The 72,089-nt window shown below is 45.1% G+C and overlaps 2 protein-coding genes and 1 long non-coding RNA gene across 5 annotated transcripts; 2 read left to right on the top strand and 1 right to left on the bottom strand.

Annotated features, from left to right (window-relative positions):
• Nucleotides 1-25,622: 25,622 nt before the first annotated feature.
• LOC125508483 (protein transport protein SEC24 B) lies at nt 25,623-54,101 on the top strand. Of its 3 annotated transcripts, XM_048673211.2 has the most exons (24): nt 25,623-26,531; nt 27,681-27,896; nt 28,012-28,086; nt 28,167-28,265; nt 29,606-29,717; nt 30,018-30,145; nt 30,878-30,997; nt 43,760-43,840; nt 44,459-44,536; nt 44,663-44,755; nt 44,979-45,033; nt 45,797-45,873; nt 45,990-46,061; nt 46,157-46,240; nt 46,795-46,914; nt 47,004-47,072; nt 49,417-49,494; nt 52,388-52,526; nt 52,668-52,832; nt 52,936-53,081; nt 53,166-53,345; nt 53,464-53,552; nt 53,634-53,665; nt 53,741-54,101. In XM_048673211.2, exons 1-24 carry the CDS (start codon nt 25,737-25,739, stop codon nt 53,845-53,847), a joined length of 3,210 nt encoding a protein of 1,069 aa, XP_048529168.1. In that variant the 5' UTR covers nt 25,623-25,736; the 3' UTR covers nt 53,848-54,101. The 3 variants fall into 3 exon arrangements, with proteins under 3 accessions (XP_048529168.1, XP_048529166.1, XP_048529167.1); XM_048673209.2 differs by having other exon boundaries at nt 53,634-54,101; XM_048673210.2 differs by having other exon boundaries at nt 46,157-46,263; nt 46,857-46,914; nt 53,634-54,101.
• On the top strand, nt 49,504-51,008 carry LOC147970735 (uncharacterized). The gene is made up of 2 exons (XR_015604263.1): nt 49,504-50,227; nt 50,338-51,008. It is a non-coding gene; the product is annotated as an uncharacterized LOC147970735 (long non-coding RNA).
• A 144-nt stretch (nt 54,102-54,245) lies between the features above and the next one.
• LOC147970734 (uncharacterized) lies at nt 54,246-56,190 on the bottom strand. The gene is made up of 2 exons (XM_087525763.1): nt 55,882-56,190; nt 54,246-55,501 (listed from the first exon to the last, which is right to left on the bottom strand). Exons 1-2 carry the CDS (start codon nt 56,188-56,190, stop codon nt 54,974-54,976), a joined length of 837 nt encoding a protein of 278 aa, XP_087381889.1. The 3' UTR covers nt 54,246-54,973.
• Nucleotides 56,191-72,089: the final 15,899 nt, after the last annotated feature.

The raw sequence follows: 72,089 nt of genomic DNA, 5'->3' as shown, positions 1-72,089 counted from the left end.
TGTGAGCCTCGTTCATGATCACTTTACGGAGGTCACCTTTGGGTACAACAATACGATCCTCAAAGAAGAGAGTATCCTTGTCGTCAAGGCGGTAGCACTTGTACTTGGGTTGACTCTTGGCAATCCCAATCTTCACCTTTTTCACCATAGCATCAAGAAGCTGGGCTTGGCGAATCTGGTCTTCCAAGGTAGGAGAGACTTGAAGGTTGGCGAGGAAACCTTGAGGAACAACTTGCAGATTAAGTTTGCGGAAAGCTTCACAAAGCTCGGGTTGATAAGGCTTAAGAATCAGACTGTTGCAATAAGCCTTTCTACTCAATGCGTCAGCAATCACATTGGCCTTGCCTGGAGTATACTCGATACTCGGATTATACTCTTGAATCATTTTGACCCATCGAGTCTGCCTGAGGTTGAGATTAGGCTGAGTGAAGATGTACTTGAGACTCTTGTGATCAGTGAAAATGTCGACCTTTCTTCCCAATAAGAGATGTCTCCAAGTCAAAAGAGCATGCACAACTGCCGCCAACTCGAGATCATGAGTGGGGTAGTTCTTCTCATTGGGCTTTAACCGGCGAGATGTATAAGCAACAACTTTCTTCTCTTGCATCAATACTGCGCCAAGACCTTGGAGAGAGGCATCACAAAAGACCTCGTACGGCTTGGATTCATCAGGCGGAGTTAGAACTGGAGCAGTGATCAATTTCTCTTTCAAAGTGTTGAAAGCAATGTCACACTTCGGAGACCAAACCTACTTGACGTGCTTCTGGAGAAGATTAGAGAGAGGCTTCGCGATCTTAGAAAAGTTTTCAACGAATCTTCGATAGTAGCTTGCGAGACCGAGGAAGCTACGGAGTTGCTTCACATTCTGAGGAGGTTCCCAATTCACAATTGCAGACACCTTCTCAGGATTCACGGCAATGCCCTTGGCAGAGATGATATGACCAAGATAAAGAACCTCATCGAGCCAAAATTCACACTTGGAGAACTTGGCGTAGAACTGATGTTCCCTCAGCTTATCGAGTACCAAACACAAGTGCTTGGCATGATCTTCCTTGTTCTTCGAGAAAACCAGAATGTCGTTGAGATAGACCAAAACGAAGTCATTGGTGTAGGCGTTGAAGATGAAGTTCATCATGCGAGAGAATGTCGGAGGAGCGTTGACGAGACCAAAAGACATGACAGTGTATTCATATGAACCATAGCTTGTCCTGAAAGCCGTCTTGGGAATATCTTGCTCACGGATTCGAATCTGATGATAACCCATACGGAGATCAAGCTTGGAGAATACTTGGGCACCTTTGAGTTGTTCGAACAGCTCGTTGATGTTGGGAAGTGGGTATTTGTTCTTGATGGTCTTCTTGTTCAATGGGCGGTAATCGACACAAAATCGGTCCGTTCCATCCTTCTTCTTCACAAAAAGAACACCACAACCCCACAGAGAAGAACTAGGCCGGATGAGACCCATTTTCTCTTGAATATCGAGTTGCTTCTTCAGCTCCTTCAACTCTTCAGGTCCGAGCTTGTAAGGACGCTTGCACACAGGTTCCGTGTCGGGCTCAAGATCAATAACGAATTCAACTGGCCGGTGCGGAGGCATTCCTGGAAGCTCTTCTGGAAAGACGTCTTGATATTCGCAAACGACTGGAATTTGCGAGATAGCATCCAGTTCACCCTTCTCATTGAGAGAAAACAGACGGATAGTATTATCCCGAGCAGCAAAAACAATTACATCCTCAGACGAATGAGTCAATTGAATCTGCCTGGCTGCACAATCGAGCTGAGCCTTGTGCTTAGAAAGCCAATCCATCCCGAGAATAAGATCAATATCCGAGTTACTAAGGATCATTGGAGAAGCCAGAAACTTGTAGTCGCCCAAGGTGATAGTAACATCTGGCACCTCCAGACTTGCACTCAAACGTTTGCCAGGAGAAACGATATCCATTTGTTTACCCAAATGAGACGAAACGAACTCATGCTTGGTAAAAAATGGCTTTGACATGAAACAATGCGATGCACCAGTGTCAAAAAGAACTTTTGCGGGAATATCATTAATAGGGAGGTTACCCATGATGACATCTGATGAATCCTCTGCCTGAGCTGCATTCACCATATTGACCATGGCGTACTTGGGGTTATGCTTGACCACAGATGTACTTGCCGATCTGATAGGAGGAGGAGGAGGAAGACACCTCTGGTTGAAACACTTGTTGGCATAGTGACCCTTCTGTTGGCACTTGTTGCACGTGACCTCTGAAAGCGGACGGTGATACGGAGCACTCGATCTTGGAGGTTGAGACGAAGTCTTGTTCTGAAAGCCAGGGTTGGGTGGGTGGGAAGGTCCACTGCCACCTTTGCTCTTCTGCTGATACGGCTGACGGAACGGAGGAGGAGGAAGCCATTACTTCTGCTGCTTGGCCACTTGAGTAGAGGAAGAAGGAGTAACATCTCTGACTCGCTTCTTGGAAGCATCACACCTCAGTTGAGTGGCCTCTTGCTTCAATGCCATGTTGTAGAACTCATTGTATCTCAAGGGCTCAAAGAGAACAAGAGCTAGCTGAATTTCTTCTCTGAGGCCACCCCTGAACTGGTATATCATGCTCTTCTCATCAGGTACGTCCTGCTTGGCAAAGCGGGCGAGCTTCTGAAACAACTTGTTGTAGTCATAGACAGACAAAGAGCCTTGCTTCAGGTTGCGGAATTCCTCACGCTTGCTTTCAACCACACTCTGAGGAATATGATGAGCTCTGAAATCTTGACGGAAATCATCCCAAGTGATAACACGTCCACCTCTGGAGTCCTTGTACTGCTGGAACCACTCTGCGGCTTGGTCTTTGAGTTGGAAAGAAGCGAACTTAACAAAGTCCTCAGGCCTGACGTTACTGCACTCGAAATGCTTGCACAGATCCACAAGCCAATCGTCAGCATCGGTTGCCTCAACACAATTGCTGAAAGTCTTTGGCCCATTAGCAAGGAACTGGTTGAGTGTAGCAAAGTGATTCTAATTGTTGCCTTGGTTCCCTTGGTTGCCTTGATTGCGCTCTTGAAGAATTTGCATGATCAACTGTGTGTTTGCATTGGTTGCGGCCATCACAGCTTGCCATGCCTCCGGAGGAGGTGGAGGTGGTGGCGGATTAGGATTTGGAGTCGTGCGCGTTGGAGGAGACATCCTGAAGAGGTTGGCATCCATTAGCACATTGATAGATAAATATTGAAGCTGAATCCAATGGAATGAAAATTGCAACATATAGTCTTCACATCCGAACAAAATGAATGAATGCATTCCTCTTGAAATGGTCACATATCCATAAATTGAGAAGCCACGTAGAATTAAGGTAGAGAAATAAATCAACAAGGTACGGATCAAGAACGTATAATCGGTAAGAAATCCCAATCTCAAACCAACTATCCATGGAAGAAGAACTAGAGCTACTAGAATTCCCACCTATGAAACTCCCGAACCTTTCCGGTTATGCAATCAGGTGTTGGGGATACAGGGGAAGCATAATATCTCACCCAAAACTAACAAAACCTACATCCAGCTGTATCCATCCTTCAACACATAACCGAGAAAAACTTCGGAAACCATCTACCTCAACCTTCGAAAAGCATCCGTTATACAAGTTATGGCGATACTCCCGAACTCCTGCCCCAGTACTGGGTGGCGTCGAGGCTATCTCACCAACGAACTGCATAAAAGAGATTTTCGATGTCGGCGTACTAAACTCAGGTATTCCAGAACTGCAACGATAAAATTATGACGACAACACCTCAGAGCTCAACTCCCTGGGACACTTCCACAAAACCCCTGACAGGAGGCACCAAGACAATATTCTCATCATAAAACCATCAGAACGATTCCAAGATACCCGCGTGATCCTAAAAAAAATTTAGTGAATTTTGAGAAGAGAAGAGTCAAAACTCTACGTCAGGATGCCTTACCAGAGCGATGAGGAGACTGGGAAGTAAAAAGAATTCCTAAACTCTCTGACATATATAATTCCTAAATGACTCAAAACATTTTTCTAGACACAACTCGGCCGCTAAAAACGATCAAGCAATGGGGCTCCTAAGGTCGGGGAAGGCTCTGATTACCAACTTGTAACACCCTCGATGCGACTGTAGCTCCCACTTGTCAAGGCACGACTTAGAGACATAATCGCATTGAAGGCATCTGTCGCAAGTTAGGCAATCTTCACAGCATCCCATGTAATATAAAATAATAAAGGGGAGATAACATAGTTGGCTTACACTCGCCACGTCAATCAAGTACATACATAACAGTACATCATCCAAGCACTCATGGCCCGACTATGGCGCCAAAATAAAAGATAACCCAACATGCGACACGGTCCCGATCACCCCCAACTGGGCACCACTACTGATCATCAGGAAAGGAAACATAGTAACGTTGAGAGTCCTCGTCGAACTCCCACTTGAGCTCGAGCGCGTCTCCTGGAGCGGAATCATCAGGCCCTGCATCTGGTGTAATAGTAATCTGTGAGCCACAGGGACTCAGCAATCTCGCACCCTCGTGATCAAGACTATTTAAGCTTATAGGTAAGGCAAGGTAAATATGTGGAGCTGCAGCAAGCGACTAGCAAATATGGTGACTATCATGTTCGCAAAAGAGAGCGAGAAGAGGAGGCAAAGCGCGAGCGAGAAACTAGAGAGCAACCTGCGCAAACATTACTCCAACACCGTGTCCACTTCCCGGACTCCGCCGAGAAGAGGCCATCACGGCAACACACTCAGTTGATTCATATTAAATAAATTAAGGTTCAAGTTATCTACAACCGGACATTAACAAATTCCCATCTGCCCATAACCGCGGGCACGGCTTTCGAAAGTTCAAATCCCTGCAGGGAAGTCCCAACTTAGCCCATGACAAGCTCTCACGGTCAACGAAGGAATAGACCTCCTCCCAAGACGTTCCGATCAGACTCGGTATCTCGGTTCTTCAAGACACTTCGACAGGTTAAAACAAGACCAGCAACACCGCCCGAATGTGCCGACAAATCCCGATAGGAGCTGCACATATCTCGTTCTCAGGGCACACTCAGATAGGTCAAGCTACGAGTAAAACCAACCCTCGAGTTTCCCTGAGGTGGCCCCGCAGGCTGCCTGGTACGGACCAACACTAAGAGGAGCACTGGCCCGGGGGGGTTTAAAATAAGATGACCCTCGGGCTCCAGAAACCCAAGGGGAAAAGAGGCTAGGTGGAAAATGGTAAAACCAAGGTTGGGCATTACTGAAAAAGCTTTAATCAAGGCGAACTATCAAGGGGTTCCCATTATAACCCAACCGCGTAAGGAACGCAAAATCCGGGAACATAACACCGATATGACGGAAACTAGGGCGGCAAGAGTGGAACAAAACACTAGGCGAGAGGCCAAGCCTTCCACCCTTTACCAAGTATATAGATGCATTAATATAACATGGCAAAATAATGATATCCCAACAAGTAAATAAATGTTCCAATAAGGAACGGTCTCCAATCTTCTCCTGCAACTAGCAACGCTATAAGAGGGGCTGAGCAAAGCGGTAACATAGCCAATCAACGGTTTGCTAGGACAAGGTGGGTTAGAGGTTTGACATGGCAATTTGGGAGGCTTGAAAGCAAGTGGTAGGCATCGTAGCATTGGCATAGCAAAAGAGCGAGCAATCTAGCATAGCAAAGATAGTAGTGATTTCGAGGGTATGATCATCTTGCCTGCACAGTTGTCAGAGTTGACTGGATCCTCGAAAGCAAACTCAACGGGCTCCTCGTTAGCGAACTCGTCTCCCGGCTCTACCCAAACAAGACAAACAAGCAACAAGGACACAATCAACCACGTGCAAGGATCAAACAATATGATGCAAGGATGGTATGCTATGCGGGATGCGATGCGGGATGCATATGCAAGATCTGACAAAGGATGCATGACCCTGGCCTCAACTTGGGAATCCAAGTGTGCCACTGGAAAGATGAGATGAAATCGCTTGAAAACGATATAAAGAACGCCGGAATCGGAGTTGCGGTTTGGAAATGGCAAGCAATTCAAATATGACACCGGTCTGTGATTTACAGCAAGTAGCCATCTAAATGCAAAGAGATGAACAAGTTACAACACCCAAACATGACAACAAAAAACATGGCAGGGATGCATTCATGATTCTTAACAAAAGTCTAGCACTGAGCTACAGCCAATTCATCCATTAACAGGTTCAAACAAGCATGGCAAAAATGCATATGGCAAACAGATTTCAGACTTAGTGAAATCAACACTTGTCTGGAATTTCAGATCAGGTAGCACTCTTCGGAGCAACAAAACTACATGCTACAGGACCTGAACATGGAAAAGTAAAGCATGGCATGGAGCTACTCAAAGAGCTTAACAAAAGTCCCTTAGTGACCTTGAGCCAAAAGGGATCAGAAAATACAATTGCAAGCATGTGAACATGGCAAAAACATAATCAGATCACAGACTTAGTGAAAACTGGAGCATGCTGAAACGGATATCAAGTAGGCATGCTTACGAGCTCGATGCACTCACTACGAAGCAAGTCATGACAATCTAATCATACACCCATCAAGAATACACAAAATGCAAGCTAGACATGGCAAGAACAATAGCATAGCATGCACGGATCAACTACAACATCATCGGCAAAATCGCTAACAAGAAGACAATCTGCCCAGATTCACGAAGTAGCAAAAGTAGAGCTTGATTGACTCAAGCTAGGGTGCTCCACAAATGCAAACAAGGACATGGATGGATAGAGCACTACAAGATTAACAAAACATCCTTACTGATCATCCTTAAAAGAGGCACGGATCTCTAGGAAACAACATGAACATATGGCCATATGAGATAAACAGATCAAGGACTTAGTGGAAATGCTAAGTCCCTGAAATCAGAATTACCAAGTGCCTCTCTTGGCAAGCTTGTGCTAGTCACCACACACATCACAAAAATACATGGGTTGCACCTCTGGAAAGATGACAAAACCCTTAACAAAACATATGTAGAACTCATGGGCATATCATGCACACAATAATCATGGCAAAAATGACAAATAGCTAAATGGAGCAGCAGATCTGACAATTATCTCAAGTAGCACTCTTCTAACAGCATTTCGGGCATCAAGATGAACTCAAATGAAGAAGATGCAATGGAATGAAATGATGTACTCTCTGAGATGAACATTTTGATATGCTATATGCCAAAAACGGAGCTACGGATGCGGAGATACGACACGATGAACAGGAGCATATGGATCTGGGATTTTTGGGACTTAGAAGAAAAAAACACCTCCCAGATCTAGGGTTCGCACATGCCCCGAGGTTCGCCGGAAATGGGGGGTGGCCACCGGAGTTGAGGAGCTTGCCGGCGCGAGGAGGCGAGGCGGTGGTCGGAGGAGGTCGCCGGACGGCGGCGGGGCGGCGAGCACCGGGCGGCGGCGCGGTGGCGCCGAGCGGAGGCGGGTGGAGGCGGCGGCGCGCTCTGGCCGGGCGGGGTCGGGCAGCACCTCGGGCGCGAGGAGGCGGGGTGAGGGAGCGGGCCGCGGGGGCCGGCTCCGGGCTCCCGGGCCGCGACGGGAGGCGGACAGAGGCGATGTGGGCGCGGGGCGCGGACCAACGGCGTGGCGACACGTGGCGGCGGGGTGGAGATTCGGACGTGTCCGTCGGCGGGGGGAGTTTGTCCGGCGGGCGACGATGATGATTTGGATCTAGGTTTTCGGGAGGAAGGGGAAGGAGAAATTCGGGGGTGTCTTTAAATAGGCATAGACGGAGCTAGGAGAGTCCAAATGAGGTGCGGTTTTCGGCCACGCGATCATGATCGAACGATCTAGAAGATGGAGAAGGCTTAGGTGGGTTTTGGGCCAAATTGGAGGGGTGTTGGGCTGCAACACACACGAGGCCTTCTCGGTCCCTCGGTTAACCGTTGGAGTATCAAACGAAGTCCAAATGGTACGAAACTTGACAGGCGGTCTACCGGTAGTAAACCAAGGCCGCTTGGCAAGTCTCGGTCCAATCCGGAAAATTTTAATCCCCACATACGAAAGAAAGCTAGAAATGGCCACCGGAGGAGAACGAAGCGCCGGAATGCAAAACGGATAATGGGGAAAATGCTCGAATGCATGAGATGAACACGTATACAAATGCAATGCACAAGATGACATGATATGAGATGCATGACAATGACAAAAACACACAGAGACAAAAACCCGACCCCGAGAAAATAAATTAACTTAAAGCCGGAAACGGCAAGAGTTGGAGTACAAATTGGGAAAGTTACATCCGGGGTGTTACACATAGTTATGAGAATATATAGGTATGATAATGTATATAGGCATCACGTCCGAGACAAGTAGACCGACTCCTGCCTGCATCTACTACTATTACTCCACACATCGATCGCTATCCAGCATGCATCTAGAGTATTAAGTTCATAAGAACAGAGTAACGCCTTAAGCAAGATGACATGATGTAGAGGGATAAATTCATGCAATATGATAAAAAAAACCATCTTTGTTATCCTTGATGGCAACAATACAATACGTGTCTTGCTGCCCCTACTGTCACTGGGAAAGGACACCGCAAGATTGAACCCAAAGCTAAGCACTTCTCCCATTGCAAGAAAGATCAATCTAGTAGGCCAAACCAAACTGATAATTCGAAGAGACTTGCAAAGATAACCAATCGTACATAAAAGAATTCAGAGAAGATGGAAATATTGTTCATAGATAAACTTGATCATAAACCCACAATTCATCGGTCTCAACAAACACACCGCAAAAGAAGATTACATCGAATAGATCTCCGCAAGAGAGGGGGAGAACTTTGTATTGAGATCCAAAAAGAGATAAGAAGCCATCTAGCTAATAACTATGGACCCGAAGGTCTGAGGTAAACTACTCACACTTCATCGAGGCTATGGTGTTGATGTAGAAGCCCTCCGTGATCGATGCCCCCTCTGGCGGAGTTCCGGAACAGGCCCCAAGATGGGATCTCGTGGATACGGAAAGTTACGGCGGTGGAATTAGGGTTTTGGCTCCGTATCTGATCGTTTGGGGGTGCGTAGGTATATATAGGAGGAAGAAGTACGTCGGTGGAGCAACAGGGGGGCCATGAGGGTGGAGGGCGCGCCTGGGGGGTAGGTGCGCCCCCTACCTCGTGGCCTCCCTATTGGTTGGTTGACGTAGGGTCCAAGTCTCTTGGATCATGTTCGCTCCGCAAATCACGTCCCCGAAGGTTTCATTCCGTTTGGACTCCGTTTGATATTCCTTTTCTTCCAAACCCTAAAATAGGCAAAAAAATGGCAATTCTGGGCTGGGCTTCCGGTTAATAGGTTAGTCCCAAAAATAATATAAAAGTGAATAATAAAGCCCAATAATGTCCAAAACAGAAGATAATATAGCATGGAGCAATCAAAAATTATAGATACATTGGAGACGTATCACGAACCAACACGCGACTGTTGTTAATGCGGCCACCATTTGATAGACCTGTGTATAGATGATGAAACAAACCAGAGTAATAATTCCTTGGGAAAAATAAACCCAAGCAAGAAAAAATAATAGCACCTGGTTTATCTGTTGTAGCAATCTGAAGAAAGGTTACTCCCAAAATTGGGACTCGATCCGCACACCCATTACCTGATGGGCTATAAAGCGACGGCATGACGATGCTGGCAAAGGTGGGCTCGCCGAGGCAAAGCCCCCAGTCCAGCTAACGTGACGAAGTTGGTTGGCTGGTGACGCCGAAGTCACCGGAGTATGTTGATGAAGAAATAACAAAGTCCCCGGTCTAGCCAAGATGACGGAGCGGGTCAGTAAGGAGATGTTGCAGCTGCCATGTCAGCCGAGGTGTTGAAGCAGTTCGACGTGATGGACATCGGCTTGAAAAAGCAACAGTACGGCCATGCCGACACTGGTCATAACTTGTGACGCGGTCAATGCCAGATTGATGAAGTGACCGAGTGGCGATGTCGGTGCGCCTGACCCGTGCAGTCCGTGGGGCGATGGTGTTGGTGATGATTTATCCTTTGCAATGCCGAACTCTTGTTCGGCTTGCCGAGCTGATGACCTGATAAGGTTAGGCTCGGCTCGATGAAGCGATGATCTGTCTAGCGCAGGTCGGTAGACGTGGAGCAATGTTATCGGACTAGTGTGACACCAGCGCGATGGTGAAGAGTGCCTCGAAAAAGGCTTAAACTTTTATGGGCACATGTTAAAAACAATGCACAATACCATAGAATAAAATTCCTTTAAAAAGGTTGTCCAATATCACGTTCATAAAGAAACATGAATTATGGTCGGATCCGTATTCACGCAGAAAACAGGTGCGAAAAGTGATGCACTAATCGGAAGGTTCCCGGAGTTTGGACGGTCGAATCGAGCTGAAATTTTGAGGGGTGGTGGATATAGGAAGTCCGCAGCCGATCAACGGTTGGATCTTCCAAAGGACGTCTGACATAGGTGCTGGAGACCACGCCCTAAACTCGTCCAGATTCCCTTCCAGATTTTGACAGGGTTTCGGTATATCATAGATTGCCCGAGATTCCTCCATCGGAACTCGACGAAATTTTGCATGGTTGTTGTAGACTCAATTCCGCACAATTCCGTCAAAGGAATCATCAAAGTGATGCTCGAGGACGTGGTTGCAGCGGATACAAGTTCACTGTTTGAAAAAATAGCACGGTCGCCCGAGGGCAATGTTGACGTTGAGCCCCCGGGCTGCATGGATGATTCCTCCATGATCTTGATAGAGATCGCAGTTAATGTTGATGAAGGCCCCCGTCCGAACATGATGATCGGAGATGGAGCGCGATCCTCGATCGAGCCAAGGTGACCAGTCGAGCCGGCGACAAAGATGCCGGCATCGCAGTTGATCTGTGGGCGAGCCATTGATCCTTTGCCGATCACACAGCGGAACTCTCAATGAAAGCACCATTATCGGTGTCAAAACTGGTAGATCTCGGGTAGGGGGTCCCGAATTGTGCGTCTAAGGATCGATGGTAACAGGAGACAGGGGGCATGATGTTTACCCAGGTTCGGGCCCTCTTGATGGAGGTAATACCCTACTTCCTGCTTGATTGACTTTGATGAGTACAGGGGTTACAAGAGTTGATCTACCTCGAGATCGTATGTTGTGGTCTAAACCCTACAGGTATGATGAGTAATGTCATAATGATCTAGCAACTAGCCTGGCCTCGGCTTATATAATGTACCAGAAGCCTAGGATAACAAGAGTCCTAGTCGAATACGCCGGTGGAGAGGAGTCCTTGTCTTGATCACCAAGTCTTGTGGAATCTTCCTCATGTATACATCGGTTGTCTGAACTGGCCCTTGAGCATATGTCCATGGGGGTCCTCGGCCCAATCCAACTGATTGGGAGATGATGTGGTGAGTACCCCCTAGTCCAGGACACCGTCACCCATCAATTCTCCTGTCAATGATGAAGCTGCTATGAACGTGCTCTGACTGGAGTCCCGTCTTGCCAGCGTCACAGACTACCTCGCTCGCCTGAAGGTTGCAGTGTCGCGGATTGACACAACGCTTTGGCCGAATGAGACGCTCCAAAATTACCTCGAGTCCTTGATGACTCGACTCAATGAGATCCCTGGTCGAGTGCAGGAATGGAAGAAGTCGTTTGCTCGATGTGGTGCTGACGTAGCTCTATCACTTGTTCGAGTCCATTGTAAGGAGGCTAAGGAAGAAAAGCTAGCAGCAATCAAGGTTGCCAACACCAGGAGACTCGACTTCCAGTCTTTCATGGAGAGCTCCCGCTACTCGAATTGCAGATGGAATCGACCTGGATGAGTTCGTCGAGCCTGCCAGTCCCCCTCCTACGGAGTAAGCAAACTTTTTATGATCTGATTAAATTTGCCTCGGTATGCCGAGTGATTTTGTAACCATTAAACTCCTTCGGGCCTGATGCCCGAGTACTTTAATTTGTGGTCCGGAACTTCGTAGGATTTATCTGAACTTGGTTGCTTTTGAATCTCTTGACTCTTGAGTGGAACTTGTTTTTTCAGTCTGAATTGTTACTGACTCCATGATGCAGCTATGAGGATAAGGTTGCAGTCGACCTACACCTCGTCGTCCTTGCGGATCAGGATGGAGCAGACATATTTGTGCTGCAGCTCTGAGGATAAGGTCGCAGTCGACCTGCACCTCGTCGTCCTTGCGGATCAGGATGGAGCGGACGTTGTATTTGTGTCGCAGCTCTGAGCGTGTTTTAAACTTAGGCGAGTACAGGACTGCAGCTAAGCCCCCGAGTGGGAGGATTGCTCTCCACCCAGTAAGATTTTTTTAAACTTAGGCGAGTGCTAGAGTGCAGCTAAGCCTCTGAGTGGGAGGATTGCTCTCCACTCGGTAGGGTTTTTAAAACTTAGGCGAGTACTGGACTGCAGCTAAGCCCCCGAGTGGGAGGATTGCTCTCCACTCGGTAGGATTTTTGAAACTTAGACGAGTACTGGACTGCAGCTAAGCCCCCGAGTGGGAGGGTTGCTCTCCACTCGGTAGGATTTTTGAAACTTAGGCGAGTACTGGACTGCAGCTAAGCCCCCGAGTGGGAGGATTGCTCTCCACTCGGTGGGATTTTTTTTTGAAACTTAGGCGAATCGGGTTCGCGACTAAGCCACCCACTGGGGGATTGTACTTGTGCCACAACTTCTGAGGATAAGATCGCGGTCGACCTGCACCTCGTCGTCCTTGCGGATCGGGATGGAGCGGACATTGTATTTGTGTCACAGCTCCGAGGATAAGGTCACGGTCGACCTGCACCTCATTGTCCTTGCAGATCAGGATGGAGCAGACATTGTATTTGTGTCGCAACTCCGAGGATAAGATCATGGTCGACCTGCGCCTTGTCATCCTTGCAGATAAGGATGGAGCGGACATTGTATTTGTGTCGCAGCTTTGAGCGTGTTTTAAACTTAGGCGAGTATGGGACTGCAGCTAAGCCCCCGAGTGGGAGGAATGCTCTCCACTCGGTAGGATTTTTGAAACTTAGGCGAGTACTGGACTGCAGCTAAGCCCCCGAGTGGGAGGATTGCTCTCCACTTGGTAGGATTTTTTGAAACTTAGGCGAGTACGGGACTGCAGCTAAGCCCCCGAGTGGGAGGATTGCTCTCCACTCGGTATGATTTTTTAAACTTAGGTGAATCGGATTCGCAGCTAAGCCCCCGAGTGAAAGGATTGCTCCCCACTCGGTAGGATTTTGTTTTTTGAAACTTAGGCGAATCGGGTTCGCGGCTAAGCCACCCACTAGGGGATTTTGGACACAAGCATAAGTAATAACAATCATTTAGGAGACTGCAAAACCATGTCTTTGATAAACAAACTGAAAGGTACTTCTTATTACATCTCGACAGTCTGAATGCTTAAGTGTTAAAATGGTGGAGGAGTTCCGCATTCTAGGCGCGCGGCTCGTCTTTCTTGTGTTCCACATTGTACAGGTGATATGCACCATTGTGGAGCACTTTGGTGATGATGAAGGGCCCTCCCAGGCGGGAGCAAGCTTGTGTGGACGTTGCTGATCCACTCGGAGAACCAGGTCTCCCTCCTGAAATGCTTGACCTCTTACGTTCCTAGCGTGGAATCGACAAAGGTCTTGCTGATAGATGGTCGACCTGATTAGGGCCATCTCTCTCTCTTCTTCTAAAAGATCAACAACGTCTTGACGGGCTTGTTCTACTTCTGCCTCTAAGAAGAGCTCCACTCACGGGGCATTATGGAGTAAATCAGTCAACAGCATAGCCTCGGCTCCATAAACCAGGAAGAAGGGAGTCCGGCCAGTCGACCGATTTGGCGTTGTTCTCAGACCCCACAGTACTGATGGCAACTCATCCACCCAGGCACCAGTCGCATGCTTGAGGTCTCGCATCAATCTGGGCTTCAACCCTTATAAGATCAAACCATTTTCTCTTTCTACTTGTCCATTTGACTGAGGGTGAGCGACTAAAGCGTAGTCGACCCGGGTGCCCTGGGAAGCGCGGAAAGCTCTGAACTCATCTGAATCAAAGTTCGAACCATTATCCATGATGATGATGTGCGGGACTCCATATCTGAATGTTAACTCTCTGATGAAACTGATGGCAGTTCTCGAATCGAGATTCTTGATGGGTTTGGCTTCAATCCATTTAGTGAACTAGTCGACTGCAACAAGCAGGTGGGTGAAACCACTTCAGCCAGTCCTCAAGGGTCCAACCATATCCAACCCCCAAACAGCAAATGGCCAGACGAGCGGAATGGTCTTCAAGGCTGAAGAGGTCTTGTGAGACATGTTGGAGTAGAACTGGCAACTCTCACACTTGTTGACTATTTCCTTTGCCATTTAATTTGCTCGCGGACAGTAAAAACCTGCTCGGTATGCTTTGGCCACGATCGTTCGAGAGGACGCGTGGTCACCACAGGTCCCCGAGTGGATATCATTAAGAATCATTCAACCCACCTCTGGGGTAATGCATCGCTGGGCAACTCCAGTCACACTTTCCATGTACAGTCGACCACTTATCACAGTGAAGGCTTTAGATCGACGGTAGATCTCGTGCTTCATATTTGTCTTCTCGCAGTTCTTTCCTGAGAATATATGCGATATACGACACTGTCCATTCAGGAATGACGACCAAAACTTCCATGATTAGGTCGACCACGGCTGGGATTTCAACTTCAGTCGGATCAGTAGAACTCTTAGGTTGCGGGGGCTCTTCTGTGAAGGGATCCTCTTGAACTGATGGTGTGTGAAGATGCTCCAAAAACACATTGCTGGGAATGGGCTCCCGCTTGGAACCTATTTTTGCCAGATCATCCGCTGCCTGGTTCTTCAGTCGGGGAATGTGGTGGAGCTCTAGCCCTTCAAACTTCTTTTCCAGCTTTCTTACTGCATTGCAATAACCAATCATAGCTGGGCTTCTGACGTCCCACTCCTTCATCAGTTGATTGACCACCAAATCTGAGTCACCATAGACCATTAGGCGATGGACGCCGAGTGAAATGGCCATTAGCACCCCATACAGAAGTGCTTCGTATTCAGCTTCATTGTTGGAGGAATCAAAGTGAATTTGAAGGACATAACTGAGTTTGTCACCTCGCGGAGATACCAGAACTACTCCAGTGCCAAAACCATTCAACATCTTGGATCCATCAAAGAACATAGCCTAATGTTCCGAGTGAACTTGAGTCGGTTGCTGCTGTTCGATCCACTTGACGAGGAAATATGCTATTGCTTGGGACTTGATTGCTTTCTTTGCCTCAAACTTGATATCCAACAGAAGGAGTTCAATCGCCCATTTTGCCACTCAACCAGTTGCGTCTCTGTTGTTCAAAATTTCTGACAATGGAACATCACTGATGACTGTGATAGAGTGATATGAGAAATAGTGTGCAACCTTCTTCGAAGTCAAGTAAATTCCATAGACAAGCTTGTGATAATGCGGATATCTCTGCTTGGACGGAGTTAAGACTTCAGAGATATAGTACACTTGGCGTTGAACCTCATAGGTTTTGAAGGAAATATGCCCTAGAGGCAATAATAAAGTTATTATTTATTTCCTTATATCATGATAAATGTTTATTTTTCATGCTAGAATTGTATTAACCGGAAACATAATACATGTGTGAATACATAGACAAACAGAGTGTCACTAGTATGCCTCTACTTGACTAGCTCGTTGATCAAAGATGGTTATGTTTCCTAACCATAGACATGAGTTGTCATTTGATTAACGGGATCACATCATTAGGAGAATGATGTGATTGACTTGACCCATTCCGTTAGCTTAGCACACGATCGTTTAGTTTGTTGTTATTGCTTTATTCATGACTTATACATGTTCCTATGACTATGAGATTATGCAACTCCCGTTTACCGGAGGAACACTTTGTGTGCCACCAAACGTCACAACATAACTGGGTGATTATAAAGGTGCTCTACAGGTGTCTCCGAAGGTGCTTGTTGGGTTGTAGTATTTCGAGATTAGGATTTGTCACTCCGATTGTCGGAGAGGTATCTCTGGGCCCACTCAGTAATGCACATCACTATAAGCCTTGCAAGCATTGCAACTAATGATTTAGTTACGGGATGATGTATTACGGAACGAGTAAAGAGACTTGCCGGTAACGAGATTGAACTAGGTATTGAGATACCGACGATCGAATCTCGGGCAAGTAACATACCGATGACAAAGGGAACAACGTATGTTGTTATGCGGTTAGACCGATAAAGATCTTCGTAGAATATGTAGGAGACAATATGAGCATCCAGGTTCCGCTATTGGTTATTGACCGGAGATATGTCTCGTTCATGTCTACATAGTTCTCGAACCCGTAGGGTCCGCACGCTTAAAGTTCGATGACGGTTATATTATGAGTTTATGTGTTTTGATGTACCGAAGGAGTTCGGAGTCCCGGATGAGATCAGGGACATGACGAGGAGTCTCGAAATGGTCGAGACATAAAGATCGATATATTGGATGACTATATTCGGACATCGGAAAGGTTCCGAGTGATTCGGGTATTTTCGGGAGTACCGGGGAGTTACGGGAATTCGTATTGGGCCTTAATGGGCCATACGGGAAAGAAGAGAAAGGCCTCAAAGGGTGGTCGCACCCCTCCCCATGGGCTGGTCTGAATTGGACTAGGGAGGGGGGCGCCCCCTTCCTTCCCTCTCCTTTTCCCTTCCCTTTCCTTCCCTCCTACTCCTAATACTTGGAAGGGCTCCTAGTTCTACTAGGAAAGGGGGAATCCTACTCCCGGTAGAAGTAGGACTCCCCTAGGGCGCGCCATAGAGAGGTCCGGCCCTCCCCCTCCTCCACTCCTTTATATACGGGGGCAGGGGCACCCCAAAGAGACAACAATTGATCTCTTGATCTCTTAGCCGTGTGCGGTGCCCCCCTCCACCATAATCTACCTCGGTCATATCGTAGCGGTGCTTAGGCGAAGCCCTGCGTCGGTATAACATCATCATCGTCACCACGCCGTTGTGCTGATGAAACTCTCCCTCAACACTCGGCTGGATCGGAGTTCGAGGGACGTCATCGAGTTGAACGTGTGTAGAACTCGGAGGTGCCGTGCGTTCGGTACTTGATCGGTCGGATCATGAAGACGTACGACTACATCAACCACGTTGTACTGACGCTTCCGCTTTCGGTCTACGAGGGTACGTGGACAACACTCTCCCCTCTCGTTGTTATGCATCACCATGATCTTGCATGTGCGTAGGAAATTTTTGAAATTACTACGTTGCCCAACAGGTTTTACCTTCTTCTTCTCGCTCGACCGTGAGTACTGTACTAACAACTTGTCCAGTGGCTGCAATATAAAGCAGTAAAGGCTCTTTACTGATTGGAGCAGCGAGCACCGGCTGGGTGGAAAGCAGGGTTTTGAGCTCTGCGAACGCTGCGTCAGCTTCAGGAGTCCACTCGAACTTGTTAGATTTCTTCATCAATCGGTAAAGAGGCAATGCCTTTTCACTGAGATGAGAGATGAATCGACACAAGGCGGCCAAACAACCAGTAAGCTTCTGAACGTCGTGTATGCGCACAGGGCTTTTCATTCGAAGTATTGCGCCAACTTTCTCTGGGTTAGCATCGATCCCACGTTCGAAAACGAGGAAATCGAGTAACCTTCCACCTGGAACTCCGAATGTACACTTTTGACGGGTTAAGCTTGATATCATATCTTCTCAGGTTGGCAAAGGTTTCATCGAGGTCAGCTAGCAGGTCGGAACCTTTACGCGACTTAACCACGATGTCATCCATGTACGCTTCCACGATGTCATCCATGTATCATGCGCATGAATGTGGCGCCAACATTCTTGAGACCAAAGGGCATGGTAACATAGCAAAAGCACCCGAATGGGGTGATAAATGTTTTTTTTATTTCATCCGGTCCATACAGTCAGATCTGATGATACCCGGAGTACGCGTCCAGAAAGGACAATCCTCACATCCCGCAGTCGAGTCGACTATTTGATCAATGCAAGGGAGAGGGAAGTGATCTTTTGGGAAGGCCCGATTAATATGCTTGAAGTCAATACACACACGAAGTGAATCATCCTTCTTGGGAACCATGACGACATTGGCAAGCCACTCGGAGTGGTAAATATCTCGGATGAACTCAGCTGCCAGAAGCCAAGCCACTTCATCGCCAATTGCCTTTCTTTTCTCCACGGTGGACCGTCGGAGGTGCTCTTTAACGGGTCTTGCTTTTGGATCGACTCACAAACGGTGCTCAGCCAGTTCTCTGGGTACACCTGGCATGTCAGAAGTTTTCCATGCGAAGATGTCCCAGTTCTCACGGAGGAACTGGATAAGCGCTTCTTCCTAATTGTTGTCAAGTATTGTTGATATATGAGTCGGAGCAGCATTGGGATCAGTCGGGTGAATGTGAACTGACTTTGTTTCACCAGACGACTTAAATGCAGACTCTGAAGCGGGCTTCTTAGCTCTCAACAAATCACTCAGATCTGCTGTCTTCTTGTATTCTTCCATTTCTATTGCTGCCATCTATTCATCGGCAATCTTCGAGCCCTTTTGGAAGCACTCTTCTGCTCACTGCCGATTACCAATGATTGTAATCACGCCCCTAGGTCCAGGTATTTTCAGTTTGAGATACACATAACATGGTCGAGCCATGAAACGAGCATACGCATTTCTGCCCAGGATAGCATGATAGGCACTGTGAAAATCCATGACTTCAAATGTCAACTTTTCCTTACGATAATTCTTTGAATCACCGAAAGCCACGTCAAGAGTGATCTGGCCGAGTGAATTGGCTTTCTTTCCCGGTATAACTCTATGGAACCGCATGTTGCTCTCGCTGAGTTTGGACATAGGAATGCCCATCCCTCGGAGGGTCTCAACATACAAAATGTTCAATCCACTGCCACCATCCATCAAGACTTTGGTCAATAGGGTGCCCCCAACGACCGGGTCGACCACCAACGCTTGCCTCCCAGGGGTGGCAACGTGCAGCGGGTGATCTGACTGGTTGAATGTGATAGGAGCCTTTGACCATTTCAGATACGTCGGCGTTGCCGGAGCAACCATGTTTACTTCTCTGTTGATGACCTTCAGTCGACTTTTGCTTTCGATGTCAGCAAAAATCACCAAAGTGGAATTGACATTGGGAAATCCTTCATCATCCTCGTCTTTGTCCTCATCCTTATCAGATTCTTTCTCTTTCTCACTGGGTTGCTTTTCTCGGATCTGATGTATAAGGACTTGGCACTGTCGAGTGGTATGCTTGGGATAAATAAGATTACCCTCTTCGTCCTTCTTGATGTGAATGTGACATGGCAAATCCAACACGTCGTTCCCGGCCAAATCTTTCACCTTCTTGGGGGTCCAGGGCCCTTTAGGTTTTCCTTTAGATTTTCCTTGGGTCACGACTGCAACCTCTCCAGGACCCGCAGGTTTTGCGTTTCTGCTTCCGATTGGAATTACCTCCTCCAGTGTACTGGCCGACTGGTTTGCTCTTGTCGCTGTAGAGTCGGTCTTCTTCTTTGTCGTTTGCGTACCGAGTGGCTATCTCCATCATTCGGGTCAGAGACATGTCTCCTGTCCGACCGAATTTCAGGTTGAGCTCCGATACCGAACGCCCTCCTTGAAGGCGCAAACTGCTTGATGCTGAGACACATTCTCCACAGTGTTATGCAAAGTGGACCACCTCTAGATGTAATCCCTCAAAGTTTCATTCGGTTTTTGCATGCAATGTTGCAATTCTGCCAATCCTGCTGGTCATTTGCATGTGCCCTCGAACGTTTTGACGAACACTCGGGCCAACTCTTCCTAGCTGAATATACTGCCCGGAGCCAACTGATTCAACCAAGCTCTAGCCGACCCTTCAAGCATCAGGGGAAGGTACTTCATGGCCCTCCACCGATCTGCACACTCGGTAGTCCTCAAGCCAGGTGTCAGGCTTTGATTCACCAGTGAACTTACTGACCCCAGTCGCCAACCTAAAGTTGGGAGGGATCTTTGCAGCCCTGATGGCTCTGCTAAAACACTCAGGACCAGAAACATGCACTCTACTTCCAGTCGGGCGATCTTTGTCTTGCCCTTCTCTATGTGCTCGACTCCTGTCCACCAAACCTTGCACCCAAATTGACCTTGCATCAAACCCTGGTTCTCTTGGGTCGACTGGCCTCCTTCGCTCTTCTTTGTACGGGCGCCTATCATCATAATGCACAGGCACATATGATTCGCCCCTCGGAGGGGGCGTAGACACTCGACGACAGTCATCACGGTCGAGCCGATGATCGTGCTGCTCGTGGTTCCGACCCAAGTACTGCCCTTGGCGATGCCCTCGTCCTTCACACCAGAGAGGCGATCTTGGGCTATGAGCCGACTGAACGGTGTCAGCTACTACTGATCTGCTATGAATTCTGTTACGTGACTGAGACACTGTAGTGTTCTACTCTCCTGCTGCTCGGAGCAGCGCTCTGATCTGCATCAAACCTCTTCCAGCTTCCGACTGGGACGCCTGAATAGATTCTGCTATACGGGCTACAGCGGTAAGATTCTGAATCGGAGTGCGGTATACCTGTGGTTCAGGTGGAAATAGCTGTCGCTGTCGTCGACTAGACCCGGGGATCTGCCGCCGAGCATGGTCGTCGAGTGCACGTTGAAGGTTCTCCAGTCGAGTGCGCTTAGCTAAATTGGCTAATCGCGCCGCCTCCAAGGCCCGAGCCTCAGAGGCCTCACCGACAATGGGCGTGTGGAGGGCCTCCGTATTACGGTGGTGAAGTTTCTCCCTCTGCTGGGAAGAGAGAGTTTCGGGGTGATACTCTTCATGAATGCGCGACGGATCGCCGCCGCCGTCGCCACCGCCGTTTGCAACGCATGCCAGGCGGGCTACGGGGCGTGTCAACCATTAGGACCTCCGCCGCGGGGTCGCTGCTGCCGCAATCGGACAGGGTCTCGACGGAGCCAGTCGAACAGGCCGTAGAGAGATTCGTCGGGCTCGATTGCCGCAACTTGAGGGGTGGCCGACTAACGTGCCACCGCATGCTTCACCCACCGCTGGACCCGCGACCGACCGGATCGCTTGTTACGGCGAACAGCGGGGAGCGTAGATACTGTGGAGGCTGACCGATACTGAGTCGACGGCTGCCGCAGAAGGACGCCGCGAATGCACGCGCGAAAGTGCGTCGCTCCGCGGACGGGGAGCGCCTCGACGTTGAGAGGAGCTTCCTGAAGCCAAGCGGATTCGTCGGCGATGAAGACGAGCGCGTCGAGACGGATCTCGCGGCCCTTAGCCAAACCTCCGCCGAAAACCATGATGAAAGGACTCTGAGAAATCACAACCTCACCGGAAAGTCGCTAAGACACCTGCCCCCATGGTGGGCGCCAACTGCCGTGGTTCTAAGTCTGACAGTAGAATAGGGGGGTAGGAATGTACAGGCAAGATCCTAGCTACGGTGAGATTGTGCACGCAAGATGTACGAGTTCAGGCCCTTCGCGGAGAAAGTAACAGCCCTACGTCTCGGTGCCCGGAGGCTCGGTCGATTGGATTATGCGTGAAGTTACAGGGGGTGCGAACCCTTGTCCCAGTGGAGGGGGGTGGCTTATATAGAGTACGTTAGCACCCCAGCCAACCCATGTTACAAAGAGTTCAATGTACATAAAGATGAGGCGTTACTGATAACGCCAGCAATAAAGTCTCATAACTGATCATTAATACTATGGAGTGAACGTCTGACCGTTGCCATCCTGAATGACGTTAGATCTTCTATACTCCGAGTGGTTTCTTGTATGGTCGAGTGATGACGTACTGGTCGAATGGAATTGGGATAGCCGAGTGGAGTTGTTAGTCGAGTGGGCATACACTCAGGTTATCTCAGTTGGTAGAACTTGCTGTCCTTTGATTGTCTTTGACTGTAGGGCAGTGTCCTTGGAAGGGGCGTTTAGATCAGGTCTATTGCCCTACCCTAGGTACATATCATCATCAGCGGCCACCCTTGAGGCCTTTCTCTCCTTTCCCGTATGGCCCATTAAGGCCCAATACGAATTCCCGTAACTCTCCAGTACTCCAAAAAATACCCGAATCACTCGGAACCTTTTCGATGTCCGAATATAGCCTTCCAATATATCGATCTTTATGTCTCGACCATCTCGAGACTCCTCGTCATGTCCCCGATCTTATCCGGGACTCCAAACAAACTCCGGTCATCAAATCACATAACTCATAATACAAATCGTCACAGAACGTTAAGCGTGCGGACCCTACAGGTTCAAGAACTATGTAGACATGACCGAGACACATCTCCGGTCAATAACCAATAGCGGAACCTGGATGCTCATACTGGCTCCTACATATTCTACGAAGATTTTTATCGGTCAAACCGCATAACAATATACGTTGTTCCCTTTGTCATCGGTATGTTACTTGCCCTAACTAACTCATTAGTCACATTGCTTGCAAGGCTTATAGTGATGTGCATTACCGAGAGGGCCCAGAGATATCTCTCCGATACTCGGAGTGACAAATCCTAATCTCGATCTATGCCAACTCAACAAACACCATCAGAGACACCTGTAGAGCACCTTTATAATCATCCAGTTACGTTGTGACATTTAGTAGCACACAAAGTGTTCATGCGGTATTCGGGAGTTGCATGATCTCATAGTCATAGAAACATGTATAAGTTATGGAGAAAGCAATAGCAACAAACTAAACGATCGTGTGCTAAGCTAACGGATGGGTCAAGTCAATCACATCATTCACTAATGATGTGATCCCGTTAATCAAATGACAACTCATGTCTATGGTTAGGAAACATAACCATCATTGATTCAACAAGCTAGTCAAGTAGAGACATACTAATGACATTCTGTTTGTCTATGTATTCACACATGTATTAAGTTTCCGGTTAATACAATTCTAGCATGAATAATAAACATTCATCATGATATATCAAATATAAATAACAACTTTATTATTGCCTCTAGGGCATATTTCCTTCATGGACACACTCTCCCCGCTCGTTTCTATGCTTCTCCTAAATAGATCTTGCGTGATCGTATGATTTTTTTTGAAATACTACGTTCCCCAACAGGTAGGCCGAGAAGAGAAAGATGACGGAAAATGGTTGGCGGAAAGAAGTTGGCTGGAAAGGAAGGGGTTGACGGGAAAGAAGATGTCGGGAAAGGGTTGCCGAAACATATTATGAAAACGTGTTGCGGAAAATTAGGCCAGGCTCGAGCGAGGGTGATGGGACAAAATTATGGTCCGAAATATAGTTCCATTAACTCATAAATTTGATACCATGCATCTATCTGCGCCGATTGAAACTAATTGTCCACAGATAAAATGACTTATGGGAGGCCAACTAGAGGGTAATAAGCTTACAAGAGGTCGACTAGAGGCAGTGCTTCAACCGACTGGTCAGTCGGCCTGGTGTAAGCCGACTGGACCCTAATCGGCTATGTGTAAGACGATTAGTTATAGTCGGCTTACCCCTAGCCGACGCCGTATTATTTGTGTAATAATATATCAAAAGCGTGTATTATTTCTATAGATTAATAAAAAATATTATTTAAAAAAATTAGCTATGACATGTATACCTGACCAATTAGAAAAGTCATGAAATTAGTTTTGTTCGTCCGTGTTTTTTTATCGTTGTCATGATTCCTTTTTGGACAAATGTCACGATTTGTATTGTGCTGATTTTTGCATGCAATTGCGGTGATTTATGCATTTCACACTATCCACGATGCAAATCCCACCATTCGCTTTACTCATCCATGTGTCGACGCGGCGCTTCCACAATTCCTTCACTTTTTTTGTTGTTGCATGGACCACAATTCCTTCGCTGCATGTAGCGCTGCGATAGTAGCACGGTAAGGCTAGTCATAGTGAAGAGTAACATACATTAGTGTTATGCATATGACACTAGTCTATATTATTATTTTCATAATGTGAAGTAATATATAAGTAGTGTCATAGGTGGTTGTATTTATTAGCTTGTAGATTTATCTTGTCTTGGAAAGTGTTAGGTCAACTCTACCGCGCGACCCTATCTTGTCCGCCTCTGCCCGTTTGGGGTAAAAGGGACAAATGAGACGGCCCAGCGCGCGGCCGCAAACGGACTTTTGTCCGCTTTCGACCCATCCGTGGCCCAAGTTTGCGCCGCTTTTGGGGTGAAACGGACACCACGCGGACGCGCGGGTTGTCTGCGCGTGTCCTCCCCTGGCCCGCCCGTCGGTGGCACAACACAAGCCTTTTTCTATCCGTCCCCTTCCCTCCCTCCGGCCGCACCCCCTCCATTCTTCCCCTCGCCGCCGCCGCCATTGCAGCCGTGCAGTTCGGACGCGAGCTCGCCCAACCCCTTCCTCTCGGCGCCGCCGAGCTACCCAACCACGACCACCTGGTTTGCGCACCCGCCGGCCGGTTTTGGGGCGGATCCGGTCGGTCTTGAGCTCGGCCGGCTGTGGGAGGCCGGGCCGCGCCATGGACTGGCGGGACACCTCGCCGGAAGGCCCTGGCAGGGCCGCAAGGCCACATGCAGGCAGTGGCTCCTCCTCTAGCCGCTCGGATCTGCACCGTCGGTGGTCCGCCGGCAGATACACGAATGGCGGCTGGCCGGGCTTGGTGCTTGCCCAAAAGCTCGCCGGCGCACCGTTGCCACTCATTAAGTGCGACCACTGCCCAAGGATGGTCGTGCACCGCGTGTCTACAACGCCGGAACATCCCGGATGGGTGTTCATCAAGTGCTTAAACGATGGGGTATGCGCTTTTTTTAGCTTCGGTTTGTGCTCTAGATTTGACTAGTTGTGCTAACTTCAAATTTTATTGTGTAGAATGGATGCAAGTTTTGGTATTGGGAAGAAGACTATATCGATATATTGATAGAGCGAAATTTAGTACATGTTCGTGCACTTTTAGCTAGTATAGAGGCTGTAAATGAGACAAGTGCATTTGTTGCTAGATTAGAGGCTAGCCACGAGACTAGGTGTGAGGAGGAAGCAACATCTACATCTGGCTTGAAGAAGAAAGGAGGATGCCAGATCGAGCCTCCTCCTCCACAGATCAACAACGAGTGCACCGAGAAGGCCCTAACCCAACTCAAGGGAGCAGTTATGAAAGTTGGGTATCTTCTAAAATGTATTCTTGTGTTCTTGTTTTCTTTGGTCTTATTTTACTAGTCAAAATATGATGATGTATTTTTCATATACCAAAAATGAATGATAAAATAAAGTTAAGGATTTGCAAAGAAATAATACGCAGACAGGATGCGGCCAGGATGCGTCCGCGCGCTGGGCGCACGGCCACCGCATCCCAGAACACGAACCCAAATCCCTACCCAAACAGACAGAATCCGGACAAAACGGACGTCCGTTTGGGGTCGCGCGGTGGAGTTTGCCTTATGTGATGGTAACATATTATGTTACTCTAAACATTTTTCTCCTCATTAACTACATGCCTAAAGAAGATTTTTGAGGTGTGTTATGTTACTAGCGCTAAGTTACTCTCACTATGACCAGCCTATAGAAGATTTTTTTTATAACCGGTAAAGAAGATCTCACCGTACGTGAAAGGGCGCGTAAGATTCTGTCGGTAATTTTTCGATAATCATTTCTATCGGGGAATTACGTGGATATAGGCAGGTGATGCGATACGTACGCTCGGGAAACGCTTCCTGGATCATCACTTCGACATAAAACGCTCCTTTCTGCTCTTTCTCCTACCCCGCCTGTTCACCTCAGATCCCGATCTTCCTATCGATTCCTGTCGTCGCCGCCCCCATGTCGAGGCCGCCGCCCCCTTGCACGCCGCAAAACCCTACCCCGGCTCCCAGACCGGGCGGTCCCTCTCCCTCCTCCATTCTTCCGGCTTCCTTCTCTAACCTCCAGATCTCCCGCGCCCCCCCGCCATTTGCTTCCGTCGGGCTTCCGCAAGGGGATGGCCCCGTGGCGTCGTCGATCCGGGGTCCGCAGGCACCCCCTCCTGGCACCCGCCCGTTCCCTGGTACTCCGTCGCCGCCGGGCTCGCTCTTCGCCCGCACAGCGCCGTCGGTCCAGCAGTCTCCTCCCTTTGGCGCTCCACTCGCGGCGCAGTCGTTACAGCCGCAGAGGCCTCCCTTCAATGGCCCGCCGCCCGTGCTGCCGGCGCAGGTGCAACGAGCGCCATTTGGAGGTCCGCCCGCGGCATCCCAGCCTCTTCCGTTCGGTGGGCCACCTGCTGCGGTGTCGCAGCCTGCCCCTTTCGGTGTCTCTCCTGTAGCAACAGCCCAATCTGCTCCATTGGGTGCCCCTCCGTATTCAGCAGCTCAGCCACCACCGTTTAGCGGGCTGTCTGGGGCAGTGTCTCGACCTGCCTACTCTGGTGGGTCGATCCCCCCGTTTGGGGCTGCACGGGGACCCTCGCAGCAGGGTGCTTATGGTGGGCCTCCGCAGTTTGGCGGGGAGAGACCAGGATTGCAGACTCCGCTATTTGGGGCTCAGACCGCACCTGCATCTCAGCCACCACCGTTCATGGGGGTTCCTGGGGCTAATGCACCAGCATTTCGGCCTCCAGGGTGGCAAGGGCAGACACGACCAGTGAGTGTTCTTATTAAGTTTCAAAAAGTGTTTGAAATGGAAGAGATTTTAGCGAGTAAATAAATTTGGAACTAAGACTGGGCAGTTGTAGCACCCGAACTGTTTGTTGCACATGATTCAAAATAACTAATGTCCAAAATTATCACTAGATTCGTTTTGAAATGTACTTTCGTAATATACCAATTTTCTAGACCTTGGTAGCAAGGATGCTTCCTTTTCCCCCTTATCTATGATATGTCTGCAGAACTATGGTCTAGAGGCTGATAAGAAACTCACTATTCCTGTCGTGTGTGTGATTTGGCATGCCTTGGTGAAGGATTATTATTTTTAGTGTTTCACATATACCTTCATAGATTGTTGGGTTCAATATTGAATCGTAATGATTTGTTCTATCAAGGTGACATGTTCTAAGGATGTTATAGTTTGTTTTCTCAAAAAGTGTCTTCTGGAAAGTAATGGTTTACTCCCTCCGTCCGTGAATAAGTGTACATCTAGATTTGGTCCCAAGTCAAAGTTTTAAAACTTTGACCAACTTTATCGGGAAAAGTAGCAGCATCTATGGCACTAAAGTAGTATCACTAGATTCGTTTTGAAATGTACTTTCGTAATATACCAATTTTATGTCATATATGTTACTATTATTTTTTATAAGGTTGGTCAAAATTTTAAAACTTTGACTTGGAACAAAACGTAGAAGTACACATATTCGTGGACGAAGGGAGTATGGTTCAACTTTGTTTGAAAACAATTGAAACATACATGCGCATGAATGTTCTAGACTATTCCCCGTGAAGTATTGACTAAGATGGCATGTGTAAGTCAGGGTTTTCTCATGTTTGGATATTTTAGGAGGTAGCTGATTATTCACCTAGATGATTGATTATCACAATTTTCATGAAAAAAATGTATTTCTCTTCTATTGGAGTTTTTTGATGGAATACCTCAGACCTTACATAATTGAGTTATTATGATGCATGGAGCCTAATTTGTGCCCTTTAGGTGTTCTGTTTACATGATCGATCCTTACTGGTGTGATGGTAAGAGATATATTGTCTTCCTTTTATCTTTGTTTTGTGGATGCTATGCTTGAATTTTATATTGTCAGAGCCTGATATTTATGGCCTTAAGCTGATCTTCTTCAACTTCTAGGGAACCGTGAGAATGCCTGGCATGCCTGGTGCCATGCCGCCTAATGCACTAGGCCAGGGGATGCCATCCACACCCACCATGCCATACTCTCCCCATGCTGGAGCCCAGGTTTCTACCCCATCCAAAATTGACCCTAATCAGATTCCACGTCCTATTACCGAGACGTCAGTTGTCATTTTTGAGACTCGGCAAGCTGGCCAAGCAGCTGTTCCGCCGGTATGTGTATCTGTAATTAGAAATATATGCGTCTACTCTGACAACGCTGCTTCCAGACGTTTCTCACTAGACTATACTTGTTAATTTCATCTAACAGCATTGCTGCTGATCGTAGGCTGCATCAAGTGAATTTATTGTGAAGGACACCGGCAATTGCAGTCCCCGTTTGATGCGGTGCACCATGAATCAGGTTCGATTTGATCAATATTCTGTTTTCTTCTTTGGTCGTAAGTTTCCTTTCTAAACTGCTCCGTTTCCCTATCCTGTTAGATACCATGTACGGGTGATCTCTTGACAACATCAGGAATGCCATTGGCTATAATGGTGCAACCTTTTGCTCTTCCCCATCCTTCTGAGGAGGCTATCCAGGTGTTTCTCAGTTTTGGCGCTTAAAGTAACCCAAAGAGCAATTAATCTCCACTGGTGACAGTTATACTGATCTATGCTTGTTACACATTAGGAATATTTGCTAGGTTTGGAATTATGAGTGTCATTGTGTGAAATTATTTACTGTCATCAACTTTTAGATACTCACAACCATCTAATTGTGTAGTACCTAAAAGTTGACTTCAATGGAATCTTTTGGTTCTAAATACCACACCTTGCTGATGTGCCGATTCTTCAGTCATCATTTATTCTATATGTTGGCACATTCACCAAAAGGTGAGCAGGTAATTGCAATTAGCAGGATTTCGTGCGCTCTCCATGTGATTGTTTGTATACCCTGCCCAAGTGATTGACGCTAGGATTCTGCTACTGCACTTGTCTTCTGGGAACAGCATATCACTTTGATACGACGAACACTGTGTGGAATGCTTTAAACTAGCTTAATGTTCTCTATTATAAATGTTTGCGCCTGCCCCCATTCCTCTCCCACCTGCAATCACCGCGCTGTAGGGTGGGCCCTTATGTCAACTGCTGCCCATTCATGCCCTCGCTATATTGACTTCCTGAGTTCCTCTCCCTTGATTCTTTTCATTCTCCACAAAATCTTGGTCTTGAATCTTATCGCAGTCGATGTCTTTGAGGGAAGATGGCTTCCTTCCAGTGGCCAATTTTAAGGGAGCTCACAGCACATTATTTCCTAGCCACCTAAACCGTTCCTGGGGTGGCATAAGGCAGGCATAAAGGTTCTTGCTTGATCAACCATCCAAGGGCTAATTGTCCACTTGATTCCTCAGTCTCAACTTGTTTTGTTCCCTCCATCATCTCTAAACAACACCTTTCTCTGCCTAGGCCTGCTCTCCCACTTCCCTGGCGAAGCTTTGGTGAGAATAGACGGTGTCACACCCCTACCTGCAAAAAATGGGCCTGACCTGCAGTTTGATAGGAAGCAACCCGCCCCCAGATGTCTTTTTTTGTGAGCAAAGCTGCATCATACATGTAAACCAGTCCGAGCCCATAGAAGCTGTTTCTCCAACATAAAGTGGGCACACCCAGTCTCTCACCGTCCAAATAAGACCCCCCCCCCCCCCCCCCCCCCCCCAATGAACAACTTGGATGACTTAAATTCTGGGCACACACCTAGTAAGAACACTGTAGCGATAGCAGAAAGTACTGTATACAGATCTTTTCTGTAGCAATAGTTTTGCTCCCTTCCATTTCCTGATTGCCTGGACAGACAGCTTCAAAGCACCTAATGATAAATCTGTTTTGATTAGGAAATCTTGTTCATTTTGCTTTGAACTTGACCCAGCTTCTTATTGTAGCTCGTGGATTTTGGGGAGATGGGCCCTATCAGGTGTTCTCGCTGCAAAGCGTACATAAATCCATTCATGAGATTCGTTGATCAAGGGAAAATTTTCATCTGTAACTTATGTGGTAAGGGACTAAGGCTTGCTAGTTGAACGCGCAGTTCAGCTTCCCTATCATTTCAAGCTGCCACTAGAAATATTTTCGTCCTTTGGCAGTAGACCATGTTCATATGAAATTAAATTATCATTAAAAGTCTGATGCTATCTCATTCTCTTCCTTGAGAAGACGGCACTATTAAAGTTCACTTCTTCCGTGTCAGGGTTTTCCCTCTTTTTTGTCTCGTAGCTCTATACTATTTTCATAAAATGTTGTTAAATTATGCAACTAAAGCTACTTCCCATTAAACAATGCACACTGATTTTGCAGGATTTAGCAATGATACTCCAAGGGAGTACTTGTGCAACTTAGGGCCTGATGGTAGGCGACGTGATGCTGATGACAGGCCTGAGTTATGTAGAGGAACAGTTGAATTCATTGCCACCAAGGAATTTCTGGTATGCCCATGCCTTGTTGAGCCTTTTTGTAACTTCATCTTAGCAAGATTTGTCAACTGTAGCGTAGTACTAGCTAAATTGCACTCTCAGTATAGGGGGGATACGGATACATAAATACGTCACTTTTGAAAAGCGCTGACGGGGATACATTTGACTATTTTGATGATGATGATGATGATAATAATAATAATAATATGTTATCAATTAGTCATCGAGCCATTTAGCATGTATTTAGTCAGTGCAGTCCATTCTCTTCTATCTTCTTGTCCATTATTCCAACAAAAGCCAAGAACAAACAGCCAAACAGCAACAGCAAGTTAGCAAACATAAAAGTTCAATATTGTCCGAGAGATCTACAGGACCATAGGGAGCTACTCTACTGGAGAGGAAGAGGAGAGGGAGCACCACATCGTATTAGGGTTGAGTCTTACTGGGCTGGTCCGTATCAGGGGAGGTACAATCATGTATCGGCCACACATCGGAGACGAATCCTTGTCAGATGCGGTATCCAATACGGATGCGCTGTATCCAGCACGTATCCGTGTTTTTAGAGGACTGGTAGTTATATCTTGTGGCCTTACCGTTTGTATTAACGATTTGGTTTTATTTGATTGATCAGCATGTAACCAGGATAACTTGTATTGTATTTTGCACCATATCTGCTCTTTTTTCTTCATATTTTAGTTTTGCCATTTGGTACCATGGTAACGATAATTACTTCATTCATTTCAGGTCCGGGAACCAATGCCAGCTGTCTATTTCTTCCTTGTTGATGTCTCCATGAATGCCATACAGACTGGTGCAACTGCTGCGGCTTGCAGTGCAATATCCCAGTCTCTTTCTGATCTTCCTGTAAGTTTACATGTTATTTTCTATACATTTAGCATATACACATAATATGAGCTCAATGCATTAACTTCTGCTTAGATTCCATAATATCAAGTTGCTGCTGGTTTATCATTTAGCACAAGTCTTCTTCTGGCACCTATCATCCTCGCCAAACTGAATTTGTCATGGTTACAGTTTTGCCACACAATTTCCTTATTTTTTAGCTATAACCTATAAATCACGTTAGATGACTAGCTGTGTTAATTAGTTACTGCTTTGGATGATTATATGGTAACTTATGTCAGTTGCAAACTCAAGAAATTCAGATAGTCATATAGATCTGACCAGAAACTGGCAGTAAACTTTCTGGTTATGGGGAATTGATGTTTTGCAACTTCAAGCGCCGGCTTCTGAGGATGTGCTGCCGATTATCTCACTGATTTGTTGGTCCTGGAACAATGCAGTAGCAAATCCTCAATGTCCCATCTGTTAGCCTGAACTCTCCTCTCACGGTGGGGACGAACGCGCACAGGAGATTTCTTGTTCTGGGCAACAGATGCTTATTTTACATCCATGGGGTACACATCCTTTTATAGGACTTGCTCAAACTGACCTAGCCCTCTTAAGAGTACTACTCTGAATATAGCCAACGTAAATTCTAACTTTGCTGTGGCTACTACTTGCTGGATCCCTTTCTTACTAAGGCAACTGGTGGTCAGATTTCTTTTGACTACTCTCACCGTCATACTAGACGTGTCCTGTACCTTCTTCCTTTCCCAAGTCTTAACATAATCACTGTTAGGATCCGACCCGTGGTTCAGTCTATTACAAGGTAATCAAGCTCACATACAAGGAATTGGTGAAGGAAGATGAAGATAGGAGGAAGCACAGGAGGTAGGAGAAGGGAAGGGGGAACCCGCCATTGCCTTTGCCTGATCCAAGCCCGGATGGCTAGCTCGTTGCTGTCCCCTGTAGATATATAGCTGGTAGCTCTTGCTGGTTCTCGACGGCCCAGGCCCATGTGCTGGTTGCTCTTGGTGGGCTGGCTGCCTTGCCGTGGGTCAACGTGGCCGTGATAGTAATTGGGTCGCTGACATCCCTTCCTCCTTAACGGCCGGCTTGCCCCCAAGCCGGTGCTCGTTCTTTGCTGGTTCTGCAAAATCCAATCCTCCTGGATCCCATTGAGCATAAGACGAAGTTGTCGGTTGAAGTGACTGTACCGCATGTTGTTCATTGTTGTGTGCAGTGCTCTGAAACTCCTTCGGGGTTGAGCGTCCCAGACATGCAGCAAGGACATCTGCATCTGGGTAAGTGCCCCAAGAGAAGCACCACCAATGGCTTGACAAGATATTAACATGATCAGCACAGATCCACAATGGAGTGATTTCCCAAAGAACTCCAGTGAGGTGTAGAAACTCTGAATTAGTTCTTCGCATATTGCTGCTGAATCGTGTAGAAATTTGTGGTGGAACAAGAGGTGACCATGGAGGCTTGGGTTGCAACAAGACCAAATGCTCTCCTGGTTTTGGAATAAGTAGTTCCAACTCAATCAGAAGGAGCCCACTCCCTTCCACTGAGATGCCAAAGCATATACCATTTGTAAGTGATTTTGTTGCTTGCCCCTATATGATACTGGCTTCTCCACTTATGAAACATGTCACTTAGCTGCCCAACAAGATGCACCAACAGTTCAACGACCACCGTGCATTGGTTCCCATAGAAATATGCATCAGAACAGGGGACGGAACTAGCTTGCAGGAAATTAGGCTTCAACAGTCTCCATTCATATTGTCCGCTCCACTTATACTTGAGCAGATTGCCACCCGCTTGTATACTGGCACATATAGGAACTACCCAGTGATGTACTAAATCATGGGAATCTCTAGTGCGCCAAAATTTTGCAAAGTAATAACTACCCGCCAACTCAGTGACGTGCTCGTGAACCCAATGGTAGAGCAACTGTACTGCCTGACAAGTGCATAAAAATATGATCCTGGTAGCTTCAGCTGGGCATTTTTTTACTGAACCAAAACATCGGTTGGGCGTCATGAGCGTGAAATTCATAAGAGGACTGGACCCAACAGATGACTAGCCGCTGTTCTGCAATACCCAAGGTCAGATCATCAATAAATTGTTTTATTGGATGACTCGGGACAGGAATATAGCTTGGCATCATGGGGATCCAGCAAGCACCCGTCTCAGAAAGATTCCAATGCACCTGAGTTGTACAAACAAGAAGTGGTCGCTGATTGGAACAAAGTATCAACGCCCACTCCTGAGAAATTCCCTGGTCAAACTTGCAAATAGCAGCAACACAGACTTCATCTGATTTCAGATATGCTGGAACACAATTGGTTGATATAAGATGCTGGCAATCACCTTTTTCCAAAGCTTCAGTACTGGTCATCTTGTGCAAAAAGTACAAATGAACTAGAATCATGTGTTGAATTCCCACCAAAAGAAGAAGACGCTTGTATTTTCACCAGAGTACAAATGGTATGCAATTTGGTCCACACTTGAAGGAGCAACACTCCAGGCTGATTAGCTCGGCAAACTGAATTCTTGTTTTTGAAACATCAACTACTTGTTCAGGTCTGAATTCACTATCAAAACGACCACTCCCCTTTAATTTCTCTTGGTTCAGAAAGTGCCATTGTACTGACATGCTCATAATCTGTTGTTTATTGTGCCCAAACTGCAGCTTTGCACCCGGCAAACAACAGAAAGACTCGTCCATGGAATTCGACTGACGATAAGGAACTTGAGGAGAACTCACATCGCTGAATGGTAATGGTACTAGCTCACCACTGAACCCTGAAACTTCATGAGGTTGGTGATGTGTACGTGAAGATGGCTCCTCGAGATAGCATGCAACTGAATCATATTTGAGCGACCGCCACTGTCTTGGTCTGAATAGGTGATCCATTTGACCGATCTTATAAGTAATTTTCAGCAAGCATCACCAGGTTTCTCTCGTGATTTTTGGATCAGTAGGACCATGAGCACAAAACTGAAATTCCACTGTCGGTAGCTCTGACCATAACTGTACTGCTTGGCAATTGCTTGAGAATGATGAACACAGTAGTTTCAGGTGCACCCCTTGGCGACATCTCAGGGATTCTGTCGGAGAAGTCAGAGCACTTATAGCAGCATGTTCCCTTATGTGATTCTCAGAATACTTCCAACGCCCCTGCTCAAGAACAACTGAAAACTGATGCTCAATAGGTTCCAATGAACAAACAACATGGATAGTGGTAGTCACCAGTGAAGCAAAATTGTCAATAGCAGTACAATATTCATCTGGAAGCTTGCACTTGGGCAATTCTAACTACACTGATACTGCCGGGCAATTGCTTGAAAATGATGGCCATGGTAGTTTCAGCTGCATACTTTGCAAATATTTCCCAGGTCTTCTCAGAGAATCTAGAATACTAGAAAAATGATTCATCGCAGATGTAACTTGTGACAGCAGCCCAACGTGCTTCCGATTCAGTTCAGGAGAGCAAGCTAAGGACGGCCATGGCATGGGCCGTTTTAAGTTTCCATCTGCATAATGTCTCCAAAACGATGGCCATCTCGTAGCAACAGCCACGAAGGTGTCGCTGCTGGGTGGAGCACATACTTCTGTAGGTTTGTGTGGCAACGGGTGCATTGCGCCGAACACCTTGTCAGCGTCGATGCAGTAAGGTCGCTGGAGACGTTGTGGACGACGGTGTGGTCCACCTCGCTCGTCACTGGGGTGGTGTTGACAGTGAGGGCATCGAGCTCTTGCACACCGGCCTTGGGGTCAACATCGGTGGTGGTTGCCACAGGGGGAAGGACCTTGGTGGTGCTGGTGCAGATGGAAGGCGTTGCATGAACAGTCGTGATCGGCACGACCTCTTGGTGGATGAGATCGACCGCGGGCTCGAGGTGGACAGTTGTGGTGGCGGTGTGGACCTCGTCGACGCTGGCGATGGTGACTACCTGGGTCGGACATTCTGTCGAATAGGTGACTGGCATCATCTTGATGGAAGCAAGGGACGCGCCGGGGTTGAGCTCGAAGGTCTCGTGGGCCTTGGTGGTAGAGGAAGAGTTATCGGGGATGACCATCGGGACACTGGAGTCGTCGGTGAGGCCGCTATCTGCTGCCGTGGCCATGGGACACGCCGGCTGCGGGGTCGACATGCCCGTGAGGATCTTCAACATCAGCGTGTATTGCTTGTCCATGGCGTCATAACGTGCCATGGTCCGCGCATGGTAATCGTCCAGGTAGGCCTTCAGGTCCGGATGCATGGTGGTGGAAGGAATTGATGAACTGAGAAAAAAAATTAGGCAAAAATTAGACGAACTCAGAAGAATTTGTGGCGAATCAGAAGGGTGGAAGGAGGCTCTGATGCCATGATGTTAGGATCCGACCCGTGGTTCAGTCCAGTACAAGGTAATCAAGCTCACATACAAGGAATTGGTTAAGGAAGATGAAGATAGGAGGAAGCACAGGAGGTAGGAGAAGGGAAGGGGGAAGCCGCCGTTGCCTTTGCCTGATCCAAGCCCGGATGGCTAGCTCGTTGCTGTCCCCTGTAGATATATAGCTGTTAGCTCTTGCTGGTTCTCGACGGCCCAGGCCCATGTGCTGGTCGCTCTTGGTGGGCTGGCTGCCTTGCCGTGGTTCAACGTGGCCGTGATAGTAATTGGGTCGCTGACAATCACCCTCTTAATCTTGTTCCCTTAGAATCAGCGATGCAGATCACCCACATCTTTAGGTCCTCTCATGGCGACATTGCACCATGTACCTGACGACGACCAACTCAAGCATGGGGCATGCACTACTTAATAGCCTCAACATGGACACACCGTGTTTCTAGCCACATGCAACTACCGACAAATTAGTACCCTCCAGCTAACACACATGCTGCAATCCATGAACGTTGCTTGCATGCAATTGCTAGACTAGAATTAATTCCAAGATTTAAGATGTTCAAAAAATTCTGAAACTTTTTTAGCACATTCATACAACATCAATGTGGGTTTGTCACAAAATTTCAAGCCAAAGTACAAACAATAACTCGAAAAACAAAAATGACCAATTCAACACTAAATAGTATGTAACATAACTTGGGCTCTAGATTTGGCCCAAAAAATCTAGAGCCCAAAAAATAACTCACATTGATGTCAAATTTGTTAATTTTTATATCTCAAAAAATATTTCAACTTTTTGGATGAAATTTTGTGACATCATACATTGATGTTACATTAACGTGCTAGATTTTTTTTCAGATTTTTTAAAACATTCTATGGCATCTGGTGCACCGGTAGCACCACAAGTGCGGGTGCACCGGATACATTCCCTGCTGTACGAAGTGTACAACACAAGTGTTGAAGGAACTACTTAAACGTGCGGGGCTAGATATCACTCGAGGCAGAAATAGGCCAATGTGGCAGCAGGAGTTCAATCCAAAACTCCTAGGGCACAAGTGTCGGTTCCTGGATGGATCAGCCTTGGATTTGAGGTGGATCAAGAACAAGAAAATGAGGAAAAGTATGAAATCACCAAGAACAGTGAGGAACTTGTGTATATGGTGTATGTATGTAAAGGTATTACTGTATTGATAATAACCAATATTTGGCTGAATAGTTGATTGATACCCCTCTCTTAGGTTACAAGGCCTTATATAGGCTAGGGAATTACAGTGGCTTAACTTGAAAGTAAAATAAAGGAAAAAGCAGCAAAAAGGGGAAACAGAGATATCCATAGATCAGGTCTTCTTCTCATCCTAGCCCTCCAATCTTCTCTCTTATCTTCTCCCATTAGTACCTGACAACAAGATCTACTCCAAGATCTTAGATAAGAACACCAAGTTCTATTATAGGTAGTGGGGGTACATAGTTTGGTTACAAATAGAGGTGGGGCCCTCTATTGATAGGGCTTTTGGAAGCCTTCACATCTCACTTCTACTAATGGCTAGAACATTATAGAAAACATTACCTAAGGCTAAGATTCACCATTCCACTCATAGCTACTCATAGCTAGAAGACTAGAAAATAGTAGACAGGGTTGAGAAAAGAAAAGAAATACTAGACTAGAGTAGGAAGTATCTAGAAGTAGCCAAACAGTATTGACATATGATTTTATTTTTATTATTTTCATCTATTGTTCCTCATCAGTCTCCCCTGGTAGTTTGGAACTCGACCTCGAGTTATCTTCATAGAGTGCCTCTTCTGGGCGGTAGAGAGTCTAGTCTGCACCATTGAAAGTGTTGGATATACCCATGTCGTTTGGAAGATCTATCACATAAGCATTATCATTTATCTTCCTCATAATAGAGAAGGGCACATACCTTCATTGCCTAAGCTTACCTTCAACAACTGAAGGCAGCCTCCCTTTTCGGAGGTAGACCATCACCTTATCACCAACTTGGAATGATTTCAGCCTCCTTTTGCGGTCAACAAGTTGTTCATATAACTGATTTTGTGCTTCCAGAACACAACAGATTTCTTCAAATAACTCGGTGTGATTATGAGCAAAGGACAATGCTGATTTTGAGTTTCTCTTTGATGGTATTCATCAGGTCCACCACATGTGTTGGAACTTTAGTGTAGACAATGGAAAAAGGATTCCTTCCTATGGATCTATGTTTGGAGTTATTGCAAGAGAACTCTGCAAAAGATAAAGCCAAATTCAATTGTCACTTTCTTTCTCCACAAATTCAATGGATCAATCAGCTCAAAAAAAAAATTCAATGGATCAGATTACCCAAAAATTGTTCACCACTTTGGTTTGTCCATCTGTTTGTGGATGGGCAGTGCTATTTTTTTTAATTCAATGTTGAATTGCTTCCACAAAGTGAGCCAAATTGCAGCAAAAAACTTGCTACCACGGCCTGAGACGATGGACCTTGGAATGCCATGAAGTCTGACCACTTCTCTAAAGAATAGGTTTGCCACATGATGAGAGTCTGTTGTCTTGCGACATGGAATAAAATGAGCCATTTAGAGAATTTGTCCACGACCACAAACACATCATCACTCCCTCGCCTTGTTCTTGGCAAACCCAAGACGACGTCCATAGAGATATCCCCCCATGGAGCAACAGGAACAGGCAAAGCCATGTGTAACCTTGTGTTTTGAACTTGGCCTTTGCAGGTTTGACATATGGGGCATCGCAACAAACTTTCCAGTATCCCTCTTTCGTTTTGGCCAAAAGTAACGAGCTTGTAGGTTAGCGATAGTCGTGTCCCGTCCAACATGGCCACTAGGATCGCTGGAATGGACCGCTCTGATCAGTTTGTCACGTAGAGAGCTTCTTGGGATGCACAAACGATCATTTTTGAAGAGATAGCCATTCTGCACCAAATAGTCATCACCTAATGGTTGGCCCCAATTGTGCTTTACCCAAACGAAACTGCTCCACAGACAACAAGTGCAACCCGATTCCCGCACGACCATAGAATCTCAATCGAGCGGCTGTTTCCTTTTAAGTCGCATGCATGGGCGGCTGGATTTCCACCGTCGTGCAGGAATCGTTCAACTGTTGTCATCCATATAGCACGATTCTTACCCAAACATGGCCAAAGTCTTCGTCATCCTCACTCCTTTATTTGATTCATGCCAGGAAGTTCAGCCTCAAAATAAGTCAAGAGACATGCATGATGACTCAAAGCATCGATCACTCGTTTGGTTGCTCTAGATTTATGCACAGTGAGATAGTTAAATCTCTCCAAATATGCCACCCATCTTGCTAGCATGCGATCAACATGTTTTTGATTTCTAAAATGCTTCAAGGATTGATTGTCAGTGTAAACGATACTCTTTAGGCGGCAAATAGACTTCCCAAGTTTTTAAAGCTCAAAAAACTGCATATAATTCTTACCGATAAGTACTCCATTTCTATCTAGCTTTGCTTAACTTCTCAGTTCTCACTAAAGAAAGCAATGTGCATCCTTTCTTGAGATAGAACAGCTCCAATGCCTACTCCACTTGCATCACACTCCAACTAGTCTTGTGATAGTTTTTGCTTGATCTCATTGAAACTAGCTTTAGCCGTTTCTGTCCACTGGAACTTCCCTTTATTCAAGCACCTGGTAATTGGTGCCATGATATTCTTCACAAATCGCCTATAGAAAGTTGCAAGGCCATGAAAACTTCTTACATCAGAAATGGTATTTGGAGTTGGCCATTCTCGGATTGCTTCAACCTTAGAATCATCAACACGAATACCGTCGCATGTTATGACAAATCCTTGGAAAAGAAGTTGTGTTTGCAGGAAAACTTATTTCCTCAAGTTGACGTAGAGCTCATTTTCCTTTGGTACTCCTAGCACTTTCCGAATGTGATCAAAGTGTTCATCCTCATCCTTACTATAGATCAAGATGTCATCAAAATAAACCACAACAAAGTGAGATAAGAAGGGCAGAAAGACTTGGTTCATCAAGTGCATAGGGGTACTTGGTCCATTTGAGAGTCCAATTGGCATGACTAGCCATTGAAACAACCATTCCTTTGTCTTGAAGGCTGTTCTCCATTCATCCCTGGGTCTGATGCAAATTTGATGATACCCGCTTCTTAAATCTAGCTTTGTGAACACTATTGCTCCACTAAGCTGATCCAACGTATTGTCCAGACGGGGAATAGGGAATCTTTACCTTACAATGATCTTGTTGATGGCTCTATTGTCCACACATATAAGCCAAGATCATAGAAAATGGGGGAGGTATGAATTATATAGGTGCTTGAGGTGGAAGAGGAAGTGAGGGTACAAGGGTAATTCCCAGTCACTACTCGCAGGCAGGCCCGTGTGTACTGGGTAAATTGGCTCAGTGCACGGGGTGCCCAGAAGGTTTTGAAGGGGTCCCGTGCCCATGGGGTCCTGGAGCCCGTGTGTGCGGGGTGTCCAGAGAGTTTTTGGGGTACCCGTGCGCACGGGATACATGGCCCCATGTGCACGGGGTGTCCAGAGAGCCTTTTTCTTGTCTTAAGCTGCTGGGCACCTTCTTCTCCAGTGACCACAAAGCTTTCTACTATCTTCGGCTGCTGGGACCTTCTTCTGTGTTGTCCAGGGGCCCCATGTGCATGGGGTGTCCAGAGAGCTTTCTCTTATCTTGAGTTGTTGGCCACCTTCTTCTGTGCTTCCTTCCTGTTGTTCTTCATGGAGCCGGTGTTCCTTCCTCACTTCTCCCTGTTGATTGTCGTTGTACTTAATCACACATAGGGTCCCCCTGTGAGGTAGTAGCCTAAGTATTATCTAAGTGCATACGGAGGTCAAGCAGGAAAGAGTTTAGCTCGATTTCTATGGCACGTGCGCGAGCCCTTGTTATGGGTCCATTTGGAGCTTGTTGTGTAGCTGGTGTTTGCATGGTGATGTCCATGGGCTGCTTCGCTCTACTTCGGCTTGCACATCGTCTTTTTGCCCTTCTCGCCACTAGATGATGCGCCTTGCATGCGTTGGTGTTGATGAGATGTCCATTCCTCTGCCAGGAGGAGCTTCTCGACGCTGTTGCCCACATCATCGAGGTCGTAGTTCTCTTCCACGGGCAGCAGGCGGCCTTTGAGCTCTTCAATTGTCAACGTCTTGAGGTCGATCAAGGATTTGATGGCCATTGCCATCCGCCGTTACTTGCGTGGCACCACACGCAGAAACTTGCATGGCCTGGTGCTTGGTGATGGGGTCGTTCAATAGGTGCAAGTCATTGACGATGGCAGTCAGGTGAAGCATGAAATCCTCGATGGATGTATCGTCGTGGGAATGGAGCTCCTCGAACTAGTGGCAGTGGGTCTGCGCCCTCACCTCCCGCACGCACTCACACCCCATGCGAAGGGTATTGAGTGTGTCCTGGCCAGCCTTGGTGTTGTCCTTGTCTTTCAGTGTGCGCACCAGCTGAGGCGGAACCGCTTGCGTCAGCGCCGCCAGTGCAGTGCGATCGTCGCGCTCATCATCGCCAAACTCGACAACCTTCCATAGCCGTTGTGCCTGCAGCTGAACACACATGATCATGGCCCAGTTGGCATAGTTAGTGCGGGTATGCATCGGGTATTGGGCAGAGCTGCCGCCCTCCCTCACGACACTCACTCGCTACAATCTTGTTAGACCTAATCTTCTCATATACCAAAGAGATGCATGCATGAAGAAGGAAGAAGTCAAATTGAATTGGATGTCGAGGAACATCATGTCACCTTGTCCAATAGAATATGTCATGACATATGTCATCACTCGCAGTTATCCCTAATTATAAATGAGTGGTCATCTACTTGGGTGTGAGTTGTGCTACTGAGCTGGGCCCAAGAGATTAATCCTGTTTTTCAAACTTTCAAACAACTTTTAAATTGTTTGAAGGCTCAAATTCGATCCAAATCCTATGGACTTTTTATGTGGCTTCACTAGATTATTTCGAGTCCACACAACTTCATTTCTGGGACTTTTAAGCTTATAGTTTTATTTCTAAAAATATAAATCCAATTTAAATTCAAATGGAGGTTTGATCTACAAGTGTGTCATTTATCTTTCCAATATTCTTGAAAATTTATAGGGAGACTTCACATATATAGAGGCAACTTTGAGAAATTTTCTAGGATTTCTGAAGGACATATATAACAAACAAACAACAATAAAGCCTTTGTCCAAACAAGTTGGGGTAGGCTAGAGTTGAAACCCAAAAATCTCGAAACCAACTCATGGTTCTATCACGTGGATAGCTAACTTCGACACACCCTTGCCCATGGCTAGTTCTTTGGTGATATTCCAGTCCTTCAGATCTCTCTTAACGGACTCCTCTCATGTCAAGTTTGCTCTACCCCGACCTCTCTAAGTGTATTTATTTTCTTGATGCATTTTATAGCATTTCTATGGTGTTTTGAATTATCCTCATTTTCACAATTAAACAAATGATGCAAAATGATTATGATGCACATTATAACTCCTAATTACACTAGGGCTGTGACAAGTGGCCTTGGATGACACTAGCCTTGCGCTCACTGTGCACACTGGTGTCTGAGTCTCTTTGTCATTAGGCCACCGGCATGACCATGGACAGCACCACGATCACCCTTCCTAGTGCCTTCATGAGTGAATCCAATCAGGAACGAGTAATCGTTACCATTCGCTCACCATCACCATGAGTCCATGATCATGGTGCCTCCTCTTGGTGCTCTCCTAGGAACTCCCTCAAGCGCCCTATCACCTTGACCTCGAACGAAGACATCGCTGAGACATCTCCCCACTGCTCTATCATGCCGTTCATCTGGAATCTGTCTGGTACGGCGGCTAAACAGCTTCTCCACCACTGTATTGCCCTTCAACTCGGTCCCTAGGGAGCGTATCTCCCCCACCATGGAGGTGAATTTGTGGGAGAACCCCATGATGCTCTCCGAGTCCTCCATGATCATGTGGTCAAACTGCCGCTTCACCGTTTGTTTGTCACCTTCTTTACGGGGTCCTCACAAATGCGCATTTGCTTGATTGCCTCCCAGGCTAACTTTGCAGCCTCCTTCTCTGCAATTGCCATCATCATGGCATCCGGCAAGCATTGAGAGGCTGCGGTGAGGGTGCCCTGATTTGTGTCCTCGTCGACCGATGCATTGCCCTCAATCACTGTCCACACACAATGTGAGTGCATGATGAACTTTATCTTCATGGACCAAAAGTGTAGATGGTGTCAGTCAGCATTGGATACTGGACAGGAACGACTCTCGCCCTCACCAGGACGGTTCAGTTTTACCCATGGCCTGCAATAACCAAAGCTCTGATGCTAAATATTGGCCTGAACCTCTCTTCTCTCTTAGTGGACACACACACAAGAGACTTCTTGTTCTGGGCAACCGATGCTTATTACATACATGGGGTACACGTCCTTTTATAGGACTAACTCAAACTGACTGAGCCCTCTTTAGACCGACCTAGCCCTCTTAAGAGTACTACTCTGAATGCAGTTAAAGGTCGATCCCAACTTTGCTGTTACTACTACTTGCTGCGGCTTACTAACTAAGACAACTGGCAGTCAAATTTCTTTTGACTACTCCCACCGTCATACTAGAGATGTCTTGCATCTTCTTCCTTTTCCAAGTCATAACAAGATTAGCTCCAACCCTATCTGGTTCTTTCAACCCTGTTCTAGACATCACTTCTCGCAGTCATGAGGTCTTGGAAAGGGTTAATGCTTATAGGCAATTTATGCAAGCCACATATATCATATTTATCAATTGCACTCTGGTTTGCTATTTGGATTGGGATGTTCGTTACTGGCTCAGTACATGTGTCGGCCTGGTTTCTTTAAAATAATAATATTTTGTGAATAGTTGCGAGGAAAGGATCATAGTTTCACGTACTTACAATGTATAAACTACCAACCTAGGGAAAGTAGCAAGGGAGATAGTTCAGCTGGCCCCACAATGGTAACCCTCAAACTCCAGGTAGTACCCCATGCCCTAAGGATCAGCAGCCTAAGCATCAGCTGCAACCCTACACACATGCATATGAGAAAGCCTAGCAAACAGCTAATTTGGTGGCCACAAAACCAAGGACACACCATAGAACAGAGGAAGGGCAAAGGTGCCGCTAGTATAGAGAGAGTGATATTTTGGCCGGGTACCAGAACGGATCTAAGCATGATATATATAGTTATTCCATAAAAGATTTGAAACCAGAGTGCACGCGGCAAAAATTTTTTTTAGCTGAATCACTATGTTTGACAAACTTGGTGTTTTGTTCTTGGTTAGTTCTCTTTATTTTGCTGATGCAAAAGAATAGAACATAATGATATCGGACTACTTGGAGTCCCCACACTTAGTCCCCTGACATTTTATTCTCTTTTCTAGGAAGGTCCCCGAACGATGGTTGGGATTGCGACATTTGATTCTACTATTCACTTCTATAGTCTGAAACGTGCTCAACAACAGGTATGTTCTGAAAAAGTTTGCTAGCAATGCTAAGCATTTTATGCATTGCCCCTTTGGTATTTCAACTAGTAAAAGCTCAAAATATCATAGCAGCTGATCTTTATGACCTGGCAAAGGAAGAAGCAGAATTGTCTATAATCTGCATTTGATATAAACATCCCCATCTTACGTTTTTTTTTGCAATATCACGCCTTCTATAATATTTCTTAAGTTTCCTGCTAATATTTTGACTTTTGAGTATTGAATCTCTTCAAATTTGGCCCAGTCATAGGGTTGCCTACCAACAGCCAATGTCAATCATGCGAATCACTTAAGTTCAGATGTCAAAACAATGAGAAAAAGATTCAAAAGAATTTTGTCAATGCAGTCCACACCCCCCCTCCAATTTTTTTAATCAATCAGTGATAGAAGAAACAAAAACTTGAAAAATTTAGAATATTATTGCTTTAAATTGAGTAGAGTCCGGTGGATAAGGCGTTACTACTTTAGTATTCACTTCTGCTCAACAGTCGTTGCTGCTTCTGAGGAACGTATTTTGACAATATTGTTAGAGTGCTGGCTGGTGGGTAGATGTCAAATGTTCTAAAATTGTACCTTTGACATTTTTGTCCTTTGCAGCCTTTGATGCTCATTGTTCCTGACATACAAGATGTGTATACACCACTTCAGATGGACTTAATTCTTCCAGTTTCTGAGGTTTGTATTGGCACGAATGGCAGTTGCTTTTTCTTAGTAGATTACTAGTTGTAGAAGCTTCAATAGAAATAAGAAATCTCTCTGTACACGAAAAACCTCTAAATACCTTCTTTTTTGAGGCTTCAGTGCCGTGATAGTTTGGAGCAACTACTTGAGAGCATCCCGAGCATGTTTGAAAACAATAGGGTTGCTGATTCAGCGTTTGGGGCAGCTATGAAGGTACTTGTTTTCATAATATTTTGGCCCTTCTGCATTATCCTTCTGTTGCAACATATGAATGAATTAGATGCTTCTCTACTGTCTGCAGTACTTCAATTTATACAGTTACATTGCAAATCCTTAATCTACAGCCCCTTATTAATTCGGATCGAGCCATATCACAGATGTTTACATATTTCCATATTTTTGTTTGTGTTGATACTCTTTTTTATGTTGTTTGCAGGCAGGTTTCCTAGCAATGAAGCCCACTGGTGGAAAGTTGCTTGTGTTTCAGTCGGGTATTTTGTCCTTCTCTATTACCGCGTCCACTAATTCGGAAGTCTTGAAGCCAAGAGTCTAGAGGGAAATGACCATGCCATCCATGGTATTAATGTGTTGGGAATAAATGAGAGATACATTAATGGCAGTGTTTGTTTAGTCATAAATGCTGAAGAGAAAATGTAATAAACTTTGCATGCAAGTCTTAAAATATCATCATACATGATCTCCCAAATTATAATACTTAGATTTTTAAAGGAAGGAGTACATTGCTGCATGCAAGTCTTATCATTAGACATGATCTCCCAAATTATACTCCCTCCGTTCGGAATTACTTGTCTCGGAAACGGATGTATCTAGAACTAAAATACGTCTAGATACATCCATTTCTGCGACAAGTAATTCCGAACGGAGGGAGTAGTTCATATTTTTTTGAGGGAGTACATTATTGCATATATAATTGTACTGGCTGGTAAATTTCTGTTGTATAAAATCTGGAAGTAGCATTCCTATTCTGGAGAACTGCTTGTCTGCTTGTAGCTGAGTGAGTGATGAACCCGTCTTTAACAATGACATACTCCCTCCGTTCGGAATTACTTGTCGCAGAAATGGATGTATCTAGACGTATTTTAGTTCTAGATACATCCATATCCGAGACAAGTAATTCCGAACGGAGGGAGTAATATATTATTATTTTTAGTGCTTTAGATTAGAAGTCATCAGCATCACTGTCTCATCAGAAGAAAAAAAAGGGTCATAACAGTTAATTGCTTGCACTTGCAGTGCTACCATCAGTTGGGACTGGTTCATTATCTGCAAGGGAAACTGACGGTAGATCAAATATTTTGAGTGGAGATAAGGTATGATTTATTTCCTCGTTATTTTGCATACCTACATGAAACACAAAGTTACATTTGCCAATCCATTTCACATGAGTATTGTGTCTTGTTGTTCTTCTTTTATGTGCGATTTCCAGGAAGCACATAAGCTCCTGCAGCCTGTTGATAAGACACTCAAAACAATGGCACTAGAATTTGCTGAGTATCAAGTGAGCAACATTTGTTTCTGCTTCTTTCAGTATTTTTTATTTTCATTATTCAAATAAGACTAACCATGATGATATTTTGTTCTTAATTTTTTCAGGTTTGTGTAGATGTGTTCCTTACCACACAGTCATACACAGATGTTGCTTCGATATCAGTTGTTCCCAGTACCACTGGTGGCCGGGTATGCCTCTCTTCAATAGTTAGGTTAGATGGCTGAAAGAATATTTATCATTTGATATTTGTAATTCGTAGGATTTTAATGCTAGGAGCTAAAACTAGTTTTGGATAAGATTATTGCCAGATAGAAAAAAATGTTTTATTAAATTCATTGCAGTGCAGGCATAACTAATCTATTATAGAATTGTGATCAGCTTTTTATTGTCTTCATGCACGCTACCGTTTTGACAAACACTTGTCAGCATTTCAAGTTCCAGTATCAGTTTAGCATTTGCGCTTGTGATGTTTGTTTCTTTCTAAATATCAATGTAATATGCTTACAGATTGGAAATACACACCATTGGCCTGCAGCAGTTTCCGCCATATTATTACATAAATAATAAACACTAAGCATCTAGTTCCCTTTATCGTTTTACTCACTGAATGCATAAGGTTCTAAACTTTGAGGTAGCCGATTGTCTTCAGTTTTCTTAGAGTTTCCAGTTCCATCTTATCTGTTATGTCTGCTTTTTTTTTTCCTTTTGCTGTTTGATTTGAAAATTTTCTTCTATTATGCAGGTTTACTACTATTTTCCATTTTCTGCTCTTTCTGACCCAGCCAAACTCTTCAACGATCTCAGATGGAGTATCACCAGACCCCAGGGATTTGAGGCTGTCATGCGTGTCAGGTGCAGTCAGGTGAGGTTCTGTCCCCCCCCTCCCCTCCCGTTTTCATTCCATAGTCCTATAGTACCTTATTATGTTGTTTCCTTTTCCATGTGTACAAGGGGCTTCAAGTTCAAGACTATTCTGGCAATTTCTGCAAGCGCGTCCCTACTGATATTGATTTGCCTGCGGTCAGTAATTAAGATTGCTTCCTGTATAATTGTTGGTTGCATCAAGCTCTCTTGCATATTTCTGTTGTCAACACAAGCTTTGTTATGTTGAACTCAGTTTTGTTCCCTGTTAATGGTAGAACATGCACCTTGGCCTCTAAAACTGTCAGCTGGTGATGTAACATAGTATGCAGTACCATATTGTTACTTGCAGTGTAACATGGTGTATACAAAAATTATATCAAACATTGGTTAATCTTACGCAAAGCAAGGTTTTTTGTCGGGAAAATTTATGTTCATTGGATTCTGCATATCCATGGCTTCTCCATTTCTATGTGGTAACCAACCAGTTACAAGAAATAGCTGACCCAAAACAGTGAATAACTAGAAGACACCCCGCGCGTTGAGGCGGGAATTTATAGAAAGCAACTATAATGCACACGGAAAATCTTAAGTGGAAGCAATCTCTTAAGAGATACTAATACAATTATAGAAAAATATGTAGGTTTAGGATCACAAACATCAAGACCTAAAAGGCATTTTTATTATTTTCTACTCACAACGGCGGAGTATTAGCGATTAGTAACTACCAACTACCTAAGCATAACAATATCATGCATGGAATGCACAAATCAGATGCTACAGCTCTTTCATAGCTGCTGCGCTTACCAACTATGAGGATGCAAGGTACTAACAGAGTGATGCTTCACGGGTGTAGTAATGCAACATTGTTCCGCAATGTGATAGTCTGCATGTCAAGAGAAATCAAGTAGTGGGGTGCTCCAATTTAGATATAGTAGATATGTTACTGGTCATCATTAGAACTAAAGTGATGATTTAAGAGAGCTATCAAGATTCAAGAGGGGCAAAAGTATTTGCACTAATCCTGTCACAATTTCTAAAGGCCCATAAAAGTGCTGAGACAGATTTTGGCGTTGAACTAATGCTGTCACTCATAATGAAGATTACTGTTTTGAAGAAAAAAGTAAACATATATAATCCAGATTACACACTTGTAGGTGCACAAATGACTGAAGGTGCTCCACTTAGATACGTCTGGCTAACAACAATGTATGGTAGAAAAAATAAATCAATCCACTGAGTGTATAACAAACGATCATATACAAAGGGTTAGTGCCAGCTGCAAGTCAATTAGAAAGGTACAAATATAATCCCCTCGAAAATTATGTTAGTATTTGATGAACCAAAATTGAATTACGGTATGCACCCGGTATACTGGAATAAGAAATCTATAGGCTTTCCATTGCATACAAATACATGAGCAGATGAGCAAAAGGTAAGAAAACCTGACCCTCTTTCAGTCAAGCATGAAATCAGTACATATACTATTGGACCGTACCCAGCAATGGCCGGGCACTCACACCTCGGCGTCGCCCACCCACGCGTAGGCGTTCCCGGCGCCGGTGTCCGCACAGTGGAGGCCGAAGCGTGCTACAGAAGCGCTCGACAACCACGTTCTGGTCCGTGAGCATCACCCCTCGAGCCTTTCTTGGGGAGGGCACCGGCCGCGAGCTGGAATATCTCGGCCAGGGTCAGCGACTTGTCGAGGGAGTAGTGCTCATCGGAGAACTGACCTGCCAGAAGGATGTTGGTCGTCGCGTTTGAGGTGGCGGTGCCGCTCGCCATGGCCCGGTTCTCCGATGGCTATGGACCCATGGCCGGCGACGGCGCAAGATGGAGAGAGAGAGAGAGGGAGGCGATATAGAGAAAATGAGAAGACCTGGTTGGGATGTTTTTAGGGAAATCGATGGAGATTTATTCATGAGATGAAGGAACCTAATCGTCTGAGTATTAATGAAAGCAGTTTCCTTTTTCACATCCTGTGTTAATTGCTATGCGTGGAACAGCTGCATGCACGTAGTATTGATCGTTATTTAGGCATGCCTAGCAACGGACGTTGCATGCAGAGTCTAGCGATAGACGTTTCTTTTACTAATTACTCCTATCTTGCATGCCAGAGTCGACGGAAGATCATGCTCGCGGTAGTTAAGATGGATAGGCTGCATGTCTCACGTACGGCTTGATCGGTGGATAACTGATGACATGGCACGCTGATGTGGATACCCTGCATGTTAAGAGAAATCAAGTAGTGGGGGGCTCCTATTTAGATATAGTAGATATTGACCAGAATCATGGCATTTATTGCTACACTTGCTGCAATTCGAAATGTATAGATATAAAAGCTTAACAGGTCAAGGTAACCATAATAATCTGCTGTTTCAAAATTTTATGCCTGATAACAGTTTTAAAATTTTATGCTACTGCATTCATCTGCTGTTTCACGTTCTTATTTCTGTCAATTGTGGCAGAATAACCTACTAAATTTATGGCTTTTCTGCCGCAGATTGACTCTGACAAAACCATAATGGTTTCCTTTAAGCATGATGATAAGTTTCAGGAGAATTCAGAATGTGGTTTTCAGGTAATGTACATTACATATTTGAGATCAATTTTAACTTTAGCGTAGACTAGAGCCTACTTGTTTTATTTTGAAGTACCAACAATATGCACATGCCCAAACTTTGACATTTATCATCCATAACAAACTCCAATTTTGGTGGGGTTCTGAAAGTCAGTTTCATGCATCATGAAATCTGCTGAGCGAACCAGCTATGGCTGATCACTCATCGGTGGCCTAACTTGCCCACTATGCGGCATAGAACCCTAACAGTAACTGTAGAAATTTTGCTGGCAAATGGTTTGTATCTAAACTTGATAAAGTCATCTATTTTTTAAATATGTGGTGAAATCCGTTCTGTAAGTGTGATATTAGGGCAACTCCAATGCCGTGCATCAAAATGCCCCTAAACGTTCGGACAACACAGTCAGGACACTTTTTACCGTCCAACCCCGTGCATCAAACATCCGCGAACCGGTCTAGACAGTCTATTTCCCCCAAACTGGAAACAAACTTGTGGGAGGTTTGGGGTGTACGGACACCCACCGTGTCCCCGACACACCTAGCCCACCCAAAACCCTCTCCCGTATCCCTTTTTACCCACCCAGTCCCTCCCCCTTGCTTTGTATCTGCACCCACCAAGACCGCCACCGCCTCTACCACTCCGGCTGCTGCCCAGTTCTAGCCAGACCTCCGCTGCTCCACCCAGGCGCCTTGTACTTCACCGCCGTTGCACCTGGATCTGGCCGCAACCCAGGTAACATCCGCCCCCTGCCGACACCTTCCATGGTGGACACCATGCCCGACAAGTGTTCGGCCAAATGCCATTGAGATTTTTTTTTGACTTTCTCCTTGTTTAACATGAAGCAAGCACGATGGCGGGGTACTCGGTGAGGGAGGATGCATTGTTGTGTGACGCATGGTTGCCACAAGTGCGCGGTTTGTAGGCATGAAGCAAAAGGACATGCAACATGTGAATTCTTGGTTCCATGAGCACAAGCACTGCTGGCCCTACAATTTGATGTGATCCATGATCGCAATCTGAAGTCACTACTCCATCGGTGGTACACCATTTCAAATGCCGTCATGAAGTATTGCGGTGCGATTGCACAAGTGGAAAGAAGGTGGCCACGGGGCACGTCAATGTGTTGCTGCTTGTTATCTATCTACGTGTTGGTCAATTCATTGATTCACTCAATGTTGCAACTTGATTATCACGTTATTGTATAGCCCGTACGTGCTGCCGTAGAGCCGCATTGTACCAAAGGACGGAGTGCAAGCCCTTCATATTGATGCACTGTTGGATGAAGCTCAAGGGGCACAACATCTTGGTGAACATGTGCCGGTGAAGAGGTTCAAGATGGAGGAGAGAAAGCTTGAGATCAAGGCCGCTTTCGAAAGTATGGTTAAATTTGGGATTGATGAATTTTATAAACTTGCTGAACATCCGGCGCTTTTACTAGGATTGAAATGTATGGTTGAATTGCTATCGATCAATGATTCAAAGTGAGGCTGCATGGCGGACATGTATTCCATTATTTTTTGGAGAAAGGGCGGACATTTGATATATAGGGTTGGATGGACCCTATGCGCTGTCCGTGGACACATCCGGACGTGTCCGTTTTGGTGAACCTTGTTGGAATTGCCCTTAGTCCTGACAGTTTATTGGTTCTGGCCCTCATGCACGGCTTGCAGTATATATCTGATGCAGCTAGCAACAAAATCGTATTTTCTTAGGGCATCTACAACATCGTCCCCTGAAACGGAAATACTATTTGTTTGCGGACTGGTCCTAATTATAGAAAATAGCACAATTCATCCATAAATAACATGCAAATATCTCTAGTACAATAATAGTTCGAATGTAAATATTACATTTGAGATAACTGGATGTTCAACAAGTTTTTTGAATTCATCGATACCGAATTCAACGTTTTTTGAGTCAGAATTGTCATATGTTGTCCCACACATACAGCCCCTTGAGCTTCATCCAACAATGTATGTGCGTGAATGGCCTTCTGCCCTCGGTCCTATAGTACATCACGCCAGCGCGTGCAGGCTATACAATGTGTAGAGCAACATTGAGTGAGTGAATGAATTAACCAACATGTAGAGCAACAAGGAGCAAAACTAACGATCTCCATGGTTGACAAGCCCCATGGCCACACTGTCTCTACTTGGTGAATCGCACCGCAATACTTCATGGAGTTGCAGATGGTGTACCATCGATGGGATACTGACTTCACATTACGTTCATGGATGGCGTGCATGCCGTAAGCGCGAAATCCTTTTGCTCATGAAACGAAGCATGCACGCGCTGCCAAAAGATCGAGCCCCTTGAGTTCCTGCCTACAAAGGCCGCAGATATGACCAACTGCGCATGACACAACAACTCATCCTTGATCACCAAGTACCCCGCCATTGAATTACTCTAGGAAACAACAAAAAGTTCAATAAAAAAGCTCTGGCATTTGACCGAACACCTGTCGGGCGTGGTGTCCACTATGGACATTGTTGACAGGGGGGCGAAGGGATCTTGGGTGGACGGCGGCGTAGTCCAAGGCGGGCAGGCGTGTTGGTGGGGGCTGCAGATGTCCAAGGATGCCTGGGCGGCAGCGCAGATGCAAAGCAAGGGGTGGCAGAAAAGTGGACCGGCATGGGAACTTCAGTGGGCTGGGGGTGTGGGGGTCCTACATGGCGGCGGTCCGGACTCCTGCAAAGCCCCCCCCCCCCCCCCCCCCCCCCCCCCCCCCCCCCGTTTTGTATGAGGAGTAACGTGGATGGCAAAATGTGTCCGGACTGAGAATCACTTGCCAAGTTATCACTCATGTTCTGTGAAGTACTATATAAACACTGTACTTTTTTGTGTCGAAACTATATAAACATTGCTGACATGTGACTTGTGTTGCATATTCAGTGTGCACTTCTTTACACCACGGTATATGGGCAAAGAAGGATACGAGTTATAAATATTTCACTTCCATGTACAAGCATGCTCAGCAACCTTTTCCGATGTGCTGATCTGGAAGCACAGTTTACGTATGTTGTTAAGCAAGGTAAGCCAGCTGCTCATTGCAATAAATTTCATCTCAATAAACCTAGCTAGAGAGCAATTTTTTTAGTGAATCAGTTATTTTACATTATTAGTATCATGCAAGATGCTTTAGTATGCTGACTTACTTTGTCATACCGACTAGCTGCAAATGGCATTCCATCAAGTTCCCTATCCCAAGTTAGGGACCAAGTAACAAGTACATGCATCAATATTCTCCAGTCCTACCGACAATATTGTGCATCTGTAAGTTCTTCTGGACAGTTAATTCTTCCGGAGGCTTTAAAACTTCTGCCTTTGTATACTCTGGGTATGATTTCTTCCATCTAGTATTGCTATTATATTGTTGTAATGCACTGATAAGTTGTGAGCATATCTTTAACCTCACTAATTGATTTTATTTGATTTCTCAGCCTTAACTAAAAGCATAGGACTGAGGAATGATGGGAGATTAGATGATCGGTCCTATTGGGTCTCTATTGTCTCTTCAGTTTCTGTGTCATTAGCTGTTCCATTGGTGTTCCCTAGGATGATTGCTCTCCATGATCTTACATCAAGGGTATTTGCAGCTAATTGGTCTTACTTTATTTAACTCCTAGGAATTGCTACCGATTATTTTAGCTATGTTTTAACTTCTGTACAGGATGATGAAGATCCCCTTATTCCAAATCCCCTTGCTCTTAATAGTGAGAATATACAGGATAATGGGATTTATTTATTGGAAAATGGCGAGGATGGTTTTATTCATGTCGGAAATGCGGTGAACCCTGCCACCCTCGAGCAAATATTTGGTTTCTCATCTTTGGCTGGTGCACCAAATCTGGTTAGTCTTATACCCATTATCTGTCTTCTGTTATGTGATGGGTTTTTGTATGCAAATCATAGCCTGGATGTTTATTAAAAAAATGCGGATGTGGTTGATAATTGTTAACTCCTTTCAGTTGGTATTGGAGCAATTTGATAATGTATTGTCCAGAAAAGTAAATGAAGTTGTGAATGAAATAAGGCGACAGAGATGCTCCTACCTAAGGTACTATCTGTGATTTCTCAACTATGCTGTAATTACTCGCTACTTTACTCAACTGCTTAACATGTTCAAACTGTTTTGCAGACTGAGACTATGCCAAAAGGGCGACCCATCTGGTTCTTCTCACTGTTTTCTCCCTCTGTTACCTCATATCTTCTTATTACTCCTGACACTTGTTTCTGTATCTGCAGGAGATTTCTTCCGTTCCCTGTTGGTTGAGGACAAAGCACCCGGTGGCCTTTCTTATGTAGAGTTCCTCGTACATGTTCACAGGCAAATCCAGAGCAAGATGACCTGACATGACCTGCTTTATTGTTGTAATGTTTTGGTTGGTAGAAATCAAGGAATTGATTTCTGCATGTGGATATACAAAAAGGAAGCAACGTTTTTCTTTGTAAAACACAGCTATAGCACATTTGTAAGGATTCTAGTCTTTGATTTTACAAAGTCAGTTTTGGTGTAGGTGGTATATGTTTTGTGTTTTGCGACAAGGATGAGTTTGGCAAGGTAAATATTTATCTATTTAAACTCTGAAACTATATTTATCTGTTCTTTTGTGTCTGGCATGTGGCGACAGAAATTGAGCGATGACAATATTGTATTTGCATGGCTATAATTATCACATGTTGGATAATGTGCTCCGTTGGTAATTTGCGTTCAGTCAACTTAGGGCATCTCCAATGCTATACATCAAAATGGCCGCATCAAATGTCTGTGGACATGTCTGTTTGGGGACAGCTTTTGGGGAGGTAGCCATCTCAAAATGGACACACCAAATGTGCGAACGAGTCTGGAGTGTCTGGGGACAAATTTAGGATGTGTTTGGTTTGAAGGACATGCCGGGTTGGCTATGGGCATCCCTATCCAGCAGGATAAGGATAGCCATATTTTTTGTTTGGTTGATGGATGAGATTAGCCTATGTTTTGTTTGGTTTGAAGGTTAAATCTTGGCTGGGGATAGCCATTTTTCTATTTGGTTGGTGGGTGAGGTTAGCAATTTTTCAATATGAGGCAATCAAATATGATATGTACAACAGCAAGTATAAGAACATTTTAGAATCTTGAGCACCATACCAAAACAAACTCCAGCAAGTTATAATGCATGAAAAAATAAATTTCAGCAAGTTAGAATGCATAAAAGAACAAATTTCAGCAAGTTAGAATGCATAAAGGAACAAATTTCAGCAAGTATAATCCATGAAAGAACAAATTGCAGCAAGTGATAATGCATGAAAAAAGCATTTCAACAAGTAATAGAATATATAGCTCGACATTCCATAGAATACTAGATCAAATATATAGTTATACAACCCATGCATAGTTCAATGTTTTGGTTGTAATCAAAAGAACAAGTCCATACAATCCATAGCTCCATTGTTTTGGTTGTCATCAAAAGTATAAGTCAAACTACCCATATAAACTCATCATGCTTCGGCTTCAGGGAAGGTACTCTTCACATACCTAGAGACCCAAACCTTTCTCTGAACATCTCCCAAGACCTTGAATGCCGTTGCAACACGAGGATTGTCAACTAAATAGGCATAGTAATGTGCAAGGAAATCCAAATCAGAACCAGGGAGTTCTTTCATCTCATCCCAAAGACCATCAATGGCAGGGTTGGCGTTGCTAACAAGTTTCTCTATGGCAACAACAAGTCTTTCACTTGAAGCCATTATGGTTGCATGCATCCTGTCTTCTGCAGAAGGATTGATTTTGGCTTTCTTCAACTTGGGAGCAGCTGACTCACCACAAGTCGTTGATTGGGCAACCTCTTCATGAGGGGCAGCAGCTTTGTTCACTTTCGGTTCGTCAAGATCAATCACATTTGTACCTAAAGGGTCACTTGAGCCTTTTGCATATTGCCCCGTAGCCATGCTAGCTCCAACCATAACCATCATCTCTTCATAATGTTTAATAGGCTTGTTAAGGAAGGGTTCATCTTCTTTGTGGTCCTTTATAAACAAAGCTAATCATTTCAGCAAGGAATGAGAATACAAATAAATTACAACAAGTTATAATGCATGAAAGAATAAATTCCAGCAAGCTATCATGCATGAAAGAATAAATTGCAGCAAGTTATAATGCATGAAAAAGCTCATTTCAGCAAGGATTTGGATATAACATTACTTATTCCAGCAAGAAAATAGAGTATAAAGAAGTCCAAGCAAGTGATGATGCATGAAATAGCTCATTTCAGCAATGATTTTGATATATAAGTACTTATTCCAGCAGTGAATGGCGTCATTCCAGCAAAGAAATAGCTCATTTCAGCAAGGATTTGCATATATGGAACCAAATTCATCAAGTACTAAAAGGGCAGTGAAATAGATACCTTAATGTGGTTTGTGTAATGCTCATGATCAAGAACAATCATAAAGTTCTCTTCATCCCAAAGTGCACCACTCAATGATTTGAGGTGCATTATCTGTTTGTACTTCCTCTTCCATGTCCTTGTATGATTTGTGATGTGGGTTCCAAAGTCGGTGCGATTAAAATGTTCATTCATAGCCATGGCACAAGCATTCCAGTGTACATTCTTGAAGGCGGTACCGGTTCTATGGCCACCGGTCACCACAACACATAGGTTCGCTAGCATGTATGATGACATGGTAGGTGTCCATGAAATTTGCCTAGCAGCCATATCCTGCAATTGCAACAAAGTATTTAGACACAATGAATAAATTTCAGCAAGTATTTAGAGATAATGAACCAATTCAGCAAGCCTTTGGAGATAGAGAACCAATTCAGCAAGTATTTGAAGATAACGAACCAATTCAGCAAGTATTTAGAGATAACAAACCAATTCAGCAAGTATTTGGAGACGAATAACCAATTCAGCAAATATTACAACGGATAAAATGTCATTACAAAGTAATTCCAACAAAAACAATAGTTCCAACAAGAAAGTACAATATATCGTCGCAGCAAGCTAAATGACATGGTAGCTACTACATGTTTTGATGTTGCATATAGTTTTGTCGGTCTTCCCACATTTGATCAGCAAGGACTTGCCTAAAGTTAACCATGTATGCATGTTCTTCTGCTTGTCTAGTTGATGTTGAACAAATTAACATCTTTGTCTTTTTGTCCATCTACAATATAATAATACAAACGATATAACTTCAACAGGAACAAGTCAACATGTACATTCTCTGTCAAGCAGTAAATAGGAGAAGCAGTTAACAAGTTACCTCAGATTTTGGGGAGAAAATCAACAATAGGAAGATGTAGTAGTCCCTGACTTCCCTGTCGCCTTTCACCTAAGTTGTTGCAGCACAAAAAAACAACAAAAAAAGATTAGCATATTGGATAGAAAATCAATGGAGAAATCACGCATCAGTACATATGGTCCGCGCAGCACGCGCAGCAAGCAGGGCCAAGCAGCTAGCAGGCCGGCGTACCACGCGCAACACTTGCTCTCACGGGGCGCACAACATGCGCACTTGGCGGACAGATGCAGGGCCGGCGCAGCACGCGCAGCACCAGCGCACGGGGCGCACCGGCCGGAGAGAAGCAGGCGCACTCATCGTCGTCACCGGGCTTCGATCTGCCGGCGCCGCTGCGCACTCACCGCCGTCGTCGGGCTTCGATCTGCCGGCGCCGCTGTGCACTCACCGCCATCGTCGGGCTTCGATCTATCGCCGTCGCTGGAACGGAGAGAAGAGAGATGGAAAGGGGAAAAGAGATAGGGTTGCCCTTTTGTGGTAGGTGAATGAAACGAGACGATGCCGAAAAACGTTTCACGGGCTCTCTTCGCGCCCCCCCCGGTGACCCACAGGTATAGGGGATCTATCGTAGTCCTTTCGATAAGTAAGAGTGTCGAACCCAACGAGGAGCAGAAGGAAATGATAAGTGGTTTCCAGCAAGGTATTCTCTGCAAGTACTGAAATAAGTAGTAACAGATAGTTTTGTGATAAGACAATTTGTAATGAGCAACAAGTAACAAAAGCAAATAAGGTACATCAATGTGGCCCAATCCTTTTTGTAGCAAAGGACAAGCCTGGACAAACTCTTATATGATGTAAAGCGCTCCCGAGGACACATGAGAATATCGTCAAGTTAGTTTTCATCACGTTCATATGATTCGCGTTCGGTACTTTGATAATTTGGTATGTGGGTGGACCGGTGCTTGGGTGCTGCCCTTACTTGGACAAGCATCCCACCTATGATTAACCTCTGTTGCAAGCATCCGCAACTACAACAAAAGTATTAAGGTAAACCTAACCATAGCATGAAACATATGGATCCAAATCAGCCCCTTACGAAGCAACGCATAAACTAGGGTTTAAGCTTCTGTCACTCTAGCAACCCATCATCTACTTATTACTTCCCAATGCCTTCCTCTAGGCCCAAATAATGGTGAAGTGCCATGTAGTCGACGTTCACATAACACCACTAGAGGAGAGACAACATACATCTCATCAAAATATCGAACGAATACCAAATTCACATGACTACTAATAGCAAGACTTCTCCCATGTCCTCAGGAACAAAAGTAACTACTCACAAAGCATAAATATGTTCATAATCAGAGGGGTATTAATATGCATATAGGATCTGAACATATGATCTTCCACCAATTAAACCAACTAGCATCAACTACAAGGAGTAATTAACACTACTAGCAACCTACTAGCACCAATCCCGGACTTAGAGACAAGAATTGGATACAAGAGATGAACTAGGGTTTTGAGATGAGATGGTGCTGATGAAGATGTTCATGGAGATTGCCCTCTCCCGATGAGATGAGCGTTGGTGATGACAATGGCGTTGATTTCCCCCTCCGGGAGGGAAGTTTCTCCGGCAGAACAGCTCCGCCAGAGCCCTAGATTGGTTCCGCCTTGTGGCGGCGGAGTTTCATTCGAGAAGATGGCTTATTATTTTTTCCCATCTAAAGACTCCATATAGCAGAAGATGGCCACTGGAGGGCCACCAGGGGGCCCACGAGGTAGGGGGGCGCACCCATGGGGGTAGGGCGTGCCCCCCTGGTGAAGTTCTTGCTCTCAGTATTTTTTATATATTTGGAAAACATCTTCCGTGAAGTTTCAGGACTTTTGGAGCTGTGCAGAATAGGTCTATAATATTTGCTCCTTTTCCAGCCCAGAATCCCAGCTGCAGGCATTCTCCCTCTTTATGTAAACCTTGTAAAATAGGGGAGAATAGGCATAAGTATTGTGACATAATGTTTAATAACATCCCATGCAATAAATATTGATATAAAAGCATGATGCAAAATGGACGTATCAACTCCCCAAGCTTAGACCTCGCTTGTACTCAAGCGAAAAGCCGAAATCGAAAAATATGTCCACATGTTTAGAGATAGAGGTGTCGATAAAAATAAAATACGGACATGAGGGCATCATGATCATTCTTAGAACAGCAACTCATATAATTCTTTGTCATGTAATCTCTAATGCTAGAGTAATAATTCAATCACAATATCAAGTATGAATCATAAACTTCATTGAAAACTAACAAACTACAATCTCAGTCATTGAAGCAATTGCAATTTATCATAACATAGGAAAGAGTCAATGTATAAGAGCTTTTCAGCAAGTCCACATACTCAACTATCATATAATCTTTCACAATTGCTGACACTCACGCAATACTTATGGGTATGGAGTTTTAATCGGACACAGAGAAAGATAGGGGCTTATAGTTTTGCCTCCCAACGTTTTACCTCAAGGGTAATGTCAATAGTAATAGTTCATGAAAACTCACATCCAATTAGCCATATATACCAAGATCTTCCCAACATATTGTGCTTTCCAAAGGATAAAATGTAAAAAGGAAGGGTGAAGATCACCATGACTCTTATGCAATGTAGGAGATAAAAGTAAAAGATAGGCCCTTCGCAGAGGGAAGCAGAGGTTGTCATGCGCTTTTATGGTTGGATGAAAAAAAATATTAATGCGAAAGAACGTCACTTTATATTGCCACTTGTGATATGGACCTTTATTATGCAGTCTGTCGCTTTTATTACTTCCGTATCACACGATCGTATAAAGCTTATTTCCCCCACACCAATCAATCATACATATTTAGAGAGCAATTTTTATTGCTTTGCACCGATGAAAACTTACTTGAAGGATCTTATTCAATCCATAGGTAGATATGGTGGACTCTTATGGCAAGACTGGTTTAAGGGTATTTGGAAGCACAAGTAGTATCTCTACTTGGTGCAATGAATTTGGCTAGCATGAGGGGGAAAGGCAAGCTCATCATGTTGTAAGATCCAAGACAATATAATTCATCTCAGATGTAAGAAAACATAACCCATTATGTTGTCTTCCTTGTCCAATGTCAACTCTTTACCATGTCATATTTAATGAGTGCTCACAATCATAAAAGATGTCCAAGATAGTATATCTATATGTGAAGACCTCTCTTTATTTATTACTTCCTATTAATTGCAACGATGACCAAAACCGTGTTTGTCAACCCTCAACAACTTTTATTCATCATACTCTTTCTATGTGAGCTCATTACTCTCCATAAGACTCATATGATCTCTTTGTTTCTTTTTATTTATTTCTCTTTTCTTTTATTCACTTAGGATCATGGCAAAATAATCAAGCCCTTGCCTCAACACTAATCTTTATTATATAGCTCACGGGCTCGCTTACATAGAAGGATAATAAAGCAAAACTCATAACTAGATCATACTAAGAACTTTTATTCTACTAGATCAAGATATTACCAAAAGGATCGAACTAAGAAAAACGATAAAGATAAAAGTGATGGTGATACGATACCGGGGCACTCCCCCAAGCTTGGCAGTTGCCAAGTGGAGTGCCCATGCCCATGTGATTATGTTTCCTTTGTTGGTGAAGAATGTGGGGATGTTGATGATGGATAGTCGCACATTGAGCGTAGGAGGTCTTCTAACTTGCGGATAATGCCCTTGAGTGCGATGATGTGCTCCTTCAACAAAATATTTTCACGTGTGAGATACTTATTTTGTATATGAGCTAACTCAATCATCTTGAAAGCTTCGATTTCTGTTGGGGTAAGAAGGTTGTGATCAAGTTGAAGGGTGTCTTCTGTTGCCGGAACTTGGTCCTCCATGGCCTTCTTGATCCCTTCATCCTTGTTGATCTCCATGGGTTCTTCTCTCTTCAGCTCTATCTTCATTAGCCAAGCATCGTTGCCCTCATGGTTGGAGGAGGAGGGAGATGACATAGTGCCCGGCCTTGACAACCCTGACAGAAAACAGCTCGAAACAAAGACAGGAGATTTTTGCGTGATACAGGAGTCAAAACCCCCGAGAGGTTATATAATGAATTTTTACCGACCAAAATACGTGTTGTGTACGAAAACGGAGTCCGGAGGGCACACGAGGTGCCCACAAGGTAGGGGGGCGTGCCCAGTAGGGTAGGGCGCGCCCTCCACCCTCGTGGAGGTCTCGTGTCCTTTCCATACTGCTTCTTATTTTTCTATTTTTCTAAATATTCCAAAATAGAGAAATATTGCCTTAAAAACTGTTTTGGAGTCGGTTTACTTACCGTACCACATACCTATTCCTTTTCGGAGTCTGAAACGTTCCGGAAAATGTCCCTTATGTATTCCTCCGGGGTTACGGTTTCAATAACATTGGTTTCAATATTTATGGGATTACCTGAGATATAATGTTTGATTCTTTGACCGTTCACCACCTTCGGATTTGTGCCTTCGGAGTTGTTGATTTTTATGGCACCGGAACGGTAGACCTCCTCGATAACGTAAGGACCTTCCCATTTAGAGAGAAGTTTTCCTACAAAAAATCTTAAACGAGAGTTGTATAGCAATACATAATCACCTACATTAAACTCATGCTTTTGTATCCTTTTGTCATGCCATCTTTTAACTTTTTCTTTAAACAACTTGGCATTTTCGTAGGCTTGGGTTCTCCATTCATCAAGTGAGCTAATATCAAATAACCTCTTCTCACCGGCAAGTTTAAAATCATAATTAAGTTATTTAATAGCCTAATAAGCCTTGTGTTCTAGTTCGAGACGTAAGTGACATGCTTTTCCATAGACCATTTTATACGGAGACATACCCATAGGGTTTTTATATGCAGTTCTATAGGCCCATAATGCATCATCAAGTTTCTTGGAGAAATTCTTTCTAGACCTATTAACAGTCTTTTGCAAAATAAATTTGAGTTCTCTATTACTCAATTCTACTTGCCCACTAGATTGAGGGTGATAAGGAGATGCAATTCTATGATTAACATCATATTTAGCAAGCATTTTACGGAAAGCACCATGAATAAAATGTGAACCACCATCAGTCATTAAATATCTAGGGACTCCAAATCTTGGAAAAATAACTTCTTTAAGCATTTTAATAGAAGTGTTATGATCATCACTACTAGTTGGAATAGCTTCTACCCACTTAGTAACGTAATCAACAACAACTAAAATATGTGTATAACCATTAGAGGAAGGGAAAGGTCCCATATAGTCAAAGCCCCAAACATCGAATGGTTCAATAACAAGTGAATAATTCATAGGCATTTCTTGACGTCTACTAATATTACCAATTCTTTGACATTCATCACAAGATAAGACAAACTTATGGGCATCCTTGAAGAGAGTAGGCCAATAAAAACCAGATTGCAGTACCTTATGTGCAGTTCTATCTCCAGCATGGTGTCCTCCATAAGCTTCGGAGTGACACTTGCGTAGGATCTGTTCCTGTTCATGCTCAGGTACACAACGTCTAATAACACCATCCACTCCTTCTTTATAGAGATGTGGGTCATCCCAAAAGTAATGCCTCAAATTGTAGAAGAACTTTTTCTTTTGTTGGTATGTGAAACTAGGTGGTATAAACTTAGCAACAATGTAATTAGCATAATCAGCATACCATGGAGCAGTATGAGAAGTATTTATGACATTTAATTGCTCATCAGGAAAGCTATCATCAATAGGTAGTGGGTCATCAAGCACATTTTCTAACCTAGACAAGTTGTCTGCAACGGGGTTCTCAGCTCCTTTTCTATCAACAATATGCAAATCAAATTCTTATAGCAAGAGAACCCATCTAATAAGCCTAGGTTTAGCATCTTTCTTTTCCATAAGATATTTAATAGCAGCGTGATCAGTGTGAATAGTTACTTTAGAATCAACAATATAAGGTCTAAACTTATCAGAAGCAAATACAACTGCTAAGAATTCTTTTTCAGTAGTAGCATAATTTCTTTGAGCATTGTCTAGAGTTTTACTAGCATATTGAATAACATTTAGTTTCTTATCAACTCTTTGTCCTAGAACAGTACCTACATCATAATCACTAGCATCACACATAATTTCAAAGGGTAAATTCCAATCAGGTGGCTGAACAATAGGTGCAGAGATCAATGCTTTCTTAAGTATTTCAAATGCTTCTACACAATCATCATCAAAGACAAATGGTATATCTTTTTGTAATAAATTAGTCAGAGGCCGAGAAATTTTTGAGAAGTCCTTAGTGAACCTCCTATAAAAACCAACATGACCCAGGAAACTTCTTATATGTTTGATGTCCTTGGGACATGGCATCTTTTCAATAGCATCAACCTTGGCTTTATCAACTTCAATACCTCTTTCAGAAACTTTATGCCCCAAGACAATACCTTCATTAACCATAAAGTGACACTTTTCCCAATTCAAGACAAGATTAGTTTCTTCACATCTCTGCAAAACTCGATCAAGGTTGCTCAAGCAATCATCAAAAGAAGATCCATAGACGGAAAAGTCGTCCATGAAAACCTCACAAATCTTTTCACAAAAGTCAGAGAATATAGCCATCATGCATCTTTGAAAGGTAGCAGGTGCATTACATAAACCAAAAGGCATAAGTCTATAAGCAAAAGTACCAAAAGGGCATGTAAAAGTAGTCTTTGATTGATCTTTGGCTGACATAGGTATTTGAGAGAAACCGGAATAACCATCTAGAAAGCAAAAATGTGTATGTTTGGACAATCTTTCTAGCATTTGATCGATAAAAGGTAAGGGGTAATGATCTTTTTTAGTAGCCTTATTTAATTTGCGGAAATCAATTACCATCCTATAACCTGTAATAATTCTTTGAGGAATCAATTCATCTTTATCATTAGGAACAACAGTAATACCCCCATTCTTAGGGACACAATGGACAAGGCTTACCCATTGACTATCAGCAACGAGATAAATTATACCTGCCTCAAGGAGCTTTAGTATCTCCTTTCTTACCACTTCTTCCATTTTAGGATTCAGCCGGCGTTAATGATCACGAACTGGTTTAGCATCTTCTTCCAAATTAAGTTTATGTTGACATAGAGTGGGACTAATGCCCTTAAGATCATCAAGAGTATACCCAATAGCAGCACGGTGCTTCTTCAGAGTTTTCAATAATCTCTCTTCTTCATGTTCTGAAAGGTTAGCACTAATAATACTAGGATATATCTTTTTATCATCAAGACAAGCATATTTAAGAGTATCAGGTAACAGTTTAAGCTCAAACACGGGATCACCCTTGGGTGGAGGAGGATCCCCTAGGATTTCAACAGGTAAATTGTTTTTCAGAATAGGTTCCTGTTTAAATAATACTTCATCTAATTCCCTTCTTTCATTCATAAACATGTCATTTTCATGGTCTAGCAAATATTATTCTAAAGGATCACTAGGAGGTACGGCAATAGAAGCAAGACCAATAATTTCATCCTTACTATGTAATTCTTCTTCGCGGTGTTGTCTACTAAATTTAGAAAAATTAAATTCATGAGTCATATCATCTAAACCGATAGTAACAACATCTCTTTTGCAATCTATGGTAGCATTAATAGTGTTCAAGAAGGGTCTACCAAATATAATGGGACAAAAGCTATCTTGTGGGGAACCAAGAACAAGAAAATCAACAGGATATTTAGTTTTCCCACACAAGACTTCAACATCTCTAACAATTCCCATTGGTGAAATAGTATCTCTATTGGCAAGTTTAATTGTAACATCAATATCTTCCATCCCAGCAAGTGCAATATCATGCATAACTTCTTGGTATAAGGAATAAGGTATTGCACTAGCACTAGCACCCATATCACATAAGCCATGATAACAATGATCTCCTATTTTAACAGAAATAACAGGCATGCCTACCACAGGTCTAGGTTTATCTTTATCACGGGGTTTAGCAATTCTAACAGTTTCATCACAGAAATAAATAACATGCCCATCAATATTATCAGACAAGAGATCTTTAACAATAGCAATATTAGGTTCAACTTTAACTTGCTCAGGAGGTGCATATGTTTTAATATTACTTTTACGAACTACAGTTGAAGCTTTAGCATGATCCTTTATCCTAACAGGGAAAGGTGGTTTCTAAACATAAGAAGTAGGAACAACAGGATCATTATAAGTGATAGTCTTTTCTTCAACTTTAATAGGTGCAACTACTTTTTCTTCTATGGGAGGATGATATTTAAACCACTTCTCCTTGGGGAGATCAACATAGGTAGCAAAAGATTCACAGAAAGAAGCTACTATCTCAGAGTCAAGTCCATATTTAGTGCTAAATTTATGAAAAATATTGGTATCCATAAAAGATTTAACACAATCAAAACTAGGTGTCATACCTAACTCCTTACCATTGTCGAGGTCCCAATCTTCAGAGTTGTGTTTAATTCTTTCCAATAAATCCCATTTGAATTCAATAGTCTTCATCATAAAAGAGCCAGCACAAGAAGTATCAAGCATGGTGCGATTGTTACCAGAAAGCCGAGCATAAATTTTTTGAATAATCATTTCTCTTGAGAGCTCATGATTGGGGCATGAATATAACATTGATTTAAGCCTCCCCCAAGCTTGAGCGATGCTTTCTCCTTCGCGAGGCCAAAAATTATATATGTAATTGCGATCATGATGAACAAGATGCATAGGATAAAACTTTTGATGAAATTCCAATTTCAATCGTTTGTAATTCCAAGACCTCATATCATCACATAGCCTATACCATGTCGATGCATCTCCCCTCAAAGATAAAGGGAAGACATTCTTCTTAACAACATCTCCGGGTACACCTACAAGCTTAAATAATCCACAAACTTCATCCACATATATCAGATGTTCATCAGGATGTTTTGTTCCATCTCCTAAAAAAGGATTAGCTAACAGTTTTTCTATCATACCCGCAGGAACTTCAAAGCAAGCATTTTCATTTTCATTTTCAGTAGGTTCAGTAGGTTGAGGAGCAACTCTTTGCTCTACTGGTCGGGGTGAAGATACCCCGAACAAGCCCCTCAGAGGATTACTTTCCATAGTACAAGTGACAGTAAATTTCAGCACACTATATAAATTTTTCCTTACCAAATTCCACCTACCAAAGGCGCTTCACTCCCCGGCAACGGCGCCAGAAAAGAGTCTTGATGACCCACAAGTATAGGGGATCTATCGTAGTCCTTTCGATAAGTAAGAGTGTCAAACCCAACGAGGAGCAGAAGGAAATGATAAGCGGTTTCCAGCAAGGTATGTTCTGCAAGTACTGAAATAAGTAGTAACACATAGTTTTGTGATAAGATAATTTGTAACGAGCAACAAGTAACAAAAGTAAATAAGGTGCATCAATGTGGCCCAATCCCTTTTGTAGCAAAGGATAAGCCTGGACAAACTCTTATATGATGTAAAGAACTCCCGAGGACACATGGGAATATCGTCAAGCTAGTTTTCATCACGTTCATATGATCCGCGTTCGGTACTTTGATAATTTGGTATGTGGGTGGACCGGTGCTTGGGTGCTGCCCTTACTTGGACAAGCATCCCACCTATGATTAACCTCTGTTGCAAGCATCCGCAACTACAACAAAAGTATTAAGGTAAACCTAACCATAGCATGAAACATATGGATCCAAATCAGCCCCTTACGAAGCAACGCATAAACTAGGGTTTAAGCTTCTGTCACTCTAGCAACCCATCATCTACTTATTACTTCCCAATGCCTTCCTCTAGGCCCAAATAATGGTGAAGTGCCATGTAGTCGACGTTCACATAACACCACTAGAGGAGAGACAACATACATCTCATCAAAATATCGAACGAATACCAAATTCACATGACCACTAATAGCAAGACTTCTCCATGTCCTCAGGAACAAAAGTAACTACTCATAAAGCATAAACATGTTCATAATCAGAGGGGTATTAATATGCATATAGGATCTGAGCATATGATCTTCCACCAATTAAACCAACTAGCATTAACTACAAGGAGTAATTAACACTACTAGCAACCTACTATCACCAATCCCGGACTTAGAGACAAGAATTGGATACAAGAGATGAACTAGGGTTTTTGAGATGAGATGGTGCTGATGAAGATGTTGATGGAGACTGCCCTCTCTCGATGAGAGGAGCGTTGGTGATGACGATGGCGATGATTTCCCCCTCCGCGAGGGAAGCTTCCTTGGCAGAACAGCTCCGCCAGAGCCCTAGATTTGTTCCGCCAAGGTTCTGCCTCGTGGCGGCGGAGTTTCGTCCGAGAAGATGGCTTATTATTTTTTCCCATCGAAAGACTCCATATAGCAGAAGATGGCCACCGGAGGGACACCAGGGGCCCACGAGGTAGGGGGGCGCGCCCAGGGGGGTAGGGCGCGCCCCCACCCTCGTGGGCAGGGTGTGGCCCCCCTGGTGAAGTTCTTGCTCTCAGTATTTTTTACATATTTGGAAAACATCTTCCGTGAAGTTTCAGGACTTTTGGAGCTGTGCAGAATAGGTCTCTAATATTTGCTCCTTTTCCAGCCCAGAATCGCAGCTGTCGGCATTCTCCCTCTTTATGTAAACCTTGTAAAATAGGAGAGAATAGGCATAAGTATTGTCACATAATGTGTAATAACAGCCCATAATGCAATAAATATTGATATAAAAGCATGATGCAAAATGGATGTATCACCCCCCCCCCCCGCGCGGGATGCCCACATCCGCAAGATTTTCACGGACCCACGGAGCCGAGTTTTGGACGAATTTTCGAAGCATCTAGCCATCCCTATCCCAACTTGTCCGTGAAATAAACGACCGCTATCCACCTAAAAACGGCTATCCCTGTCCCATAGAGGGATAGCCCAGCATCCAAACGCATCCTTAGGTGAGGTGGCCATCTAACCTAGTGCATCAAATAAAAGCAGGACATGGCAGTTAGGTGGCCATCTAACCGCTGCATCAAATAGAATAGGACATCACTTCTTTTTATTAATATCAAGATTTATTTTAGATAGCAGAAGTTAAGGGTTTAATCGACCCAGTCTAAATCTTGGCTGGTAGTGGGCACGTCTGTGTCTCATGTCTTGCTCTTTGTTGGATGTGGGCATGGGTCTGTGTCTCGCGTCCTACTCCACATCGGAGTACGCTTTCTCTTTGTTGGATGTGGGCATGTGTCTCATGTCTTGCTCTTTGTTGGATGTGGGCATGTGTCTCATGTCTTGCTCTTTGTTGGATGTGGGCATGGGTCTGTGTCTCATGTCCTACTCCACATCGGAGTATGCTGTCGATGATCGAGGTGGAAGGTCAGGTCATGTGGTCTTTGTGACCCGACATGGAGTTGTTGACGTTGCCTTGATTCTTTGTGACCATGGCAAGAGGTTCTCCTTGTTTGCCTCCTCGTCGGTGATTTGGCCCTTCCCAACCCAGTGCTGCTTGAGTAGGTTGTACTGTTGCTTCTCCTGCATCATCTGGAACATAGAGGCCTACATCGCCGCATGCTCCTCCACCTGTGCCTTCATCATGACGGCATTGTAGTGCGCCTCCGCCTGCTGCAGGGTGAACTCGGCAGCCGGCGCATGTGCTTGCTGCTCCTCCATGTTCTCCATGTCCACCTTTGTGACTTCATGGCGACGCCGCGGCGAAAGGATCTTCCACCACCCACGGCTGGTCCCGACCATTGGTCGGGGATCGAAGGGAAGAGGTGTTGCGCCGATGGAGGTCAGATGGAGGGTGATGTGGCTCAAAGGTGTTGCAGGTTTGTGCCATGGCCGGCGAAAATAGCGGGCACTTGGGCAGGCAAAGTGTCGACCTGAATGCGCATGGCAGGCCAGGGATGACTTCTCATTCGCCGCGCTGACATGCCTGCCAAATAGTTTGGATGGGCAGTGAATGCGGTAGGAAGCCGTCCTGTTGCCCCGTCCGATCACGTCTACTATGTGCTTGATTATTAACGCGACACGGAGAACGAGCGCACGTGGCGCGAGCGGCGGGCCGGAGCAGGCACCTCGATAGCCGCACTAGTGTGAATGTCACGTTGTTCAGCTCGCATGCGCCAGTGGCCGGTTAGCCCGCTCTGGAACAACATGAATGTGAGGTGAATTAGCAGCTGGAGCAGACCAAGGGGCGCGGAGGTAGGGGCTCGGACATCCCCAAATCTCCCCTAGCTTTGCTTTCGGTTTGTGGGAATTTGGGCATGCAGACCGATCCGTGAACATTTAAGGCATGACGTTGAGGGCAAAGCGCCCAGACCATATGGGCAAAGCGCACGAGGTTGCATTGCCGATCTCCAGATTCACATTGTGTTGTCCACTTTTCTTGTAGGGCAACGCTAGGCGCCGGTGCGCCGGCCCAAATTTGGGCCGGTCACACCCCGCACGTCGGATCCCTCCCCGTCCAGCTTTGGATCTGATCCTCTTTTCGTCCTCTACCATCGGATCGCGTGTCTGTTTCTTTCTTCTGGTTCCAAAAATCACAACGACGTGCAACACACCTCCTCCATCCGCCCCAGGCCGCAGCAGCACCCCGCTAGGTTGCTCAGGCAGTTCGCTCACATCCTCGTCGGTGACATCGAAGCCCCCCGTCTCATGGGCAGTTGCAGCTTTTCCCCTAATTTCCCAAGAACGAATAAGAAAAGAATGGTGGTAGCAAAAAAACGTGTCTGTCATAGCAAAAATTGATGACGATTGCAGCAATAAGACCTCGTCAATTTCTCACGATCGATGAAGAAAAAATATGGTGGTAGCAAAAAAACTCGCCGCTCGTAGCAAAAATTAATGACGATTGCAGCAAAAAGGACCTCGCCAATTTCTCAGTTCTCGCGAGCGATGAAGGAAAAGATGGTGGTAGCAAAAAAACTCGCCAATTGTAGAAAAAATTGATGAAGATAGCAGCAAAATAGACCCGTCAATTTCTCATGTCTGATGAAGAACAAGATGGTGGTAACAAAAAACTCGCCGGTCGTAGCAAAATTGATGCCGGTTCCAGCACTCGTCGTGGCCGGTTCCAACATCGGTGGGTGCTGGTTGTAGCTTTTTCTGTCGAGCGTCGCCGGTGCCAGTAGCCGCGGCAGCCGGTTCTAGCACCGGTGGTGGTCAGTTCCAGCATTGGTGTGTGCTGGTTGCAGCATCCTGCAGCGCCGGTTCTAGCACCGGAACCACTTCATAACCCCGCCGTGGTTGGAGCATCTTGGCCGCTGAACGCCGCAGCTCCCAGCCACCATGACTGCAACGTCCGGTAGCCATCGTTGGAGCATGCAAGACTACTGTCCTTCCTCTGTCTCGTGTGCCCAGCCGGCCTTGTAGCAGTTTGTGGCAGATCCCATGGCGGAGGCGTTGGGAGGCAATAGAAAGTGCACTGGAGCGCCGGGACATCAGAGAACAGAGGCGGCTGGAGGCACGCATGAGCTTGAGGTGGGTATGGCGGAGCGCATGCGGGGATGTAGAGAGGGATGAGGCTGGGTCAACGCTTGGGGAAAATAAATGAGTGGATGTGCTTGCTCGAAGGAAGAGATAAGGTGGGGATAGAGCGGTGCGTTCTTGAGGTAGATGGCTCCTCATGCGTGCGATCGATCGAACGCCTCATGCGTGACCAGCTTAAAGTTCGGCTGGCCTACCGGCCACAAGCATTTTCCTTTCTTGTATGTCAATCCTTGGGCTTTAGGCCCTACCGGTTTTTGATTTTCTCATCATCAATTGCGATCAGTTTTCTCGATTCACTTTTCTCGTGATCGGGATCAACCACTAAAAAAACTATTCTCAGGATCAAAGGATTGATCGATACATCGTCGAACTCAGGTCTGCTCGTTTAGCAGCTAGACCATTGCAACTAACTCAACTTGTCACTAGCACAAAAACAAGACCCTGTGTAGATATTGTTGGATTACACTGAGATGTGTGTGCATGTAACCAATACTAGGATTATAGAGTGAACTGCTGGAACTTTTCATTCGGCAAGAATTATTGTTGATTGATATAGTGTGACACCCCGAGACTGATGTGCCAGGTGTCCTCCAGTTATTCGCTGTTGTTGCCTTGTCATTTGCTTGCGTGTTGCATCTTGCCATGTCATCATCTGCATTGCATCATCATGTTTTCAAAACTTGCATCCGTCTCGGTCTCCTTGTTACGTCCGTTGTCCGTTCTGAGCCCAGACACACTTGCACGCGCCCGCGGCATGTCCGAAATATTATTTTGTAAGTGGCCGGAAAATGTTCTTGGAATGGGATGAAAGTTGACGTGCGGTCTTATTATAGTGTAGATAGACCGCCTGTCAAGTTTCATCGCATTCGGAGTTCGTTTGATAGCCCAACCGTTAAACTATAGCGGCATTGTAGCCAGTCTAACGTCGGACGTTTTCGGTCTCCGGAAATAGTCGCCGGGCCTCCCTCCCTTCTCCTCTCTCAGCTCGAGACCGTCTACACAGCCCACTACCTACCGCCAGGTCCAACCTAACCTCTCTCGTCAGCCCGCGGCCCTCCTCGCACGCGCGTCCGGAAATTGTCCTGGACCCAACCCGGGCAGTCGTCACCGTTGGATCCGGATCATCCCCAAACATCCTTAAATCATCATCGATTTCTCGTTAGACTCTCCTAAGCTATTTATTCTCGACCGTTCGATTTTAATCGGAGGTTCCAAACTATCCCTAACCAAAAATCCAATGCTATAAGTAGCAGTCTAACCCTAGCCTAGCCTCCTGTCCCATCCAACATTTCCCATCGCGCCGCCGCCAGTCCACTTGGTCTCCTCCTCGCCTTCCCCATCGAGCCAACCACCGTCCGTCTCAGATCCACCTCCCTCCGACCACCTCCCGTGATTTCCGCGCCACCAAAGAATCCCCAGCAAATCACAGCCTCCTCCTTCCTGCTTGGAGCCCCTCCCATGCTCTCCTTCCTGCAGCTCGCCTCGCCGGAGTTCGGCACCACCGGAGCACCACCACCAGGGACCTCAACCACCAGGCCGCCTCCCCTGCCCCGTTCCTTTCTTCTCCTTCCCTTTCAAGCTCTCTAGTTCTCTCATGTTCGTCTCTCTCTGTGTCTCTTTCTTCGCAGCGCCCGAGGTCATGGCCGCTGCCTTTGTGCAGTCGCTGCCGTCGCCATGAACACCTCCCCGTCGTCTGCATCTCTTCCGGCAATGCCGGCGCACGTGCCCTCCCTCTCGTGTGGAACGGCCTCGCCTCTGCGCCACGCGAACATTCTGCATCGACCACCTTCGTCGCGCCACCCGTGCTCCTCCGCGCTGGCCAACAGCAGCAGCGCACCCTGGCGCCCTGCTCCAGACCCAACCTCACCGGAGCCCCGCAGCTAGCCGCCTTGACCGCCGATGGGAGATTCCTCCCCTGACCTG

This window comes from Triticum urartu, chromosome 5A (assembly GCF_056163025.1).
Source record: "Triticum urartu cultivar PI428250 chromosome 5A, HENAU_Tu73, whole genome shotgun sequence".
Taxonomy (NCBI): domain Eukaryota; kingdom Viridiplantae; phylum Streptophyta; class Magnoliopsida; order Poales; family Poaceae; genus Triticum; species Triticum urartu.
This window is presented reverse-complemented; position numbering and strand designations above follow the sequence as displayed.

Coding starts and splice junctions, on each gene's coding strand:
- LOC147970734 (XM_087525763.1), bottom strand. CDS start 56,190: ATGGCTGCTAGGCAAATTTCATGGACACCTACCATGTCATCATACATG. Junction 55,502..55,881: donor ATTACACAAACCACATTAAG/GTATCTATTTCA, acceptor TTGTTTATAAAG/GACCACAAAGAAGATGAACC.
- LOC125508483 (XM_048673209.2), top strand. CDS start 25,737: ATGTCGAGGCCGCCGCCCCCTTGCACGCCGCAAAACCCTACCCCGGCT. Junction 30,998..43,759: donor AGTCTCTTTCTGATCTTCCT/GTAAGTTTACAT, acceptor TCTCTTTTCTAG/GAAGGTCCCCGAACGATGGT. Junction 46,241..46,794: donor CCAGTACCACTGGTGGCCGG/GTATGCCTCTCT, acceptor TCTATTATGCAG/GTTTACTACTATTTTCCATT.